This window comes from Pelodiscus sinensis, chromosome 1 (genome assembly GCF_049634645.1).
Source record: "Pelodiscus sinensis isolate JC-2024 chromosome 1, ASM4963464v1, whole genome shotgun sequence".
NCBI lineage: Eukaryota > Metazoa > Chordata > Testudines > Trionychidae > Pelodiscus > Pelodiscus sinensis.
Genome location: NC_134711.1, coordinates 149,633,346 through 149,703,879, shown reverse-complemented (window position 1 = coordinate 149,703,879; position 70,534 = coordinate 149,633,346). Strand labels below are relative to the sequence as shown.

Below are 70,534 nucleotides of genomic sequence, written 5' to 3'. Positions count from 1 at the left end.
GGCGTCCAGATTCAGCCGCTGTTGAAACTGATCAGTTTCAGCATCAGCTGAATCTGGATGCCAGTTCTGACTTACATACAGATTCAACTTAAGAACAAACCTACAGTCCCTATCTTGTACGTAACCCGGGGACTGCCTGTAGTACTATTCCCATTAATGTACTATTGCAGGATCAGGCCCCTAGAGACCAATCTATGAAGACTGTTCCCGACACCTGAATTTAATACTGTATCTTCCAAAATTAGAAAGGGCAAAGTGAAACACTATTATACAAGAATCTATTTGTTTGATTTCTCACTGGTAGCTAGAGCTGAGTCAGCATTTCCTAATAAGTTATTTATTTAAATTAATTTTGCTTCTGTTCATGAAGCAAAAAATTCTTATATTTGATTATTTTAGGTTATTCAAACTTAGTGCTTTCCCTTGTGTGAATAGCTGATCAGCGATCTAGCATGTATTTCTGATGTTCCGACATGAAGAGTCATAAGTCCTGTACTATTGTTTTTCTTCCCCTATTGAACAAAACATGCAAGTGACTAATATGATACCAATTTTGACTATTACAATCAAATGTACTATTTGAACATAGTTTTTCATGAAAATTTGAACTTTGTCTCAAAATTCAGTTTTCATCAGTATTTGTGCTAGAAAAAGTTGATTGTTCAAGTAGTTGTAGAAAATGAACATAAAAGGATCTGTAAACATAAGTCTCCAGGAAGCATTTTTTAATCTGTGCTCTTTGTGCAGAGTCAGTCAAACCGAAGTGGCTTGAAGTGGTGCTTTTTCGTGGAACCATTATTTTGTGTTCTGGTATCTAAGATTTAGTGATGGTAATTTATGTGTATAGAATGTTGACAATTTCACTTTTAATTATGGTAAACAGGAAATTAGAGAGGTTGTCATCTTATAAAAACATGTTCTGCCTACTGTGAGTGAAATACAATTCAGTTTCTCAATACCAATTAGATCAGAAACTTGGTAGAGAACCAATATTTGTCTTCCAGTCAGATCCCTAAGATCTCTCTCAAAATTACATTAAGAAGGGTGTTATAGATGTTCCCACATCCCCTGCGGAGTCTCACAGAGCTCAATAACATCTTCTAATAACCTGTATCAACAGGGCACGCTAGAAGCAAGCCTAATTTTTAACTTTGTCAGTTATCTTCAGGATTACAGTATAATGAATGAGATGCTTAAGTTAGGGTAAAAAAATAAGATTGCACACGTCTGGCTTGCTCTATGAATCATTTTTGTCCTGACAAACTAAGCCACAGAGAGCTAGCTCTGTACAAGATAAGAGACCTCCCCAAAAAAGCTAAGTACTGCAGGAAGTTAAGAGTCGTAATGCAATGGGATGATGCCGTAAGCCAGTGTGGTACCACCCTCCCACCACGACACGTAGAGCTGTTGTGCTGATAGAGCGGCTCCCCTTCAGTCAACATACATGACTGCAATCACTTCCAGATCTCGATGCTTTTCACAAGTGTTGGGGAAATTACTCACCTCCCTGCTTATACTTTAACTTATAGTGTGCCTATCTGCAGTTTCTATTCTGTAAGGTGTTTTTCCCCTGCTTCCTTTCCTGAACCAGCATGTACTGTTTAGAAACCACAGTGTTTCATTCCAGAGGTAGCTGCATTTTATTAGTAGGTGGCATGATCCTTGGCTGTGGTCTAACAATTTAAAGCAGGTCTGCAAGCACTAGTTGTATTCAACTCCCATGGACTCTTAAAAGTGAAGGAGTTCCGCATGTGGAACATGCCTGCAGCCCTAGGATTGAGAAGTGCTTTAGGACTCCTCAGCATGCAAGGGGATAGACAGGGGTCAGCAACCTTTTCAAACCAAAGAGCCAAGCTACGTCGAAATTCAGAGCAAGTGGTCAGCAAAGAGCTAGTATAAGAATGCTCATTTACATGGCTGAAAATATATAACTTAATATTATTAATGACATGATGATTACTAACAGAATGAATGAACCATTGTACTCGTGGGTTTTATTTAATGGGACTTCCACAGCTGCATCTTTTTGCACAGTTCTGTGACGTTTACATCATAACTGATCAAATTCAGGTTCATGTGTACATTCAAGCTATGTGAGTAATTACGTGTTTTTAAAATTTTGAATTTTTTCATTTTATATTTAAAAAGTGACAAAAAAGCCATAGGTTGCAGACCCCTGGGCTAGACCAAAAAAAAGATTACATGTATGTATTGTAAATTAATTTAAAACTAGTAAGATATTCAAAATAGAGTTAATGGGCCCAATTTTTCCATTTTTCTCACACCCTATGTAGTTATTTATTTAGGTGTGATGTTGAGGTAATAATATAATCATTCTGAAGTGGTAACATTTTGCACTCTGTCTACAGCAGCATAAAATGCGTAAGTGGGCAGCAGGCCCACTAACTACTTTAACTTATTTTGCAATAACTATTGCAAAATCTGCAAGCTAAGCTTTTCTAAACTATTTTAGAAAAATATTAACATAAGATAACATAACAGGTGTGTGTTTGTGACCCTTCTCTCCCTCTGCCCCCCATCCCTCCACCCACCCACCCAGAGCTAGCTTTAGCCTTTATTTTATTCAGCAGAAATGCAAGGAACCTACAGGCTTGTATCCTATAGGACACTGGCATTAGCAGCTACCATAAAGCTTAAGGCCAATGGCCTTTATCTGGGCCACCACATAGCCTAATGGGCAAAGGCAACGTTTGTTCATGATGACACCAGCCAACCCCAGAAATGTGAGCAAACACTAGCTTTCAGACGGAACAGCCAGAGATGTCTGATCACTAGAGTGCCATGGAAACAAAAGAACACACACACTGTAACACACAGAGATTGTTAATATAGTAACCTGTAAGAGAAGGGCACCCTAACATTAGTAGTGTGAGGAAATACAAAAGAAGAACCTCTACTGAATAGACATTAGACATCATGGCATCAGTGTCTCATATTATACAAGGTGTATCCCAGCCTGTCAGAAGGAAAAGAGGGATGTAGCCCTCAAAACATGCCAGAATACTGGCTACTCGGAAGGAGGAAGGTCATGAGGAAAATAATGGCTCATATTTCAGGTTGTTCTTCAAGGGAGGGGGTGAGTAGATGAATATTCAGATGCATACTCTATTATCTCTATCTTTCTGGGTTAGAATGTTTGGGGACTTAGTTAAAGATATTGATAATTTATTTGTAGATGCGGAAGGGTTTCTAAAAGGGGGAGTGTTGCAGCTGTGCACATCAAGGTCCCCAAATGAACAGCCAATTTAATACTGGACCTGATCCTGGGACAAGAACCTGTCAAACCTCAGTTATTACTGGGGATCCTAAAGTAATGCAACTGTAGATCAGACTATATTTGACATGATAAATTCTGGAAAAGTATTTATCTTCTATAAAAATATTTAGGTTACAGGATGATTTTCCTTGATGGGAAGAGTGTGACAGAACTTCCAAGAATTCAACTTCCAACCCAAACATTTTACAATGCTGCCAAGAAGAGAAATTAAAAAATGAGACACACTGGACAGTGATTGGTGGCAAAAATAAGTGTTCCCATTGGCTGAGGCATTAAATTGCATTTTCAGTAGCCTTATCTTCTCTTTCCAGACTGATATCCTGTCCATCATAGTACAAGTGCAATTCTAAGAACAGGACTCCCTCTAGAACATTTGCCAAAATGTACCTAGTCTAAACAGCTGTTAGAACATTGATTAGTGAAAAAGAAGCAAGGCGGGTGAGGTTATGTCTTTTATTGAACCAACTTCTCAATTTAGTTCAATGGCTTGTCTCTTTCACCAACAGGTTTTCAGGTCAGAGTGAAGAAGCATTTTAGGACATTTCTACTTGGAGGTGTGCTTCCAATTGGCTTCATGATATGATCATTACTTTTTTCATACACATGCAAGAACTTGATGGAACCAGCAATAAAGGGCAACAGTACCAGCAGCGAGGGAGGGAGATGTATGCTAAGTAGCTCCTTCCTGCAGGAGTCTCTGGCACCTACTGGCCAGCTGTGGAGGGTTGAAGGAGAGGAAATGTACTGTTTGAGTAATATTCTCTGCTTCCAGGATTTAACCTGGTAAAGGGGTCCTGTGGAGCCTCTTTCAGTTCTGTTACGGTACCAATTTGGTGCAGCACTCTACTTTAAATATCTTACCAGTTTTATATTGATTTACTGGAAATACTTTTGATCCTTTGTCTAGTAGTCCCTTCCATGCTCTGGGAGCCAGAAGCGCTTCTCAGTCCTAGGGCCTCAGGCACACTCCACCTTGTCTTACTTCAGTCTTCACCCAGAAGAATTTGGTTCTCATTCTTTCGGAATCAGGGCAGAGAGACGTCAGCAGCTTCAGGACGTTCTGACTCACAGCAGACATGGGCAACAGTGCACAGGAAATCCAGGTACTACCGAACATGCATGCACTTGAAGGAAAAGATTGACAAGCAACGGCAAAAAGTAACTCATCCCCTGTGCTTCTTTCAGAAGCTACCCAGTGCACACAATATCGGGAATTGCAGGCACTCGTTACTGCATTGATCCCACAAGAGGGCAGCCAGATCTGAGCTAGGCTTCAGAGCCAGCAGTTTGGCAGAAGCAGTATGCAGGGGGATCATCCTGTGCAACCCTTATGCTCACTAAAGTGACAAACAAGGCAGAGGCAAGCAATGGTGTCTGCAGAGAGAGCGGGTGCAGGGAGGGCCATCCAGAGGGGCAGGGAGCAGGCTTGTGGGGGCACCCTATTTAGCAATTAACATTTTGGCAGGAGTACAGGGGTGCAGTGCCCCTCCCGAATGCTAACACAAATCACCTATGTCACAATGCACACCCATTTCATCTCCCTGAGGTGAGTGAGCAGGACCGTTATCTTGGGGGCAGGTGGTCTAGATTTAAATAATCGCTGCTTCATTTACATCAAAATGGCCGCCGCGCTGTGCCAATCAGCTGTTTGGGGGCACAGCGGGGCAGTCTGGATGCGCCGCGGTCGACAACAGAAGCTTTGTCGACTGCTCCGGTAAGCCTCATTTCACGAGACATACCGGAGCGCTCGACAAAGGCTTCCCTTGCCGACCGCGGCGCATCCAGACTGCCCCGCTGTGCTGCCAAACAGCTGATCGGCACAGCGCGGCGGCCATTTTGATGTAAATGAAGCGGCGATTATTTAAATTGCTGCTTCATTTTCCTATGTCTAGTAGACTCATCTACATGGCTCCATTGACGGAGCCATGTAGTCTTGACATACCCTAAGAGACAGAATCTAGAGGGATGCTACTTTGGTTAAGCAATCATGGCTGCGGATAAGATGGGCAGGATCAGAAATGTTCACAAGTTTGATCTGGTGGGGAATTGCAGCCCCAGCCTACATGGGCAAGGCTAGAGAGAAAGCGAATAGAGAAGTCACCAAGATATTCCTCAAGACAGGAGGTCAATGATACAGTGCAAGGGCATCCCTTACAATCTGCCAGATTGTAGGAGTGAGCGATGTACATTGGCTGGCTGGAGGTACTGACCTAGGGCTAGAGCCGTGGTGGCCAACCAGTTCTGATGCAGTAGCCCAATGGTCACCAACCAGTAGATTGGGATCTACTTGTAGATCCTGGAGCCTCTGACAGGTGATCCTGACTGGTTTGGCCAAGAGGCTATTATCAAGTGCCTGCACTTCAGCTGCCTCTCCCCACACTGCTGCACAGCTCCTGCCCCCTGCCTTGGAGCTGTCCCCTCAGGGGCCTCCTGCTTGCTGGGCAGGGGAGGAAGAGGAGGGTGCCAATGTCAGGGTGCCCCCCCCCCACTCTGTATCCCATCTCCACAGAGCAGAGAGGGGACACAGCAGGACTTGGGATGGAGTCTGCTGGCTGCTTTTGAGAGTGGTACAGGGCCAGGGCCAGGGTGAGCCCACCACCCAGGAGCCACCTGAGATCAGCAGGGCCCAGTCAGAGCCCACATCCTGAAACCCTACCCCAGTTGTGAACCCCCTCCTGCACCCTAGTCCACTGCCCCAGCCCTGAGTACCCCTGCATCCAAACACCCTCCCAGAGCCTGCTCCTAGAACCCCCTCCAGCAACCTGCCCCAAGCTCAGCTCAGAGCCTCTCTCACACTCCCGATCCCTTAATCCAAGACCAGAGTCTGCACCCCAACCCTCAGCCGCAGCCTGGTGAAAAGTGAGGGAGGATGGAGTGCGCAGGTACGGGGGACCTCAGAGAAGGGGCACAAAGAAGGAAGGACAAGGATATTTGGGTTTGAGGTAGATCTTCAATTGCACTTAAATTCAAAAAGTGATCTTGTGCTTAAAAAGGTTGGAGACCACTGCAGTAGTCACTATAGTGGTTACTGCTGTTGAGAACTAGCCACACTCAACCAGCCAAATAGCCACACGTGGCAGACGTATTGGGTACTATGGAGCTATAGAATGTGATGGAAGGGATGGGCAGGAATTGTGATATGAAGCAGCATCGTTGGAGAGGGACAGAAGGGAACAGACAGAGAAGTGACCAAGCTCGTCAGTGTCATGCCTCTCCTCCTCCCCCCCCCCCTCCCCATGGCCCATTTTCAGTGCAGCGAAGAATGAAACAGACATTTCCCAGAAGCAAAGGGAGGGATTTTGGCCATGGGCCTTGGGCTCATGGGATAGGTCAAGACCTTGTGGCCTTTCCGGGCAGAGGGGGAAGGCCCAGCTGGGGAAGGCAAGCCCCAGCCCCACCCTTGCAACCAAGCCCAGCTCCCACTGCAGCAGCCAACCCCAACCCCAGGTTACTGCCCCTGCCCCTGTCCACCCCCAGGCCTTTTGCTTCCTTCCTACCCCCAGCAGGTGGCATGGCCAGATCCTTCTTGGATGGCCAGGCAATAGGGTTGCCAGGTGTCCAGTTTTGAACCGGACAGTCCAGTATTTGAGCTTTCTGTTCGGGAAACAAATTGAGAAAATAGAAATGAGAAATAGAAATGTCTGTTATTTTCTAAATAAGATGCAATGTAGATTGTGATGTAATGTCAAGTGTGTCCAGTATTTTTGTTAAAGCCATTTGGCAACCCTACCATGTAGCCACGCCTCAGCCCCAGCCAGCCAGAGTGCCGGGCAGTTTTGGGAAGGCTATGCTTTCCCTCACCTACATTACCTGCCACCCATGAGAGGGACAATCTTGTGACCCTTATAGGCTGAGGTCCCCGCCTTGTGGCACCAGCAGTCTCCCTTGCATGGACTGGAGTGCTAGGACTCATACAGCTGTGTCCAGAGAAGGAAGGGAAGGAGAGAGAATAGACTGAACACAGCAGCCTATCCCATGCTATGTATTTTATGAACTTCTAGCTGCCCACTTTGGAACCTCCCCTGTGTTCAAGTTTAATAAAAGTAACAGCCTGCTGCTTAATTCCAGGAATGTGATCTGGCCTCATTTTGCTGCTCTGTCTGCATCAGTGGCTTATTCATGTCCATCATCCTGACTCATTTCTCTGGCATCTGAGCCTTTAGAAGTCAGCACTTAACTACTTCTCTGTTCCTCTAATTTTTTTTTAATATATTGAAGTGCCATTTTGTCAAGAGCTATGCAAACTTTCCTCAAATGGGGGGTGGGGGGAGTAAGGTGAGGAGGGAATCGGGAGGGGGGAGAGGTAAGGGGTGCAGGAGGGAATCTAAGGATTAGTTGGAAGATACAATAATGTAGATGTGTAAGTCTTCAACATCACATGGCAGGATTTCTGGGAGTGGTAGTGGGGTTTGCAACTGGGTTATTTTCCTGAAGAGGAGGAGGAGGCTCCGCTTTCAAGAGTTTGAGAAACTGCACATTAGCTAGCTACCTGCAATAAAGTAACTGAAGATCATGAATATGGTGGCTAGTATCTTTGATCATGTTTTCAGAAGTTTGACACACATGACTTGTTTAAATCAAGAGGATGGTTTCAAGATGAACAACCTATAGTTGATGTGGTGTTTTCCTTCCTGATTTTGGGGACTGCACAAATTGTAGCTTACGACAACTGCATTCCACTAAATAGTACTGGGTGACTAAATGGAGCCACTTGGGAGATGCATCTAAAATTAAACTGCAAGAAGAATTAAATATGGAGTCTGATTTAAAAAAAAAATCACATGGTCTTCAACATAGCAGCACGGCTAGAGTTAAGGTAGCATGAGGATTTGCATTTTAACAGGACTGAAATATATAAAGTTGTGTGAAATTTGTCTATCTTGCATTAAGCATTTGAAATTGATCCTCTAAGAGTACTTTAACGTATTAAATTGCTTGGATTTTCTATAGCCTTTAATAGTGGGCAAATATATGGTTAAATGACATTTTAGAAAGATGTCATGATTATATATTTTCTAGTGTCTAATATTTGAGATCAAAATTAAATGATTGAGATTATTTGCTATGAGTAAACTGAACAGGTTAAAAGAAGTTGCAACATGCCTTGTATAGTTATAGTTAGCTCTTTACGTTTAAAAAGGAGACTGTACTGAACAACAATATCGGTTCAGTATTACTGATGGAGATTGCCTATCTCCTAGAACTGGAAGGGACCTGGTCATTGAGTCCAGTACCCTGCCTTCACAGTAGGACCAAGTACCATCCCTGACATTTTTGCACATTTCTTTGACGTTTACATCATAATTGGTCAAACTCAGGTTCATTTGTGCATTCAAGATGTAGCTTGAGTAATTATGCATTTTTTAAATTTTGAATGGCTTCTGCAAAGATTGAACTCACAATCCTGGGCTTAGCAAGCCACTACTCAAACCACTGAGCTATCCTTCCCCTTTGGCCTCAGTGCATTGTTTTAGATGACAAGGTATAATGGCAGCATTGATTGTCAGTACTACATTGCTGAAAACAAGTTATGACAGTGTCAGTTCTCAATACAATGCATCAGACATATTGCTTACTTCCCTGAAATCTAGTCTTATGTGCTTTTACCTTCTACTATACCAATTTCACAGGAAAGACCAGCATTTCTCAAACTGGGGGTTTTGACCCAGAAGGGAGTTTTCCAGGGGTTGCGGTATTGCCATTTTTATTCTATGCTGCCCTCCAAGATGGGCAGCTGGAGGTTGATGGCTGCTAAGGACTCACCTTTGTATGCTATAGTCTAGAAGTACAGGTGGCAATACCGCTTGTCCAGCAGCTGCCACTCTCCAGCTTCCCAGTTCTGAAGGCAAGGCTGCCCCAACAGCAGCACAGAAATAATGGTAGCCATCTCCCTCCCCCCAATAATTTTTCAGCTTTCCCAGTCCTTTTGGGGTCAGGATCCCAACAATTACAACACCCTGAAATTTCACATTTAAATGGCTGAAATAATTAAATTTATGATTTTTTAAAAATCCTATGATCAAAACTGAAATTGACCAATATGGACCATGAATTTCATAGGGCCCTGTTTGTGAATCTATTCCTGCCTCTGATCTGATCCCTTTGTTCAGAGTTTCTCAACTTTTTCAAGTTGGCAACACCTTAGTCAAAATAATATTTCTGCAGACAGCCCTCCTCCCCCATTACATTGACTAACTGTGGATGGTCTGTGAGAAAGTTTCAAAAGAATGACTGAATACTAGACTAGAAAGGTCAGCTACCAAAGAACCAAACTATGTCAAAATTCAGAACATGTGGTCAACAAATGCAGTATAAGAATTCCCATTTGCATGACTAGGGCTCTACAAATAATGTAATCTACTTGCCCGTGGTGAGTAGATTACAACCTGGAAAAGCCGGTGCAGAACCATGCAGCTGGCGAGCGGGGCTCACCACCGCTTGGCAAGCCCTGTGCATTACTAAAAACAAACAACTTAATATTATTGATAATTGACATGATGATTAATAATTAAATGAAATGTACTTGCAGACTTTATTTAATGGGCTTTCTGCTAATGCTTTTTTTTTTGCACATTTCTTTGACGTTTACATCATAATTGGTAAAATTCAGGTTCATTCGTGCATTCAAGCTACATGAGTAATTACGCATTTTTAAAATTTTGAATTTTAATTTAAAAAGTTGCATGTATTTTGGGAATGACAAAAGAGCCATATATGGTTCCATAATCAGATATAGGTTGCAGACCCCTCTACTAGACTTTGATAGGAGGGGAACAAGATTTTCTTAAGATGTAAGAAAACCTAATGCCTCACAACCTCCAATTGTCTTTCATGACACCCTACTCCCAACCAAAGAGATCACAACACCTACACAGAGACACACTGCTATAACTCAAATAGTAAAGGCTGAGGCTTGCAGATCCATAGGTGTGACTGAGATTTAATCCCTGAAGCTGTATAGTGGAATTTCAAACGCTGTGGACCTCAACCTCAGTATTATCTTCCCTAGGCATGGGGTGTATGTACCCCTGCTTAGCCCACATGGCTCTGTTACCCAGTAGCAGCTAGACCATGTATCTGGAAGTTTCTGAGGCTGCTGCTGCCTATGACCCTTCAGCTCAAACATACAAAGAACTGCTGGGTGCACATTAGAAGGACCTTCATGTAGATACACGTTGTAAATAATTGACACAGCCGCACAGAAGTTGTAAAAAGTATAACATTTTGGGCCTCTTGCAAATGTTTTGAGCTGGCACTTGGCGGGCGCACACAAAGGGCCCCGCGGGTGCCATGGCGCCCGCGGGCACCGTGTTGGGGACCACTGCTTTAAAGACTACCAAGATGGTTTATTAGATGGTGAGCTTTCTTGCATTAATTTCATAGCTGAAGTTGCATCACAACTTGCCTCACCCACCCAAACCTTTGGAATTGTTGAAATAGATAAGAGATAAAGGCAGTGAGTGACTTCCCCTGCAAGACATACTGGAAAACACCTTGTATTTCAATGTCATTCAGCTTAAGTTATGTGGCAATCTTAGTGGTGACCTGCTCAATATTAATATGAAAATAATAATTTTCCATCACACTGTGTGGGTCAAATGTCTTCGTCTGCTGACACAAGAGAGTTTGAGGTCACCGTCAAGGTACTGCATGACAGGAGTTTGAGGGAGTTGGCCTTTTTACTTTTAGGAAGTAACAGGAACATCAAGCTCTAAATTCTCTGGTTTTACTAGCTAGACATTTCCCGGGGGGAGCAAAGGGGAGAGGAGGGGGGGACAGAGAAGTGGATCAGTTCTTAAATTGGACTCCTTGGCACTTCAATTAACAAAGATATTTTCTTCCAGTTTTGGTTAGCGAGTGGAGTTACACAAGGTTTGAAAACAGAATGTTAAACAGTCTACAAAAATCCATACTCAGTTGCTCAGGCTTGGTTTCCTTGGTACCTGCAGTGTGTTCTAATTCTAATGAGGAGTTCCCTAGTCATGAATACATCATTGCAGGAAAAACAGGGTAGATGAGAGCTGAATTTACGGTATACAAAACAAGTAGCTTTCCAGCTTTTTTTTTTTTTTTTTTTTTGTATACACAGAGTACCAATGCCCAAGGAGGCATCATCCATCTTTTTCTTCTGCAGGTAATCTTAAAGAAACAGGCTTAATTATATATTAAAGTTATAAAAGGCCAGATCCTCAACTGGTGTAAGTCAGCATAGCTCTGACATCCATGCAGCTATACCAGTTTATACCAGCTAGGACTCTATCTTAATTACATGGAATTTCTATGGTGGCAGCTTATTTTATTACCTATGCAAATTACATTTCTGAGCAGTTGGCCCACTATCTATTTTAATGCTTCCATTAGCCAGTTCATCTCAAACTCTCTGTAACATATTTTCCTCTAACTCTAGGGTGGGGAACCTTTTTTGGGACAGGGGCTGCTGACCCACAGAAAAATCAGTCAGGGGCCACACACAAGTGAAAAGCAAAAAAAAACCAAAAACAAATAAACCAACCACCACACAACCCCTCACTGACTTGGCCCAGACTGAGAAGGAGAAAAACACTCCTCCACATTTCCCTTGCACACCAGAGCCTAGGAGGGCCTGGCCTCACAGATTTTGTGTGCTTCAGCCCAGTGAAGGGATGGCTGGGGGGCCTGGAGTGCATGCATGGGCTTCCCAATGCTGGGGGGAGCCCTGAGCCACAGGGGCGAGATCCAGACACCCTGGAGGCCACATCCATACTCTGGGCCTTAGGTTTCCCACCCCTGCTCTAACTGATTTGGATGCAAAGTTCAAATCTGGATCCAGATTTCAAACAAACTATAGACATGGGAACTAGAGGTGCAGGAGGTGCTGCCGTACCAGGGTGCTGCCTAGGTTTTAGACGGGGTTCCAGCTACCATGTCCCAGCTCTATGGCAGAGGGTGGGAGAGGATGGACCAGGGTAAGAAAGCTGGCTTTCAGCACCCCCACTATTAAATGTGTTCTCATGCCACTGTAAGCCCATCAAGGGATATTTAGAGCTAGGATTTGGTTCAGCCTGCTGTGAGATAAGAATAATTTGCAATACTGTACTTGAAAATGCCAATGGTGGAGCCACCTGTGAGATATATGTCCTTTTAAACATACAAAGCTGACTTTTAATATTATTCCAGGAGTTAACCTTTGGTTTAAAAAAAGCAAAAACAAAAATGGTAAGCTAGAATTTTTTCTTCCCTCCTGTCTCCCTAGTGTTATGGTAGAACTGGTTAAATAACAAAGAAAGTTATTTATTTGTCAGATTGACAAAAGGCACTTCATTGAATAACTTAAAAATGGAACTGGTCAAACAGTTTATCCCAGTATTTCTATGCCTTCTAACCCAGCATTATTCAAGCATCTCACAAGACACCAGTATTTGCCCTGCCCTTGTTTTTAATCATTCCTCTCAGTCACATTGCATAGCCTGTGGCAGAGGGTCTGTAACAATATGATGCAATGCATTAGATCAGAGATCTGAAAATAAGCATGAGCTTCCCTACAATGCTGGATTATGGTTTTAGAACTAGTGCAGTCAGGCCTGGACGGGCCACTCCACTTCAAATCAAGGGGCTTTCTTCGTGGCTATTATTCCAACTGTGCACACGTGTGCACACACCCCCCATTAGCATTGCCACCTGTCCAGGTTTTCCCAGAATCATGTCTTTTTGGGGGGTAGCTGTCCCAGATGAAGTGGTTCAAATGTCCTAGGTTTTTGTACTTCAGATATAAGAACCTAGCTGGCAAGGGCAAAATATCCAGGAAGCAGATGTAGATGGATGCCCTATGCACTAGGATGATCTTTGATTGAAGTTTCATCCTCCCTCACACGTAGATTAAAGGGGGAAGCTGTACATGTACAGTGCTGTACGTGGTGCCTGGGAAAGTACAAACTGAAGTCTTACGCTGCCTTTTGGAGTTCCCCTTCACCTACCCCAGGTCAGCATTGTGCTCGCTACAGGCAGAGTCTGTGATTAGGACCAATAACCTTAGCCTGAGTAAAATCATTTTTGCAAATTTCAACTAATAGGTGACATTTGCCAGATGAGTGGTTTTCCACAGCTTGTGAAACAGAATTGGTAAAGTGTGCCTGCCCTCTAGTGGTCATAGTAACACTGATGGCAGTAAGTGAGCTTTCGGATACATACAGTTGGCTAACATTTTTGTAGCACCTTAAAAACGTACTTGTTATGTTACAATCACAGATAAGATAGTCACTGTTGTTAAGAGCTCAATATCTAAATTAAGCAAGAACATGTACAAGCAGCACACCCAGCCACGCTGGAGAGGGAAGGCTTGGGGATTATTGGTAAGACACTTGCTTACCGAGCTGGGTTTTAAAGGAGGGATTCTAAGGAGGAGAAAATAGGTCAGTTATAGATGAGGAGAGGGAAAGTGCTCCTGGCATAGGGGCCAGCATGTTGGAGGCGAGAGGCAGAGAATGGTGCAGTGAGGTAAGAGGATTTGGAAGATGTGACATGATGGTGATGTGAGAAGAGAGATATACAGCAGGCAGAGCAAACTCATGGCTTTGTAGAACTCAGTAGGGAAGGAAAAGGAGCTTGAATATGACCAAACCTATGACCAAAAAAGAGCTTGAATATGACTAAGAAATTGAGGAGTGAGGGGTCCAGAGTTGTGAGAAGAGTACTTTGGCTGCAGCTGCAGGTGGGACAGACATGTAAGTATTTAGGGTCCACACAACCCATTGCACTGATTTAACTAACTTAATCTAAATACACTAAATAAATTAGCGTGCTTTTCTCTTGTAGGCAAGCCCTTTGTTCATTTATTCAACCCTATTCCTTTCTTATCCATCACAGTGATCCGTGAACCCACCTCATTCAAGGAGTATTTTCCTAGGCCTCTACAACAACCTGGCATCCCAAGCCACCCCTCAGTCATGGGATTGTAATTACTCACCATCCTAGGGCAGCCCTTTGTGGTGCTATCAACAGACTCATGCAATGCGACATTTAGCTCCCCAGACAAGTCCTTCCAGTACTAAAACATGCATCAAGTCTTCTGCCTCCCCTGGGATTTTATTTCAGTTCCAGGCTCTTCACCAGGTCCTTGTAGACAAACAATGCCTGCTCACTTCCACCCCATACATAAAGTCTCTTCTTCAAGTGATCTGAGCTCCTTCCTTTGTGGAGACCATCCATCACCTCCCCAGCTGGGTCTGATATTCAGTTGAATCCAACACAGCCTCCAAGTGCAACATGGTGAGCTAATTGGTCTCTCAGACTTCCGTTAACCATTTGCTGACCTCTGTGGGCTTTACGTATCCCAACACAGCTTCCCACATAGCTTATAATTATCATACCCCTATCACAGTACCTCAGCATCTTGCCTCACATTAGAGTTATGAAAGGCAATGCGTTCAGAAATAAAAATTAATTCACTTAAGCAACACACATGACCTCAGAAGATTTCGAACACAAAAATATAAATTACACTGAAAGTACAAGATGTCAACAAGTCATACACAATATAATCCATATCTTCAGTCAAAAAAGCCAGTGTCTGAAAAATTCACAGGCCTTGGCTCAGACAATGCACATTGGGTCTAATTTAGAAAACCATAGGAACATAGAAATTGCCAGACTGGATTAGCTCAAAGGTCTTTGCAGTCCAGTATCTTGCCTCAAACAATGGTCAATATCAGATGCTGCAAGAGACACGTAATAGGCAAATGTGGAATGATCAGCCCTTCACATAGAATCATAGAATCATAGGACTGGAAGGGACCTCGAGAGGTCATCGAGTCCAGCCCCCCGCCCTCAAGGCAGGATCAAGCTCCGTCTACACCATACCTCTCATCTTGATGAGTTATAAGTAAAAACAGGCTTAAACCCTAAAACTCAAAATGTAGTATCCCTTCCAATATATTCCTTGTCAATTATTATGACAGATCCATATACAAGCCTAATACATTTGTAACTCTCACTAGTTTTTTGGCCTTTATAATTTTATGTGGCAGTGAGTTCCACAGTTTAATCATGTGTGAGGAAAAAAGTATTTCTTTTTATTGTTTTTTTATTTCCCAACTTGTAATGTCAACAGTATTATTCTTCTGTTATATGACAGGAGAACAGCCAATCTGATCTTCCTTCTTTAGAACATTCATTATTTTATATATTTTCATCATCGCTCATTTTATTCACCTCCTCAGCTAACAATCCCAGTCTTTCCAATACCTCTTCTTAGGAGAACTTTTTCAGGACTTTGATCATTCCTGTCTCTTTTCTCTTTAACCCCTTCCAGCTCTGCAATATCTGTTTTTAGACTAAGTGATCAGCATGGGACCCAGTATTCCAGGCGATGCTGCATCATGTTTTAAGAGAAAGGCATTATTTATTACCTGTATTCGTTTCTATCCCATTTCTTAAGCATCCTAATATCGTGTTATCTTTTTATTTAACCACAGCAGCACATGGAACAGAGGTTGAAGTTTTCACTGATGCCTGGATCCTTGTCTTCGATTGATAAAAGTGATTTAAAACCCTGTAAAATGTAAGAATAATTTAAATTAAGATTATACCTTTTTAATTATAATTTTCTGTGATTGCTGCTGGTGCAAAATGAGTGCTTGTAGTGAGAACCCTTTAAAAATCAGGCCCATACTGAAGGTTTTGGCATAAAGAAGAATTAACAGTCTTGTCCTATACCAGATTAAAATGGCACAATATCACCCCATTTGGTAGTTTGTTTTTAGTAATATTGTCCTTTATGAGGAGAGAGAAAGGTTAATTATTGCATTTGTGCTTTGAGAATGGTGATGGTCACATTTATATTATTAATACAGCATGAACCTCTCTCAGCTGGGACTCCCTAGTCCAGCAACAACTGGCCCTCGGATGTTGCTGGATTAGTGAGACCTAGTGGAGGGCCGGAGGCAGGAGCCTTGCACAGGCCAGGAACCCAGCAAGTCTGGCTGCAGGGAGGCCAGCAGCTGGGAGCCTTGCTGTGGGAGTCCAGTTGAGCCACTGGCAGGACGGCTGGAATGCCAGTGGGCTCTGGTGGCCAGGAGCCCCAGCGGTGGGACTGCGGGGCTGCCACAACAGGGCAGGTGGGACCAAGAGCCCCAGCAGCAGGGCTGGTGCTGCCTTGGTAGGGCTGGCAGGGAACCCCAGTAGCTGAGCAGTTGTCTGACATGGGGGCGGGGCGGGAGTCCCTGCAGCGGGACTCCAGGCTGGTGGGGCTGGTATTGCCGTGGCAGGGCTGGGAGTTTCAGCGGCGGGGCAGTGGTATGTCATGGAGAAGCTGAGAGTCTCAGTGGTGGGACAGCAAGGCTGGTCACACATGTGAAGCTGGCCAGGAGGCCAGGCAAGGAGCAGAGCCGGGCTGGGGGGGCCAGTGGCAGGGAGGGCCAAAAGTGACCTCCCCTGGCCCAGCAAAATCCATCCTTAGGGATCACTCCGGTCCCAAGAGTGCCGGACCAGAGAGGTCCAACTTCTGTTTCTTAGTGTAGCAGTATCATCCAAAGTTTCTGATAAGGGACCAGGGCCTAGCTGGGTTACACACTGAAAAAATCTAACACATTTAATAGAAAAGGTCTTGAGAACAGTCATCTCCCTGGGGCTTACCCATGACAGATTTTTTTTCTTGGTTTAAGAATCAATCCAACACTGAAATAACTTCACAAAAGTCCATAATGGTTCAGTCCTACAGGTCGCTCATCCTGAATAATGATTAACCAAAGTTAAGCAGCTTGCAAACAGTTCAGTATGGCGGCCTCAAAACACGATGCATATTTGTCCCATCTTTGCATGTTGTTTTCTTTAATCAGCCATAAATCACTCAGCATAAAATGATTTGATCTTGGTATACGGAAAACAACATACAGCAGGCCAAACGGCTAGCACTCCATGTTTGCACTTCCACGTAGTACACAAAAATAGGCACAGATGTTCAGCAAAATGAAAAAGACATTCACTCCTTCAGCTGAACTGAGCTCTAGTTGTCGTTGTTGCAATGCCTAGGAACTCCACTCAGGAGTCAAGAGCCGTTTGTACTAGGTGCCAGTGGTGTGGACATGGCCATGGCTGACTGGATATAGGGCATGGGCAGGCAAAGGTATTTCATTGCAATCCAATGATCGCTAGTTGTGGGATTTAGTTTTTTCAGCTGCTTCTACTGCTAATCTGGAGCACTGGCTACTAAGGGAAACAGAAGAAAACAAGAGCTGCCACAGGCATCAGTGTCACCGTCGAACACAGAATTGTACCCAAGCATTCTAAAGAACCGTCTCACTCAGCTGCTTAATGCCCAACGATGCAGGCTTGGCCCAGCAGTCTTGCTGACCTGACAGACTGCAATGTTGTTCCCCTGACCCAATTTTACTATGCTGGAATGGAACCAGGCACTGCACACTCAACCATCCCACCAGTGCCTCAGAATTGCTGTCTAATGACTCCTCTCTGCAATCTTCTATAGGACCAAGTTCCATGGCTGACTGCAAGAAGATAGAGCATGTTTCTGAGATTTTTCCTCCCCCTCAACATAGAGCTTGACTCTTGAGCAGCGTCTCAGCTGCTAAAGAATGTACACCGCAATAAAACAGCCAGGGTTAGTCCGTGGCAGCTGACTCAGGCTGTGGGGCTATGAAATGGCAATGTAGACATTCAGACTCAGTCTGCACTGCCATTTTATAGCACTACAGACCATGCCCTGAGACTATAAGTTGGCTGATATTGGCCAGCAGCGACTTTTTTATTGTGATGAAGACACATGCCCCAAGCAGACTATTCTACTTTGCACACTCCCCCAGACAGCATTCTACAGTAAAGAAATTGAGGGTAGAGTCTGTTTAACAGTGCAAACATTTAAAGCAATCTTATGCCCAATTCTGGACTTTATCCTCCTAGCTCTGCTAATTCTCCATTGAGTTAACCTTGAGTAGGGCTGGATTTAGTGGCAAGTGACCACCTGGGATGCCAGGCTAGGGGGGCACCTGGCTCAGGGTGCTGTTTGTGTTGTAAGCAACAAAAGGGGAAATCAAATTTTTTGCAGTAGCATTTAAGGTATTCTGTATGTGGATTCAATTTTCATTCATCTCCTACAATGTTCTGGACCTTTATAGAATATTATGGAACCTTTCAGACTTTCGGAGAACTTCATTTTCCTTGTACTTCCTAGAATACTGTCAGCCCTGTACATATGAGTATAGAAGGGGGGAGGTGTAACCAGTGAGTCAGTCAGCAAGCTATTCAAATGAAGTGAAGTGACAGCCCTGCTGTGACATTGTAAACATTATTTTATTGTGTAATTATGAAAGAGTACTTGTGTTTTATGACTTAATGGCTACGTCTAGACTGGCATGATTTTCCAGAAACGCTTTTAACAGAAAAGTTTTCCGTTAAAAGCATTTTTGGAACAGAGTATCTAGATTGGCACGGACGCTTTTCCACAAAAGCACTTTTTGCAGAAAAGCGTCCGTGCCAATCTAGATGCGCTTTCCGCAAAAAAGCCCCGATCGCCATTTTCGTGATCGGGGCTTTTTTGAGGAAAACAAAGCTGAGCTGTCTACACTGGCCCTTTTGCACAAAAGGACTTTTGTCCGAACGGGAGCAGCATAGTATTTCTGCAAGAACACGGACAATCTTACATGAGATCGTCAGTGCTTTTGCGGAAATTCAAGCGGCCAGTGTAGACAGCTGGCAAGTTTTTCTGGAAAAGTGGCTGATTTTCTGGAAAAACTGGCCAGTCTAGACACAGCCAATGGATACGTCTACACTAGCATGATTTTCCGGAAATGCTTTTAATGGAAAAGTTTTCCGTTAAAAGCATTTTCGGAAAAGAGAATCTAGATTGGCACAGACGCTTTTCCGCAAAAGCACTTTTTGCGGAAAAGCGTCCATGCCAATCTAGACGCGCTTTTGCGCAAAAAAGCCCCGATCGCCATTTTAGCCATCGGAGCTTTTTTGCGCAAAACAGTGCTGTGCTGTCTACACTGGCCCTCTTGCGCAAATGATTTGCGCAAGAGGGTTTTTGCCCAAACGGGAGCAGCACAGTATTTTCGCAAGAACACTGACGATCTTACATGAGATCATCAGTGTTCTTGTGGAAATTCAAGTGGCCAGTGAAGACAGCTGGCAAGTTTTTCCGCAAAAGCAGATGATTTTGCGGAAAAACTTGCCAGTCTAGACACAGCCAATGAGTATAAGTAGCAACAAATAAAGACAAATGCATTTTAAAAATGAAGTATTCAAAAGTTTAAAAATGGGAAGGGGCACCAAAGATGCTCTTTGCCTGGGGCATTATTCTGTCTAGGGCTGGCCATGACCCTGAGGTGAGAAGCCTACCCATTGGTACCTCTGTACAGTGACCCAATGAAAAAAAACCAGACAAGAGTAGAAGTTTGAGGAGGGGAAATGTTAATTTAGTTCTTATAGCTTATTCCCACCCCCACCCAGATGTGTGTTTTCATGGTATTTTTATCTAATGGTAGATGTATCATATTAATGACGAAAACAATAAGCTTATTTTTTTAAAATGTACGGGTAACAAAATCTGTTTTATTTGTGATAAAACAAAACTCTTGTAGATCAGTTTAGCTCAGTACCATTATTCAGTGATGTATGGTCACTTACGTATTTGCCTGGGGGGAAATGCGGCTTTATTTGTTAACTAAAGACTTTTGTCTTTGTGCTAGTCAGTTCATTGTACTGGCTGATCATTGATATCACTTCCCACTCAGATGTCAAGGCAGATGAAAAAGTAGCTAATCAGTTCACTGGATTTGTCATTTCACTAACTAGGCCAAGCTGTACTTTACTTTAGCTCAGGGGTAGGCAACCTTTAGCATGAAGCACATCAAAGTAGTCTGGGGAAGGCCATAAGACGTTTTGTTTATGAACCTCTAAAATATATGGAAACCTTAGACGTGGCAAATGTTGAAGACAATGAGTGTGGCATTTGGCCCTAGACTGACCCATTCCCTCACTGTTCCAACTTTCTGTTTTGTTAGAACTATCCAGTGCCTGAACTTTACAGAGAGAAAGATTCCATCCTGCTCCCATTTCAAGTCAGTGGTAGTAGAATTCTCATTAATTTAAACAGGAGCAGGCCTGTAAATAAGCTAAGCAAACATATGCTCAAATACATCAGATCTGATAGAGAATGATATTGCCCATACATAATATCAATCCTGTAAGCCCATATCCATATGAATAGACTCTTTGCAGTAGGGACGTAAGTGACTCATCGCTCCCTTCTCCCTCCTTGCTGCCTCTATTAGAGAGAGACAGCAAAACTAGGGAGAAAAAGCTGGTGCTGGGGGGAGCCTGCATAAAAGCCAGTTCCCCTCCCCTCAGCACCATCTCGCAGGAGGCAGGGGAGTTAGAGGCACAGCGGGAAACAGCAGGAGAGGGGACTGAAGCAGTCTCTGCTCACACCAGTTGTGCTCTGATTCTGGGTTTTGTTTTTTTAAATGTACAAGAGCCCTGGCAGGACTTATGTACATTTCAAAAGCAGAAACCCTGCAGGGAGTGAGGAGCCAGGGGAGGACTCCCCCGCTGGCCCTGCTCTCCCTGCAGGGCTTCCTTTTGAAATGTACATAAGTCCTGCCAGGGCTCTTGTACATTTCAAAGGCTAAGGCACCACAGGGATCATGGGGCCAGTAGGAGTCTCCCACTGGCCCCCGCACTCTCTGTGGGGCTTCCACTTTTGAACTGGCAGAGGTGTTCTTATTAACTAATCAAAGACAATGGAAATCGATTAGTTAAATAATCTAAATTTAACATCCCTACGAATCGGGCCCCACGCCCCTGCACCCGTAAGTGCTGGGGCGTTAAGAGCCGGGCTCTGCTCCAGAGCTATGTGGGGCTGGGTCTCTCCCCGGCTCTGCCTGCAGCAGGCTCCTCGCGCGTCCTCCCGCCCCCAGAGCGTTCCCCTCGGCCACGGACTCCCTGCCGCGCGCGGCTCCTCCTCACCGCCTGCCACCCATGCGCGGCGTTGCACGTGGGCGGGGAGAACAGCTGGGCGTGACGTGACGTCATGGCCCAGGGTTTAGAAACCCATGGGAGGCACGTGGCGGGGCCTGGCTGGCTCCGGGTTCGGCCTCCAGGGCCTGAGTGCGGACTCCGGCCCCGCAACGTGGAAGGAGAAGGCGGGAACCAGCTCGTGTGGCGGAGGCGAGGCACCAAGGGACAGGGGTGCAGGAGAGACAAATGGGGGCCAAGTGCAGACCATGAGGGAAAGGGCAGGAGGGGAGGTGTCAGCGGGAGGGGGGACAGGCTGATGCTGGGAGAGGAGAGGAGAGGGGAAGGGTACTGGGGGCTGGAGGGGGAGTTGCTGGGAGAAGGCTTGAAAGAAGGGGGGCATGAGGAAGGTCAGGATGGAGCAAATCGTGTGAGAGGGCACAGAGGGGCAGGAGGGGAATGGGGCAGAGACTGGTGAGGGGGTGGGTATTAGGGAAAAAGAGGGCAAAGGGAGGCACCAGGAGGGTGCAGGGCTAAGGGAACGTGCAGGTGCCAGGGGATTCTGGGGTGAGGAGGAAGGGAGAGCTGGCCACCGGAAGCAGCACTGGATGGGGGAATCAGGGCAGGCTGGGGGGTGTGAGGTTGGGGTCAGGGAGCTGGCTGGGGAAGATGTGGGTGGGGTGGGAGAAGCGGCTGCTGGAAGGAGGGCTGGACGCAGGCAGTGGGGCTGGCCAAGGGAGATTGGGAGTAGAAGTGGGGGAGAACTGGCTGCCCGGAAGGGGATTGGGGGAAGTGGGGCTGGCCAGAGGCGCAACAGGGGGGAGGAATGAATTGGCCTGCAGGGAGTGGGACTGACCCAACCCCATTCCCCCTCCTCTCCCACCCACAAAGCACAAGTTAGTCCAGCACAGGGATTCTACTGTTCTCTTCTCCCTTCCCCCCCCCCATATATATATACACACACACACACACACACACACACAGTTCGCAACTACTCAAAGTATCTGGCTGGTAGACACACTCATGCAGCCTGAGCACATTTACCAACCAGGCAGTTCGAAACTACAAACTGATACATCTAGTAATAATACAACTTACCTACTGAGAAAATACCAGACATGTTATATGTCTTGTATTGTCTGTTTGTTTTTCATGTGTTTATATTTTTGGGCTGCAAAAAGCAGAACTGAAAAAAAAAAAGATCCCAATTAAAGTAAAAAGTTTGGGAAACCCTGGTCTAACCAGCTTTCTGTCTGTCTTACAGCCCATTTATCCAATCCATATTCCTTAACTTGCTGGCAAGAATATTGTGGGTGACCATATCAAAAGCTTTGCTAAAGTTGGCACTGGGAGATTTGGGAGGACCAGAAACAACTTATTTGAATATTCATCATTTGATTAATGAATATGCAAATATGCAAACGAACATTACTGGTCCTCCAAAAGTTCGTGAATGGATTTACTGGTCCCCGTGTCAAAAAGTTTGGGAACCCCTGAGGTAGAATATACAGTGATATTGGTGGAGCATGCCAAGGTACATTACTTTCAGTTCCCTAGCTCAACCCTTTCCTGATATTAAGAAAAGCAAAACAAAAGGTAAATTAACAGAAGGTGAGGTAAAAGTGAAATTTATGGCCCTGTGGAACTTTATCATCAAAAATTCACTCAACATGTGTGGTCAGTTCAGTATCACTCTCTCCAGCTTTTTTCTTAGAGGAGTAAAACAAGCAAACAAAAAAAAGCTGAGAGACTTTTTCTCATGTTTCTTTTCCTTTTTTGCAGTTACATCTAAGGATGTTAACTGAATAGTCAACTAACCGCATGAATTCTTAGTGGTTAGTTGAATATTCTATAGTCCCCTGGGGTGGGGCTAGTAGCTACTGCAATCTGGTCCCACTCCTGGGAAGCCACCTGGTGCTGCTGCCTCTTTATCCTGCGAGGGGAGCCAGTTTAAAACCAGCTCCCCTCACAGACGAGCTTTGCCTGTCACCCTGTGCTGCTGCCTCTGATACTCGCATTTCCACACACACCCTTGCTGCCTCTGTATCAAAAACAGCAAGGGGGCCAATCAGGAGTTGGTGCTGAGGAGAGACATAAAAGTTAGTTCCCCCCAGCACTGGCTCCACGGTGCTGCCTGCCCTCCTCCCCCGCTCTCCCAGCGTGAGGGAGGCAAAGCAGGGGAGGCTTCCCAAAGCACCCTCTGCCCATGGCAGTGCCCTTGTCCACAGTGGCCTAGGCTTATCGGTTAATTGATTCATTGACTAGTCATTCTGCCCTGTACTGTATCAGAGGAGCTGTGTGGGATGGTGGGCAGCTAGTCAGCAAGGGAGCTGGTTTTTAAACTGGCTCCCACCTGGCTCCCCGTGCTGCTGCCTCTGCTAAAGCCCCAGCCCCAGGGACTAAGAATAGTAGACTAACTGCTAAGAATCCTCTTTGGTAGAGCGGCAGCAGTGCGGGGGGGGGGGGGGGGCAGAGTGCACTGGCTGGGGGCCCTGCCCACAGGGACTGTAGAATAATTGACTAACTGCTAAGAATTCATACTAATGGCTAATAGTCATTATTCGACTATTCAATTAACTGATAACATCCCCAGTGGCAGCAGCCTCTGTATGCAGGGGTCTGAGCTTCCCATGGACAGAAGGTGCTGGAGTAGAGGAGGGACCAAAGGAGGCTGTTGCAAAGCAGCCTCTGTACCGCCGTGGGCAGAGGCTGCTCCAGCAGCAGCCTCTGTCCGTGGGGGCTGGAAGCCCCATGGATAGGGGCTGCTGCCAAGGACCAGCCTCTGTCTGTGATAGGCTCGGGGAAGCCAGCTTAAAAGCCAGTTCTCCCCATCACCAGCTCCACTGTGCCATCTGCTCCCCCACCCTCCAGCGGCAGCCCCTGTCCACAGGGAGCTCAGACCCCCTCACAGACAGGGGCTTCTACTACTAAGCAGCCTCTGCCCGTGGCAAGCCTGGGCCCTCTGTGGGCAGAGGCTGCTTTGTGGCAGCTTCCCCTGCCCCCCCTTCCTGCGCTGCTGCCTCTGATAGAGGCAGCAATGCGGGGTGGGGGGATGGCAGGCAGCACTACAGAGCTGGTGCTGGGGGGAACTGGCTCCTGCCCCCTGATACAGAGGCAGCAGGGGAATGGGAGTAGTCAACTAAATTAACAGATCAGCCTAGGCTTATTGGCTAATTGATTAGTCGACAGCTCGTTCACATCCCTATTTACATCATCAATACAATATTGAATTCTGAACCCCAACCACATAGTAACAAACAGACAGATGCTAAAATAGGCTAGATATGCTGTATATTAAAAATTATTATTGTGGTACACATTGGGCATGATTGTGCTGGGTTCTGTGCACATGGATAGTAAGAAACAGTCATTTCCCCAAGACCTACAAGCTAAATAGATAAAACAGATCAAAGGCAGGAGAAAGAAAAGGGAAAGAGTGATTTGCTTCTGGTCACACAGGAAGTTGACAGCAGCACCAGCCAAAGATAGGTCTCTGGACTCCAAGCCTGTCTCTTCTCTGCCTACATTCTATTCCTGGTTCTGACACAGAGCTGCTCTGTCAAGTCACTCAACTCTGCCTTAGATTTCCCTCCTTTGCAAAGCACCTTTAGGAGTTCAGATGGAAGGCACAAGATTAGGGATGTAAGCAACTAGCTGACTACCCAAAAAGCAAATGTTTATCTGGTAGTCAAATAGGAACTCAACTAGTTGCTTCCCTAGAGGCAGCAAGCTGGAGGTGGGGAAGAGAGCAGGAGCAGGTGCTTGGGGGATCCAGTTTAAAAGCTGGTTCCTCCCAGCACCATCTCTGCAGGGGGCGGAGAAGGCCGAGGGCAGCAGGGATTGAAACAGTCCCACTCATGCTGGTCCTGACTGCTGCTTCTCTCCCTGCAGGTCTTGTATGTATGGAGGAAGAGGTGCAGAGGGGAACTGGTGTCAGTGGGGACTGCTTCGATTCTTGCAGGCACGGGTTCCCATTGCCTCTCTCCCTTTGTACATTTCAAAGGGAGAGAGGCAGTAGGGATAGCAAGTGCCCCCCTTATCGAGTAGTTGATGGAAATTCCATCAACTACTCGATTGGCTGATTAATTGAAATTTAACATCCTTATACAAGATGCTAATTATTATTAAAATTACTACCTGGGCTTAACAACATTGCTACCATGTGGGTTGGGGCTGAGGCCAGGGGTGGAAAAGGGATGGGAAAAGGCAGGGCAAGGGCTTGGGGAAGGACTGGAGTGAGGGCAGAGGAAGGCTAGAGAGGAAGTTGGCATGGGTGGTCAGAAGGGAGCTCAGAGCCATTGAGCCCAACAGTAACCCCTGAAGTGGTTTCCATCAGGTATAAGCCAGGGGGTGTGGCAGCACTCCAAGTTGCAAACGCTACCTTCTTGGCTGGCCTGTTTGAAAGCAACGCTATGAAGCCCCGCTGGGCAGCAGTGAAAGTAAGGTCACGTTTCTTGCAGGTGCTGTCCTAGTTCAACCCGGGCCCTGGCAGCTCTTGCAGTCGCCTCTTGCGGGTGTCATGTTGAAAGCCGCAAGCACAATCTCATAGGTAGCAGCTTTCAACATTACACGAGCTGGGCGCACTTTCCCCGCTGGCTGCAGGCTTCCAACAGCGTGGGGGCGCGCTAAGGGGACGAACGCTCGGCGCCCCTTGCAGCCAACCCGGAGCAATGAGGGTGGCCGGGCAGCGCTACCCGATGGGGGGATTCCCGACATCGCCCCGCGCCCCCACCCATGCCGGGCGCGAGCGCGAAGTCTCAGCACGCGCTCCCCGCGGCAGCCCCGCCCGGCCTCGTTCTCTGCAGCTGGGCTCTGTGGAGCCGCTGGGCCGGCCGGCGCTGGAACTACATTTCCCGGCATGCCTCGCTGGCCGGGCCTTGGGCTGGCGCTGGCTCGGGCTGGCGCGAGGCGCTGCTGCAGCTGTCATGTCTCCGCCGCTGCTGCTGCTGCTGCGCGGGGCTGCGGGCGCCCGGGGCGCGTTGCGCTCATGCTGCGCCCGGGCCACCTCCCGCAGGGGGCTCAGCTCCTCCTCCGGCGGCGGGGCTGGAGCCGGGGCTGGCGGCGGGCCGGGGCGGCGCTCGCTGCTGGCCGGGCTGGCCGGGGCCGCGGCGGCGCTGGCCGGGCTGGGGCTGGTGCGGCGGGCGGAGATGGTGTCGCGGAGGCCGGAGGAGGAGGAGGAAGGGGACGAGCTGTCCCGGCGCTGCAGGGATTTCATGGCCCCGCCGGTGAGCGGGCTGCGGGAGCTGCGGAGCCGGCGCCAGGAGATGCGGAGCCTCATGGAGATGCTGATCATGGAGACCCAGAGCCAGGTGTGCAGGGCCCTGGCCCAGGTGGATCGCGGCGCCTCCTTCACCGTGGACCGGTGGGAGAGGAAAGAAGGTGACAGCGAGCGGGGCAGAGGATGGCGGGGTGCGGAGTTGGAGCGCCGTTGCGCGCACCCGGGTGTACAAGCTGGGGCCGGGGGTGAGGTGCATGCATAGGGGGCAGTGGCCAGGAGGGTGTGTCTGTGCACCTGGCTGCATGGGCAATGGTTGCTGGTGTAATAGCAAGTTGACAGATGGGCAATCGACCAGACCTCAAACCCACGGTGAAGCCTGACCCTGGCTAGATCGTACCTACCACTAACTTTTCTCTCCTGCACACTTTCCCAGCTTGTCACAAATGGGGTGGAAAGAAGAGCCTGTGTGTGTTAATCATTTGATGTCTGTGCCTGATCAGAGAAGAAGAGGGGTGCCAAAAGGAAGCATGGCCGTGTGGAGGATAATTTTGTATCTGATTAATCTTGTTCCTCTAATTTAGAATCCTTTTCTCTTGCCTCTTCCCTTTCTGATATCAGAGATCTGGGGCACTTTGAAAATAAATAAGGAATTCCTTGGAACAACTCTTTGTGTCTCCAACAATTACACAATCACTTACCCTCTAATATACAATAACATTTGTTGTGTTAAACCAAGAAGCAGTTGAGCAACTCTTGCAAAATATTAATCAGTTGTTGCCAAACATAGGTAGAGCTGTTTGATTTGTGGACAGATTCTGTCTCGCAATTATACCTTTTTTGCAGATATGACACACATTTCTGTCTCCACTCTCCAAGACAGAAATTCTGTGCATTACTCAGAATCACAGACAGTTTCTAAAAGGGAAGATGTAAATGGTCAAGGCTTGAAAAATTCCCCAGACCCACATTAGGCGGGGAAAAACATCTTCTATGTCCCCCTTCAAAAAAAAAAAAAGTTAGGTCCTACCCATGAATCCAAAACAAACATATTGGTGAGAAGCTCGACTCTATCCCTAGCCCTGGGGAAAAGAAGGTTTGTGGGATTTCTACCAGGATGCTTTTAGTGTACTCTGCTTAGGCACTCTGCCTCTTATTTGCCTTTGATTAGTAGGTGTATGATAAATTGGAAGATCTCTCTTCCTTTTACTGCAAGATGTTGTTTTCCCTTTCCCCCACCCGACCCTGCATCAGTAGCATCCTGACTGCTGGCATGTGAGAGAGGGAGTAGGAGGAAAGGTTTCTTTTTAAATCTTCCTTTCTCCTGAACAACTCCACTGTTTACATATAAGGCTGCTCATTGCTTTTTCAAGCAGCAATGTGAAATTGACATGGCTTGTGATAGTTCTGTTATTGCATTCAGGGTCCTGAATAGCAGCAAAGAAGTTGACTGGAGCCTTGTAACTCAAACACTATTGCTACATAGGACAGTTACGGATTGCTGCAGAAGCACAGACGCTGTCTGAAAGTGAAGTGTAATCTTCCAGAATTATCTCCTTACATTTCACAGAGTCCCTTCCCAATTATAAGAGCTAAATGAAAGAGCTTTACATGAAACTAAATTATGTTCTTGCCAGAAAATATTTCACTATTACCACTTACAAGTGGGAGAGTGAGAATGGATTTTTTTTTTCAAGGATTCTAAATGATTTGGAGCAATCGTATTTGAAAATATTTTGATAAAATGTGTTCCTTAATGAGTGACCAATGCAGACTGAGAATGAAGTGGTATTAATTACAGTCTTTGTTTTTTGCTTTTGTATCTTGGTGATCAGAGCTTTCATTATGGAGAAAACTATGCTGCACATCTGAAGTCAAAATATGTCTATCTGTTTCTACTTGCAATTACAAGGGACTTTGGGTTATAGTTCCGTTTCTAGCCAGGTTCTAACAACTCCAGCATTGTCTGTGTTTCCACTGACAGAGTTATTGGGCTCTCTAGAAACTTCAGACAATCTATAGTAAGCCTATAAAAGTCACTGGTTCACGAGGTGATTGTAAAATAACATAAGCAAATTTGTAAAAAACCTAAATAATTTTATGATCAGTATCATTTGTAGTTATTCGGGATAACAAAGGAGTCAAGATAGCTCTTGAAGATCAAATGGTCACCTGTGCGCTACTAGTCAGTGTTACAGAATTGGCAGGATAAGATGTTTCTGAGACAAACTTTCCTTTCTTTTGTGTTTAACAGGTGGTGGTGGTATTAGTTGTGTGCTCCAGGATGGCCACATCTTTGAGAAGGCAGGTGTCAATGTTTCTGTGGTTTTTGGGCATCTTTCTGAGGAAGCAGCACAACAGATGAGAAGCAGAGGGAAAAGTCTGAAGGCAAAAAATGGTAAAACATGCTATTTAAAACCTCATTGAGTCTACAATGTTATTGAATTATTGTATTGGAGACAAATAAGTCTAGGCTTCTCCTATCGTTTTTTTTTATAAACTGCCTAATCATATTAGATCTTGAAATAGATCTTGAAGAAGGCCACATTTCAGAATGACATTATTTCTCTTGTCAGTGCTTTATAGCTCTTCCTATACCATGAGAGTTTCTAGGCATGAACACCCACCAAAGACACTTTCAAATCTCCAAAGATTTGAATATCAAAATAAGTTTCATCTTCTGTCTTTTTCTCATCAAGACAGAGCAACAGTAGTACAGTCAAATTTGTATGAGCACTTACAAAATCCAAATTAAAGATGAAAGGGTATGTGGACTGTTACAACTCTAACGTCAAATGGACTCATTGATATGATGACACGTTATGTTTGCCAGAAGATATTTTTTAAACTTTTGTCTCTAAAGTGTAGTTCAAGTCAAAAAAGGATCCAGTAAAAATGCTACACTATTGCATATTCCACCTTCATCTCATTTGTTCATGAATGAATATTTTATTCTGTTACACTGCATACAACCCCATTATAAAAGTACAATTTAGGTTTCTGTTTTTCTTTTGTATAACTAAAGGAAACTCTTTCCCTCTCTCAAATAAATTAGAACTTACTGAGTTGTTGAACTTGCTGAAACAAAAGGCAGAATACAAAAACCCAGTTTCTCCTGATCCCCTACAGTACTAGTAATACTTAGAAAATTGACCTATTGTGTTAAATTCAACCTAACTCTTAGGATGTATGCACGCTGCACCTGTAGCTCAAAATAAGCAGTGCAATTTGAGTTACGCAAATTGCGTATCTTACGGTGAGTGTATTTCAAAATAGAGCACTATTCCAAAATGTCCCTTAATCCTCATGGAACAAGGGTTACCAGGACGTCAGAATAGTGCGCCCCTTTTTTCGAAAGCTATTTCAAAATAACGGAATCGCTGTCAAGACACGGCAAATGCTATTTCAAGATACCAGAAGTAGCCTGAAATAGCGCCGTCATCTAGACGTGCCCTTAGTGTAGATCAGGTCTTAGTCACTACAGTAAGACAGCATAACTTGGAGGACACGTGGTTGGCTGGAGCAAGTATGCAAGGGATTTGCTTACATTGTGCCATTTGGAGTCTTTTTTTTTTTTTCCTGACCATAAATACGCTGTCAAGTGACAGCTCACTGGTGATAACTTAAACTTGCTTTGAATTTCTCAAATTCCAAATGTCGCTGTTTTTTTTGGAGGGGGAAATTGCTCATGCACTCTATTTCAGCATTCACTAAATTAGAGTCCAATTCTTTAGCTAGCCCCTATGGTCAGAGATGTTTAGTAGACATGGTGACTTCAATGAGACTCCATGCAGAGCCAGTCACAGGACTGGAGTCATAGTTTGGAAGTCGTCAGGATAAAAGGTGCTGCATGTAAAGTTGTTCCTCTTCTTAACTACACTTTTTATGTATGTGTTGCTGTTTAGGTAAATTGCCTTTTTGTGCCATGGGTGTAAGCTCCGTTATCCATCCAAAAAATCCTCATGTTCCAACTATACACTTCAACTACAGATACTTTGAAATTGAGGAAGCTGATGGTAAGATTTATAATGATTTTTGTGGCGTGTGCAAATGTGGAGACAAACTATAAGAATGGAATGTGATTTAGTGGGTAAAGCACAGAATTACAAACAATTCAAATTCTGTTCCCACTTATGCCACAAATTTGTTAGGTAGCATTGAGTAAGTCACTTAACCTTGACATAGCTTAACCACTTATTTATGCAGCTGTAAAATTAGTGCTAAACTTGTTTCTGACTAATGTGGTTATGTAATGTACATGTTACCGTTGTGTCACAATAAGCTACAATAACATAAATATTTGACACATGCCAATAAACTCCTAGAAACTTTTCCGTGACTGGTGATTGCAAACCAGACTGATTTTGTCCTTCTCTGTGTTTAAGAATGATGGGGATTAAAAATCTTGACGTTAGGGATGTGAAAATGTTAACATTTTAACAGTTTACGGATTAACCCAGGCTCATTGGTTAACATGCACGGTTACATGCAGCAGTGCAGGGCGACAGGTGGGAGCCACCTGCACTCTCTTCCCTCCCCCGCGTCTAACTGCTGGAATTTTCAGTGGTTACATGATTACATAAATAAACACATTTTAACATCCCTAGTTGAAATGCTACTGTGCACTCCAAACAGGGCCAGATTAATACATGCTCAGGCCGTAAACTATGTCAAGTTTAAGAGGCCCCATCACATTACCAAAAAAAGGTGTATCATTCTAAAAGAAAGGACAATGGAAATATAAATAATAAAGTTTTTAATTTGCATATATACCTGTATACAGGTAGGATTCATCTAAAAACTAGTGTGTTTTTTTATTTAGGGGTCCCTCATAATCTGAGGCCCTAAAGTGTATCTATCTTAGTTTGTGCATAAATCTGACACTGAAATATCCAGTCACATAAGTCACAGCAGACCCTATGGATACCACCTCTCTTCACTATCATGCCACCTACTTCGCCTCATCTCCATTCATTGTCCCATAACTTCCTTGTTACAACTACACTGTGGAAGAACAATATTAGGAAAGAACTGTGGTGACTTTTAATTTATTTTAATGACATTTAGCAATAGAACACAAGGAGTCAATAACATGTGACCAACCACCCATGGACCAAAATTTGCAAAACAACGTTTTAGAGGAAGAGGCTTCCCTGCTATCTTCCTTCTGCAGAGCTAATTTATACTAATATGCTGTATATGGCTCCTAACTGTCATTACAAACCTGATAGACATTTTTTTGTAAGCCCATTCAGGGGAGTAACTACAAAGGACTAAGCTTGTGCTCTGATACCAAGAAATAGCCAGGACAACTGACATAATACTATACAAACTTTCTTGCTTGGAGGTTTATTTAATAAGTTGCTGGATTCCTGAGTCAGTTTTACCCGTATAATACTGTACTAGTTTAAACTAAGCATTTGCGCCTTTTGAGCACTTTTGAATGTAATGTTTGAAAGTGTTTGTATCTGACACCTGCCATTGTATGTGACTTGTATTTGGAAATAAAACAGTTGTTGCTTGCCTGTCTCCTGTAGGGACTAAACAGTGGTGGTTTGGTGGTGGAACGGATCTGACTCCAACTTACTTGAATGAAGAGGATGCTGTTCATTTTCACAAAACTCTGAAGGAAGCTTGTGATCAGCATAACCCAGAACTGTACCCCAAGTATAAGAAGTGGTATGTGTGGGCAGATTCAAATACCTTGGGCTTGTTTCAGTTTTTTTGTTTGTGGGAAGAAGGAGGTGCTAATATTGTTGATTTAATTCACCTCATGAAGCTATTGAGAGTCGTAGATAAGTGTCTGCTGAGAGAGAGATTTGGTTTATCAGAGCCATGTTCTGCCCTCTGATATGTATGAGCAGCTCCCCTTGAACCTCAGCTGGAGCAGTTAGTATGGATCTGGGTAAAATTTGGAAAGATATCTATGTAAAATGCTTGGAGGAGATGTTAATTGTTCATATAGAAGAATGTTTTTTCAAATCTGTCTCTCAAATTGGGCTCCCTAAATCAATATTTATACATCTAAATAAAAAGTAGCCTATTTGCTCTCATATCCCCTGTCCCTGCCATAGATCTCCTGTCAGCTTGGGCAAGCAGGCCGGGCCCTTGGGCAAGGTTACCTTGGGCCCCACACGCTCTTCGGCCGGGCCTGTGGTCAAGTACCTATGTGTCTCTCTTTCTCCATGGGTAAAATGAAGGAAAATAATAAATGTCCCTGTAAGATAGATGGGAAGAATTAGTTTGTTACACCCTGAAAAGAACTATGAGATTCTCTGATAGAAGTGTAGAATTACAAGCTCATTTGCTTGCAGCTTTTCAGTGGAATCTTCATTTAAAAAGAGTTTTCTACTAGGCTATAGGCTGTTTGCACTAAAAATGGTTTTTAACTATTCTTTTTTCATAATGTTACTTGTTGCCAACCTGTCTCTCAATAAATAGTACTGTGCAATATGGCACATTGTCTGACACATGTAGTTGTCAAAGATTTAGGTGATATAACTCTAAAAAACACACTTGCACTCGGTTACAATTGGGAATGTTTTTGTAAGTTATACATGGCTGAAATTGCCACTAGCTTTATTTATTGAACAATGCCTTCAGTTGAACAATGTTACAACTTATGGTCTCCAGAGGAAGGGTAACTTCTTTCTGTAAGCTGCTGGCCTTTTGTCTGAGAGATAAAGTGGGTGGTGTGTGCAGGGTGGGAACGGGAGAGTTCATTTTAGCTGTTATCTCGGGGATACATTACTTAATGAAAATGCAAAGTTCTAGTCTTCAAGGAGTCTCTTATGAAATAGGCTAGATCCACCCCTGTAACTCTAACACTGGGCAGAGTGTTAGAGTTACAGGGGTGAGGAACCTTTATTGGGTCGGGGGCCGCTGACCCACAGAAAAATCAGTCGGGTGTCGCACATAAGTGAGAAGCAACAAAACCCAAAAACAAATCTTCACTGACGTGCCTCCTGACTGAGAAGGGGAAAGACACTCCCCACATTTCCCTTACAAACCAGAGCCTAGTGGGACCCAGACTAATAGATTGTGTGCTCCAGCCCCACCGCGGGCACGGGCTCCCCAATGCTGGGGGGGGGCACTATGCATCAGGGGCCAAATCCAAGCAGGCTAGGGGCTGCATCCAGTCCCCAGGCCTTAGGTTCCCCACCTCTGCTTTACTAGATGGGAAAACTCTTAAAGCAAGAAGGTCAGCCAGTGGTATGGGGGTGTGTCTGCTTAAAATTCTTGATAACTACAAGCAAGGTTGCACAACCATGAGAAGTCATGTGTATGTGTGCAGACAGGAGCAGAGAATTCAGTGGAATAGCAGAGAATTCTGTGGAATACTTAGGGAGGAATAGACTCCTTTCTCTCGTATGAGGAGGGGAAATGAATAACTTGCTTCCTATGCCGTCAGCCCAGTGCCTGTATTGGATGTAAGAAGCAGCTGTCTGTGGCCATGCATACTGTCCCTGAGCCCAGCTTTCTCAAATGGAAAAGCTTGCACACACTTAAACTGACTGTGCTGATTTCTGTCCTAACTTGAAAGTTTCTCAGCAAGCTTGTACTCTGCGCTCCTCTGCTGAGTTTCACACACTGACCTACTGCTCTGTCTCTCTAAGTTTCGTCTTCCACTTATCTTAGAATAAAAAGCTGAATCTCCCCACAAAAGAGAGACGTCTTTTCAATGTATAGTAATTGCTCCATCTCAGTGTGTGTATGGTTCCACTTTTTTATTATTATTACTTGAGAGCAGCCATTGTAGACAGATCTTATGAGTTTCCAGTAAAGAGAGCGAGAGACTGGATGAATCTCTGAGAAATCGCCCCCAAAAGGAGGGGGGGTGCACTGTTCTTTTTTTGTCTCAAAATGCACAGCTACTCTGATACCAAGGCTTTTCTCAGTCTGTTGCAAACTTGAAAATGGGCCTATGTTATTGGACAAATGTTGCTAAAGTTTGTGCATCTTTCAAATGGTTTTAAAAAGCCTGGTAAAAGAAGCCTTCTTTTTGAGTGGAATGTGCTTTCCTCATAAAACCATGTGGTGCACTTGATTTGATGCAAAAACATGACATTTCGACAACATTACAAAGGAGAAAATGTTTTAAGGGAAAATGTGAAATGGCAAAAACTTGTGTGCAAAATTCTACAAAAGTTATGTTGCTTTGGGAGCAAGGGCTGCAGTGCTCTGTCAGATGTCTACCTTGGTAAGGCTTTTCCTCAGTTTCCTTGGTAAGTGAAGGGTGTGGAGTTATTCCCTTCCAGACTATAGTTAGCATACAGAGCCATGCATTTCCAAATCTGCTGTTGGGCTTGTGTGTACATGTGCTGTAGCTGATCTATTTTCAAGATAAGCAGTGTCATGTATCTTTTATCCAAGAGTATAATCTAACCTTTAATGGTATCTAATGTAGAGCCTCGTTCTACTTGGTGCTGAGCACCTTTAGCTTTCATTTAAGTCACTGGGTGAAGAAAGCATTCAGTACATTGTAGGTTTTGGCCTTTCACCTGCACCGCTGCCCCAGGGATGGAGCTTACTCCCACATTAGGAAAGCAGGATAAGGGACCCTCCAAAAGTAGGGAGGTGGGGTGGGTTGTGGAGTGGCCTAGGGGATATGGCATTCACCTGGGGAGAGCTCAGGGTGGTGGATTCAAGGAACACCCATCCTGGGAGTGAGAGACACATTTCACCTGGCCCCAGGTTGCTGCGGTGAGAGAGGGCTGGGATAGTCCTTCCTCCCTGCAAAAGCCGCCATACTGAATCCCTCATCCCCATCCCAGAGCAATGGTTTAAATGAATCATGCCTAGTGTCTGTTTTGTGTTCTACTCTGAACTTAGTGTGCTAGCATTGATGTCTGGTTGCTGCTTCTTCCAGGTGCGATGATTACTTTTACATCAAGCACCGAGGAGAGCGAAGAGGGATCGGGGGCATATTCTTCGATGATCTGGACTCTCCCTCAAAAGAAGAAGTGTTTCAATTTGTGCAGAGCTGTGCCAAAGCCATTGTGCCTTGCTACATTCCCATTGTGAAGAAACACTCCCGTGATGCTTTCACCCCAGAGGAAAAGTTATGGCAGCAGCTTCGTAGAGGGAGGTAAGTAATGCAGGAACAAAATGTCTCCCAGTGGAGTTGGAAGAGAAGTGAGATTGGATTCTCTCTATCACGATGCACAGGAAACTTGTATGTGTTTGGCGAGGCTTCTGAGAATTCTTCTGTAACATTCCCACATTGAATCCTTGAAGAGTCACAAAGTTATAAATAGACCCTGAAAGCCCTATGTGAGTTGGTACCAACTTTTTAAAGGTGTTCAGGATGGCTCCATTTTAGAAGTAGGATCCTATGCTCCTCTTTCCAGTACAAATTAAACTCTTTGTAGTGAATAATATATATATATTTTTTGTACCATAAGAAAGTTTCTTCTGTATATTCTGAAAATTTGGAACTCAGTCTTGAGCACTGATAATGACACTCATTAGTAGAGCATGAATTTTTAAGCTTGGGGAAACTGGTACAATGCTTGTATTTTAGTGTTCTGTAATAAAGTGAATGTGGACATGATGGCAAAAAATACAGACTAGGAAAAATGAGGGTCTCCAGTTCCTGTGTTTCTTAAAAGCAATAAAGTGCTTTATGGAGAACTTTGCTTTTTAATTTCTCTCTTTTTTTAGAGGATGCCCATCTTTATTGTAGTGAAATTTCAGTTACGTCTACACTGGGAAGGTTGGTGACAAAAGTGCTGTTCACATGCAAAAGCTGCCAAAAGTGAAAACGGGTCAAAAAACAGTTTTTCTGCTTCCCATTGTCAACATTTCGTGGCCACATTACTAGCACCCGGTTGATAGACACAGCAAAGCAAAGTGAATAAACATCCCACAGTGCAGTGCTGTGGGAAGGCGGAGCTGCTCTGTGAGCTCTCTGTGCTGAGGAATGTCAAAGTAGCACAGCAGTCTCTCCAGCCCTGCCTGCTGTTGTGATTCTAGCAGAGCAGAACAGGAAGGGGCATTCCAATGCTTTGCTCTTTGTTTGTTCCCCAAAGGGAGCAGCTCACTCAGCTGTCAGTTACTTCCTGGAGCTTTGAAATGGCAGGGGTGCATGCCTGCAGGGTAGTAGAGATCACAAAACACTGAGCGCAGCCAGGGCCAGATGGACGCATGGGCGAGCCGGGCAGCTGCCCAGGGCACCAACTGATGAGGGGCGCCTGATGGCAGCTGTAAGGGGCGCACTGCGTCCCTTACAGCTGCCATCAGGAGCCGCACGCCTGGCTCCTGCAGTGCCAGCCCCGCGGCGCCAGCCAGCAGCGCCCTTCCCCCCATGGCTGTGGGGCCCTGCATGGCCCGGCATGTGCGCCACCAGCGCTGGCCAGGCCAGGCTGGGCAGCGCATGTGCCAAGCGCCCCGGGGTCGGGTCCCGGGCTACACGCCAGAGGCCATGGCCGGCGTGTGCATGCGCCGAGCGCCCTGGGGGGAGGGGCCCGCGTGCCATGGGAGGGCGGGTCTGTACCTCATGGGCGGGCCCGCGCATGCGCCCTGCGCCTGGGGGCAGCACTGCGCACCCGGGCCCAGGGCGCCAAAAGGGCTCAGGCCGGCCCTGACCGCAGCCATCAGGGCACATGCATTGTGGGATACTGGTGGAAGCCATGTCTCTCGACAAACAGCAAAGTCCACACCAGCTCCTTGTCAACAATAAAGAGAGGGGGGAAAAAACAAAAGTCTCTCACACGGGTGGAAGTTTTTTGTCACCAAAACTGCGTGTTTTTCCCAACAAAATGTGCACTGCCGTGTGAACGCTCTCACTGTTTTGTCACCAAAAGGTAGGTTTTGGTACAAAACATGCCTGTGTAAACAAGGCCTTAAAGAGTTTTGCCAGAGAAAGGTATTTTTCTCCACTTAAAAATTCCCTGTAGCATAAGAAATTTGAAAATCAGCTGAGAATCCCCAGTATAGTTCGGCTTCAATCTTATTAATTACTGTGGTGCTTCCTTCCACATAATAGCTGCTGCTTTTACTCCATTTCTACTCAAATCTTGTACTGATATTTCTTATTGTCTGGTGCCTTCCCATTCTTCAAAGAAAGCAAGTGAACCAGTAAAATAATATTGAAGTTGTCATAGACAAGAATGATTGCATCTGAGTTCAGGACTCTGTCCCATAGCCATTACTCACCTGAGCAACCCACCTACTTTAATGGGACCACTCAAATGAGCTGATCATTGCAGAATCAGGCTCCTAGAATAGTTGTGGCAAATGCCACAGGGTTGTGGGGAGATGGGCTTCCTTAGGTTGCAGACAAGACCTTCCTAGACTGCGTAGTACTTTTGATCTCCCCGCACTCCTCCACATGAAGATAAGGAGCCACTCTCCTTCCTGTCACTGCCTTAATCCTGTCTGGTTGTTAAGATAGCCACTTCTGAATTGTAGGGGCTCTTTCCAGTGAAATAAATGCTGGAGCAAGACCGTGAAAGCAGAGGGGCTGATTTTATGCCATACAGGGTCCCCGTTCTCCCATTTGAGGGGCTGAGGCAAAGAGCAATAACAAAGACAGCTGGGCCAGAACAATGCTTCAGGTGCCCCAGTTCGCATGTTGGCCACCAGCTTATAGAATACACCATGTACTTCAGCAAGCGTCTCCGAGCTTCAGCATTTAGTTGGGGATTGAGCTGTTTGTAATAGGTCTTGAATGCTTTCTGCTAAAATTTTATCTTAATTCCCTTCCTTTTTTAACTCGGTTACAAGGGCGTTGCATCCATTTTTGCACTAGTAGATAGGCTGGCCAGATGCTTTCACCCCAAATCCCGAACATGGCAGGAAAAAAACTTGGTTAACCAAAAAAAAAAAAAAAAAAAAAAGACAATGGTTGCTGTGCCTTTAAGACTTCCTCACACACCTCACTTCCACTGGCCTTCCATCAAAGAAAAACAAAAAATACCGGACATGGGTTTGTTTTTTTTTTTTTAACCAGACAGGGCCCAGAGAAAACAGACTGTCCAGTCAAAAACCAGACATCTGGCTACCCTACTAGCAGGTGCTACCTCAGAAAAGTGAAGTTCTTATCTTTTAAAAGTGAAAGCTACAGAGATGTATCTAGAGCCGCCCTTGTGTCCGTGTCTGGAATTCTGAGTAGGGGTTTTAGCTCAGCAGCTCTGGCAGGACTGACTCAGCATAGTCTGAACAGAGGTCAGACAAATTTTGGCAATAAGGGATGGAAGGAAGGGATGTTGGAAGACAGGTTTTACTGGACAGGGTTGCTTTCTTTTGCCAAATCCCGCTGCCTTATTCTTTGCCATGGTGCCACTGTTCTGGGATGCATGGCACTTTATAATCCCTGAAGCGGATTCTGTCCTATACATCCTTGTGTAAGTGCTGGTACCTGTGGGCCTTTCTTAGAGGGAGACTGTTTACTCTGTCCTATTAGCTAGAGAGCAGGGGTACCACAGACCTTTACAGTAGTCAAAAGGAAGTTTAGTGGGATATTCTCCTTGCATGCTGGAAAGATCAGCGTTGTTAGGGCATTTGGGCCCTTTGGACAGAGAAGTTGCCCAGAACATGATGGCTGTAAATTCATTAAGTAGCTATTTCATTAGAAAACCTTATCTGGAGATTTGCTAAAGATCTTGCTGCTTTCATTGTGTTTTTTATTTAAGAGGTAAATATGGCTGCAGATTGCAACCGTGAAAAGTTTCCATTGAGAGTTTAGCCAGGCAGCATATTGCATTTCCAATGTTCTCTCAAATAGTTGCCCAAGAATGGAATAGACGTTCACATTTAGTCAACAGTGGATTCATTTTATTTGTTTGGAAGCCTCCTATTCTTGTGCAATGCAGGTGTATGCAGAGACAGGTCTTCACTTCCTGTTGTTGTTCTTGGGGGACAAGGCTGTCTATTCATTCCTGCACATAAGCTGGGGTGGGACAACTGGTCCAAACTGGTGCTATTTGTTCAAGTGTCTTTGGGGTCAAGGAGACTGAAGAAAAGCTGACTGTCGTTTAGGCATAAGCTTTTGTGGGCTGGTACCTGCTTTGTCTGATGCACAAAGTGGAAACTTCAGTTTGGGAGATATAGCTATATGCACAGAGATGGGCGTGTTACATTATTGTGCAGAGGACCAGTGCTAATGAGGTCAATTCAACCATATCCACTTTGATTGAACTGACTTCCTTAACATGAGCCCTCCGCACAGTAGGAACGTAAATGGTTAACTAGCTAACCGATAGGGACTGGAGCAGCTCCCCTCTCACTGTGGGCAGGGGGGCTGTTGCAGCCCCTCAGGGTCCACCACAGGCAGGCACTGCTCCAGCTGATGGGCCAGAGCAGTCCCTGTCTGTGGTGGGCACACCTGCACCCCCGCCCCAGGTTACACACTGGTTCCCTGGGAGTGGGACCAGCAGGGGCACCAGACCCACTCCCAGGGAGCTAGCTGCAGACCACACCCCTTGCCAGCCCCACACCCCTTGCCAGCTCCACTCCTGGGGAGGCTTCATTGCGGGTGCTGCAGTATAAAGCTTCAGTAATCTTTATACTGCTGAGCCTGCAGCATGTGTAACCACTAGGATTTTTCAGTTACATTTTTAAACACCCTTTTTACATCCCTACCGCACAGGAATCTACTATACCCATCTTCGTATGCGTACACATACCCTCCAAATTGAAGTTTCCGCTTTGTGCATCTGACAAATGCAGTTTTGCCCACAAAACCTTATGCCCAAATACATTTGTTTCATTTTTAAGGTGCCACAGGACTCCTTGCTATATTTGCTGAAACAGACTAATTTGGCTCCCCTTCTGAAACTTGTCTATTGCTTGAAGCTTTCTGCTACCTGCAGACCTCAACTTACGTGATGGTAAATTTATTTTTCAGCTAACTCTTTGTGTCTGTGTTATTCCTCCACAGGTACGTGGAGTTCAATCTTGTTTATGACAGAGGCACAAAGTTTGGCCTTGCAACACCAGGATCCAGGATTGAAAGCATTCTTATGTCTCTGCCACTGACTGCCAGGTAAGGGAATAGTTACATGTTGCTCAGATGCTACAACACTGTTTCCTTTCCTGCTGTTCAGCCTTGACCAGGTAGTGGCAGCAGGAAATGTACCTGACTCATACCTGCAGACCATGGTTGTGTCCACACTACAAAGAAAAGTTGGAAAAAGATATGCAAATTGCGAACGTCAATTTGCCTTTTCCCGCTTTTCTTTTGGAAGAGGCTTTTCCAAAATTTGGCGCATCTACATGGCACCAGATTTTGAAAAAACCTCCTCTTTCAGCACATCCCTTCTTTCTCGTACAACAAGGTTTACAGGGATGGCAAAAAAAAAGCATCTGCTTTTCCGAAAAAATTTTCTGGGTATCCCAGAAAAGAGCTGCAGTGTAAACATAGCCGAAATATCACTCTCACGGCCCAGTCCTATTGTTGCAATACCAGCACATTGTTGCAATGGGCTGGTTTTATGTGCTGAAGTATTTGGACATTGTTTCTCTTCATAATATGACAAGTAAAGTAATTGCTAGTAAAAGAAAGAAAATGGAAAAGGCTAAATCCTGTCTGCTGCTTGGAATATCTGTAATTGTTTTCTTCACATTCACAATAAAGCCCAGACATTCAAATCCAATGAGAACATAGCTTTGGGAGAGTGGTGGCCAGCCAGCCAGCCGACCTGCCTCTAATAGCCATATTCTCTCTTTGTTGTGCACAGGTGGGAATACATGCACACGCCACCAGAGAATTCCAGAGAAGCTGAAATCCTAGAAGTCCTGCGCCATCCCAAAGACTGGGTGCACTGAATTAACAGCATGGGGGAGAGGCTTAACTATGAGCAAACAATAGGTGCTCTTACCAACCAGCTCCCTCAAACTGCCATTGTGTGGGTGTTCAATGTTTAGACTTATGTTCTTATCATGTGCCTTAAAAACGTTGTAAACTGGTTATCCTTCGCATGTTAGTGAAGTGTTTCACTAGCTGACACACCCTTTTCTGTCTGACGTTGCCTTAAGGGGACGTAAGAGATGTTAGTTGGACCAAATGATATGTTCGGTAGCTGTCTCAATTTGTCTAAACATACAATGGTATAAAACACTGCAAAATGTTCCCCCAGAAACATAGTGCTTTCCAAGCCAAAGGGGAATTACACATCTTGCTGTTAGGAAATTCACAAGAAATTTTAACATTCTGAAAATAATGTTCTTCTTTGTTTCATAGTTAAATGAACGCATCTATTCTGGTGCATACAAAATCTCTTTTTTGAATACAGTTTCAAATACTTTATATCAGTTACTTTTCACTAAGGGGCAGATTTTTAAAGGTACTTTGGTGCCTAACTCCCACCGGGTTTAGTAGGAGTTAAGCACCAAATTGGATTGGGTATCCAAATACTTTTTAAAATTTGGGCCTTGGTTCCTACAAATATACCAAACAAGTGTACTTCTATGGGAGGAGCAGGATTATAAAACAAGTTGAAAATTTACTGAAAGCAAGCAGGAAACTAAGAAATTTACATTAGCTCCATTATCTTTATTCAGATCGACCAAGCAAGGCCATATTAAGACAGACACCTCTCTGATTCATCTTGTGAGGGTCACAAAACCCCAAACCCAACGCCACTTTTTTTTTTCCTTTTTGGTGAGGTTTTTTTTTCTTTCCATCACGCTGCACACCGATCCCACCCCTGACACCAGTTGTGACAAAGCTCCTATGAAAACTCAGCGTGTCCTGTGCTTCCTGGTGGATTTTGATTGCCTCAGAGACTCTCAGCAGCCCACAGTTTTAGGCACCACAGCTAGGGCTTTAGTTTGCTGTTTGTTAAGCTCTTTTCATCATTGGCCTGCATACAGTAAAAAAAAGAGAATAAACTCCATAGTCCTTTACCCCCAGTGGAAATGGGAATGTGAGTGCTGGGAGGGGGGAACCCAGGCCGACCCTCTACTCCGGGTTCCAGCCCGGGGCCTGATACCTACTATAGGACAGCTCCAAGACCCCTGGGCATACTTCCTCACATCCCCAGACCTTCCTTCTCTCTGGTTTGTCCTCCAAGGCTACGTCTACACTGGCAGCTTCTTGTGCAAGAACAACTGTCCTTCTGCAAAACTTACCGGCTGTCTACACTGCACAAGTGTTCTTCCAGAAGTAAATTTACAGTACAGTATTGTAAAACAGGGCTTAATCCTGCAGCAAAAAAACTTCAGGACCAGACTTCAAAGAGAAACTGTTGAGCTATAGTTCATCTTCAAGTTTGACCCAATCAGCTCAGGATTAAACAAAGACTGTGAATGGCTAGCTAACTACAAAAGCAGCTTCTCCTCTCTTGGTATTCTCACCTTCAGATCAGCTACTAGAAGTGGGCCTCATCCTCCCTGATTGGATCCACATCATCATCTCTAGCCTGATTCTGGCCTGCATATTTATACCTGCCTCTGGAAATTTCCACTACGTGCATCTGATGAAGTGGATCTTTGCCCACGAAAGCTTATGCTCCAACACTTTGGTTAGTCTATAAGGTGCCACAGGACTCCTCGCCGCTTTTGCAGATTCAGACTAACATGGCTACCCCTCTGATACTCTTCCGGAAGAGTTATTCCTCTCCCCACGAGGAATAAGCCCTCTTGTGCAAGAGCTCTTCCAGAAGAGGCCAGTGTAGACAGGCAGCATGAATTACTTGCGCAAGAAGGCTCTATGGTTAAAATGGCCATCAGAGCTTTCTTGCGGAAGAGAGCGTCTACACTGGCATGGATGCTCTTGCGCAAAAGCACATCTCTTGCGCAAAAGCACATGCCAGTGTAGACGCTCTCTTGTGGAAGAGTTTTTGCACAAGAACTCTTCCGCAAAAGAGTTCTTGTGCAAGAAGCTGCCAGTGTAGACGTAGCCCCTAGTGTTCAGTTGTTGTTGCGTTATATGGCCTTTCCTCCTCCCAGCAACACTTTCCTCCATCCTCTCAGTAATCCATGTACCCAACTGATGGCAACAATTCTTTTATAACCAGCCTGAACTGGTTTTCTTAATTACCCCCTGTGGTGTAGTTTGGGGGGCCTTGCTGGTTGCTGGGCTTGGGCAATGGGTGACCTCCACTGGCAGCTGTTTGTAGGACAGCAGATGAGTCACTAGGCAAGGGTCTCCCAACCTGTCCAACTGGTCGCCTCCCAAGGAGAGAGACAAAGGGAGGAAGGTGGGGTCCAACCCCTGGCTGTGGGTCAGGGCTGGAAGAGAGGGTAGTTTCTGTATGGAATCATGGCGGAAGCAGCCTAAGCAAGGGGGCCTAGGATTTAAGGGCCTAGTCTCCCCCATCTCAAGGGGGGCTGAGGCATCCTAGGCCTGGCCCTGTAACTAGATTACATCTGTGTGGTGCTGCATCCTTGGAGAAGCAATAAACTCCCTCAATCCTACTGGCTGGCAGAGTCTGTGCCACTGCGGGGGTGCAGGAGTCAGGGGAACCCTGACATGTTGTTACACCCCCCATGTGTCCTAATTAGCCTAGGCTGGCCTGACTGCAGGATTGGTCAATTAGCTCCAGGTGTTCCAATGCCCCTGATTGCCTCTACTGGTTCTAAACCAGCCCTTCCCTTTTACTCTGGGAACAGATCTCCCCTCCACTGCTTTTTTTTTAAATAGCCTTCGGTTCTGACCCTGTCACAGTATGTTTAAGTGAAGTACAGATGCAAAGGAGGAAGAAATCCTTCATTTACTAGTTTTACTAGACTTTATTTGCATGAATGAACTTCTGAGATAAGTGTCCTTCATAAACTGCTGACTCTGAGGCCTTTTGGGGAAGGCAGCAAAGATTGTAGAGCACACTTGCTCTAGGAGGGAAGGTGTGACCTGCTACACTGTACACTCACAGAAGAATATTCATAGAAATGTAGCCGTGTTAGTCTGGGGTAGCTGAAGCAAAATGCAGGACAATGTAGCACTATCTGAGGAAGTGGGTCTGGCCCACGAAAGCTCATCATCTAATAAACCATCTTGTTAGTCTTTAAAGTGCTACATTGTCCTGCATTTTGCTTCAGAAGAATATTCAACATTGTTAAATATGAATGCCTAAAGTTAAACACTGAAATCCAGGAGGCATTTCACCCCCTGGCTTATATGGAATAGTACCTTACTCCTAGAGTAACTCTATGTGAGAGGGACTACTTGAAGAGTAAGATACTCCTCAGTATGAATAAGTGACAGAATCTGTCCTCTTCCATGTCCCGCTATCTAAGGTGGCCTGGTTCCAAACAAAGCTACACCTGTTTAACTAAAGGTCTCAGCTTAAACCAATTTAGTTTAACTGGTGTGACTTTGTATAGCACTATTCTGTTTACTTCAAGCTGGCTTATAAAAGGTTAGTTTGCACCAACAGATTTAAATCAGGTATAAACAGGTATGAATATCCACACAGAGACTTGCACTAGTTTAAAGGAATTAGGTTTTTTTAAACCAGGTTTACTCCAATGGCCTTGCTAAGCATGGACAAATCCCAAGTGGACTGATTTTCAAAGGTGCTCAGAATCTTTGAATATCTGGCTACTTTTCTTAGGTATCTTTAGAAACCCAAATCTGAAAAAATGTACCGTTTCTTTTAGCAGGATGGGGTTTGCAGCTTTCTTCTGTTTGCCATTTGACTTGTGAATAAAGTGACAAGAGCTGCAAATCTATTGGCATCTCTGGTTTCTTAGGAGGAAAGAGTAAAAATTATGGAAGTAGTTGTATCACAGGTACAGATTGGACCTCCCTTGTCTGGCACCCTCGGGACCTGACTGGTCCTGGATGAGGAATATTTCTGGGCCAGAGGAGTCATTTCAACACCCTGCTGCCAGTCCCCCCCACTGTCCCCACCCACTAGGCTTTCTGGTTCCTGCCTTTCCCCCAGCCCAGCTGAGCCATATGCTAGCTCCTAGCTCCTCCCCAGCCCAACTGAGCTGTGCGCCAGATCCTGGTTCCCTACCCCTCTGTGCAGCACTCTGGAACTCTCTGATCCTGGAACATCTGTGGTCATGCTGGGACCACGGATGTTGCCGGTCCAGAGAATCCTGGATTTTAGAGGTGCAGCCTGTATTGTTGAGTGTCCTAACCAATCTGTTCTAACCCTATTCACAAATAATGTACATGGTAAGCACAAGCAGTTCTCTGTATAGCGCTGCTAGCCCTTGCCATGTTATCATCCATCTTAGGTTTGCTGCTTTTCTTAAAGCCCTGGCTTTCAAAGACAAGCAATTCCACAAGAAGCTCAGCTTTTTGTGCTTCGAGCTAAAACCATGAACGTAGGGTAATTGTAAAGTTCAGAAATCCAAACATCAACCAAAAGGCCCCAACCACTATTCAACACTTGGCTCATATTTTTAGAGCACTTGGGAGTTGGCAATAAAGGTATATAAGGGTTTGCAACATACGGCTGATTCGGTAAAGGGAGGCAGGTCTGATTTTCATAACTAGTGTTCTGAGCAAATTACTCTCAACACAAGATGCCCATTGTAGATGGAGGCTTGATTTGGAAGAGCATACCAGCAGTTGCCCTAAATGGGGACGGGAGGGGGGACGCCCACCATTTGGAGCAGAAATAAAGCAAGGATGTTACAGTGGGGGTTTCCGAGTCTTGGTAGGAACCATAAGAAGATCGCCTCATATTCTCCCCTTCATCTCTCTGGAACAAGTTGTGCCTCACTAGAGCCGAATAAAGGGGCATAATAACATCTCTGGATCTGCTGGCAATGCTCCTCTTAATGCAACCTAATATGCCATTAGCCTTCTTGGCTACAAGGGCACACTGTTGACTCATATCCAGCTTCTCATCCACTGTAACCCCCAGGTCCTTTTCTGCATCACTACTACTTAGCTGGTTGGTCCCCAGCCTGTAACAATGCTTGGGATTCTTCCATCCCAAGTGCAGGACTCTGCACTTGTCCTTGCTGAACCTCATCGGATTTCTTGTGGTCCAATCCTCCAATTTGTCTAAGTCACTCTGGACCCTATCTCTGTCCTCAAGTGTATCTACCTCTCCCCCTAGCTCAATGTCAGCTGCAAACTTGCTGAGGGTGCAATCCATCCCCTCATCCAGGTCATTAATAAAGATATTGAGCAAAACTGGCCCTAGAACCGAACCTTGGGGCACTCCGCTAGAAACCGACTGCCATCCTGACATCGAGCCGTTGATCACTACACGCTGGGCCCGGTCTTCTAGCCAGCTTTCTATCTATCTTACTGTCCATTTATCCAATCCACATTCCCTTAACTTGCTGGCAAGAATATTGTGGGAGACCATATCAAAAGCCTTGCTAAAGTCAAGGTATATCACATCCACTGACTTTCCCATGTCCACAGAGCCAGTTACCTCATTATAGAAGATAATCAGATTGGTAAGGCACGACTTGCCCTTTGTGAATCCATGCTGACTATTCCTGATCAATTTCCTCTCTTCCAAGTGCCTCAAAATGGATTCCTTTAGTATCCCTTCCATGATTTTTCCAGGAACCAAGGTAAGACTGACCAGTCTATAGTTCCCTGGATCGTCCTTCTTCTCTTTTTTGAAGATGGGCACTACATTTGCCTTTTTCCAATCATCCGGGATCTCTCCCAATCTCCACGACTTTTCAAAGATAATGGTCAAAGGCTCCTCCATGACATTTGCTAACTCCTTCAGTACCCTTGGATGCATTAAGTCGGGACCTATGGATTTGTGTACATTTAGCTTTTCTAAATAGTTCCTAACCTTCCAGGGAAGAAAAGGCAAAAGACGGGTAAACTGGTTTTAGGAAACTTTTGCCATCTGTGGATTGCATGCCTGTAAGGAGTTAGTGGTTCTCAGTCAATAGTGGGATCAGATTGTTTTTGGCAATTTCATAGTGTAGCCAGCCAGAAACATGCTAATGGTACTTATGGAAGAATAACTGACCAGGCCATTTTCAGAACACATCCCGAAAATATTTTTAAATATACAGGAAATTTTAAACATCTGTTAATGTGAGCCTAGAAGGCTTTCTGGCTGCCTCTAGACTCTCATCTATGTACTCCAAAATGCTGTGGGAATTGTTCTCTTGTGATTTGTATGTGCAGATTTGTTTCTTCCTTCAAAATCCTGTCCTCAAAAGGGTTAAGGAAGTTGTTTTCGTGGAATGAAGGGAGGGAATGAAACTGTCCTGTGATAGCACTAGAACCAGAACCCTAGAATATATTTCTGAGAAACTTTACCAAAGGCAGAAAGATGCAGCTGGGAGTAGATCTGTGGAGAACTTTTGTACTACTTGGCAAGTTAGCTTAGTTGGTTAAAGCATGATGCTAATCACACAAAGGTTGTGGGTTTGATTCCCATATGGGTCACAACTCCTTTTGCTCCCCTGGGCCCACCGGGCAGCAGCATTTCACTTTTCCGTCCGGAGGGAGGGGACAGGTGCAAACAGCAGGGGGGCACCAGCCACAAAGTCGCTCGCTCAGCGCGGTCATTAACCCGCCGCCCCAGGAAACTGCAGCCCAGCCAGCGGGCGGGAAGGGAGGCACCGGCGTGGCCGGAGACAGGGCAGCGCAGGCAGGGGCCCCACGGGGAGCAGCGACCCGACTCCGCGCCCAGCAGCGCTTCCCCGCAGCCTGCGCAGCCGGGCCTGGGAGCGGTGCCTCGTCCCGCCCACTGGCCAGGCAGGCAGCGGCGGCAGCACCGCGGTGCCGGAGACTTTAGTAAGGGTCCGTTTGGTTCCCTGCACTTTGCGCCTCCCCCACCCGGCACTAAAAAGGCAAATACCGGGGGCGGAGCAAAAGGAGCTGTGGCCCGTACGGGGATCGAACCCGCGACCTTGGCGTTATTAGCACCACGCTCTAACCAACTGAGCTAACCGGCCAGTGCAGAAACCCCGTTCACATTTCCATTCACGGGCGCAGACCCGACCCGCGTCACTGCCCCAGCACGCGACGAAAGCGGCTCCGCTATTGGCTGAGGCTCTTCCCCGGCACTTGTCAACATCTGCACGTGCAGAGGGGAGACGCTGACGCGGCAAGCGGCGGGCTCAGGAGGGGCGGGGTTAGCGGGGCCCGGGCGGGCGGGGCCAGTAGCGCGGAGAAGCCGCTCGCCCAGTTCCTGCAGCCGCAGCACGAGCCCCACAGACGCTGGTGCCGCCCCCTGTCCCCGAACCGCCTTGGCCTCGGATCCCCTCGCCCCGCCCCCTAAGCCTTTGCCCCGCCCACAATCCACCGCCAGCCTTCCAACAACCATCAGCGTTCACGGCCTGCGCATGCGCCGCTTTTCCCGCCAAAAGTGGACGGAACCAAAAAAGCGGAGGGGCCCAGCACGTTCCCCCCCCCGCTCCACCTTGCAGGCACATGGTATCGCCCAGTCCGGAGGGTATAAAAAGGCCTCTTTTGGCCACACCCCTTTCACTCCTACTCGACCACACCCCCTCGCCGGCCGGGGGAGCGTTTCTCCAGCGGACTCGTGCAGCGGCGGCGCGGAGCCAGGAGACGCCTCGGAGCCTCCTCCCGGGAGCGGCCGGGCGAGGTGAGTGTCGGAGCCGCCCCGCGCCCGCCGCCGAGCAGAGCCCGGGCCCGGGGCGAGCTCCCCTGGGCAGGCTCCGAGACGCAGCCGGGAGCGGGGGGAGGAGCCGGAGAAACCCGCCCCGCCGGGTCCGTGCCCCGAGCCTGGGGCGGGGGGGGGGATTCAGCCCTCGGGCCGGGTCCAGGGACGGTTCCCACGTGCCCAGCGATTTACACGGTGCGTCGGGGGAGAGCTGCCTTGCAGGGGGGAGGCAAGGCTCTGAGCTGGGCCTCCTTCCTAGAGCCCGGCCGCCTTACACCACAGCCTGGCAGAGGGGAAACTGAGGCGCAGCCCTTAGCAGAGCTTGTCTTGGAAAGCTCCACTAGGACCTGGGTAAGTGTTGCCTTTGGTGGGGGAGGCTGTGCCCTGAGCCAGCCGGGTGTGAGTATCCCACAGTCTGTGTGTGGTGATTGGTTTCACTGGTGTTGGTTACAGTTACGGTTTTCCCATGTGCGTAGCAGTTTGAATTGTGTGTCCTGAGATTGCTTTGTTACAGGTGTGTCTTGAAGGAGCCCTAGGGTGGGAGGCAAGGCTCTGAGCCGGGCCCCCTTCCTAGAGCCCGGCCGCCTTACACAGTACTCTGGCAGAGGGGAAACTGAGGCGCAGCCCTTAGCAGAGCTTGTCCTGGAAAGCTCCCCTAGGAGCTGGGTAAGTGTTGCCTTTGGTGGGGGAGGCTGTGCCCTGAGCCAGCCGGGGGTAAGTATCCCACAGTCTGTGTCTGGTGGTTTCCTTCACTGGTGTTGGTTACAGTTACGGTTTTCCCATGTGCGTAGCAGTTTGAATTGTGTGTCCTAAGGTTGCTTTGTTACAGGTGTGTCTTGAAGGAGCCCTAGGGTGGGAGGCAAGGCTCTGAGCTGGGCCTCCTACCTAGAGCCCGGCCGCCTTACACAGTAGTCTGGCAGAGGAGAAACTGAGGAGCAGCCCTTAGCAGAGCTTGTCCTGGAAAGCTCCCCTAGGAGCTGGGTAAGTGTTGCCTTTGGTGGGGGAGGCTGTGCCCTGAGCCAGCCGGGTGTGAGTATCCCACAGTCTGTGTGTGGTGATTGGTTTCACTGGTGTTGGTTACAGTTACGGTTTTCCCATGTGCGTAGCAGTTTGAATTGTGTGTCCTGAGATTGCTTTGTTACAGGTGTGTCTTGAAGGAGCCCTAGGGTGGGAGGCAAGGCTCTGAGCCGGGCCCCCTTCCTAGAGCCCGGCCGCCTTACACAGTACTCTGGCAGAGGGGAAACTGAGGAGCAGCCCTTAGCAGAGCTTGTCCTGGAAAGCTCCCCTAGGAGCTGGGTAAGTGTTGCCTTTGGTGGGGGAGGCTGTGCCCTGAGCCAGCCGGGGGTAAGTATCCCACAGTCTGTGTCTGGTGGTTTCCTTCACTGGTGCTGGTTAGTGACAGTTTTCCCATGTGCGTAGCAGTTTGAATTGTGTGTCCTGAGATTGCTTTGTTACAGGTGTGTCTTGAAGGAGCCCTAGGGTGGGAGGCAAGGCTGTGAGCTGGGCCTCCTACCTAGAGCCCGGCCGCCTTACGCAGTAGTCTGGCAGAGGAGAAACTGAGGAGCAGCCCTTAGCAGGGCTTGCCTTGGAAAGCTCCCCTAGGACCTGGGTAAGTGTTGCCTTTGGTGGGGGAGGCTGTGCCCTGAGCCAGCAGGGTGTGAGGATCCCACAGTCTGTGTGTGTGGTGATTGGTTTCACTGGTGCTGGTTACCAAGACGGTTTCCCCATGTGCGTAGCAGTTTGAATTGTGTGTCCTAAGGTTGCTTTGTTACAGGTGTGTCTTGAAGGAGCCCTAGGGTGGGAGGCAAGGCTCTGAGCTGGGCCTCCTACCTAGAGCCCGGCCGCCTTACACAGTAGTCTGGCAGAGGAGAAACTGAGGAGCAGCCCTTAGCAGAGCTTGTCCTGGAAAGCTCCCCTAGGAGCTGGGTAAGTGTTGCCTTTGGTGGGGGAGGCTGTGCCCTGAGCCAGCCGGGGGTAAGTATCCCACAGTCTGTGTCTGGTGGTTTCCTTCACTGGTGCTGGTTAGTGACAGTTTTCCCATGTGCGTAGCAGTTTGAATTGTGTGTCCTGAGATTGCTTTGTTACAGGTGTTTCTTGAAGGAGCCCTAGGGTGGGAGGCAAGGCTCTGAGCTGGGCCTCCTACCTAGAGCCCGGCCGCCTTACACAGTACTCTTGCAGAGGGGAAACTGAGGAGCAGCCCTCAGGAGAGCTTGCCCTGGAAAGCTCCACTAGGACCTGGGTAAGTGTTGCCTTTGGTGGGGGAGGCTGTGCCCTGAGCCAGCCGGGTGTGAGTATCCCACAGTCTGTGTGTGGTGATTGGTTTCACTGGTGCTGGTTACAGTTACGGTTTTCCCATGTGCGTAGCAGTTTGAATTGTGTGTCCTGAGATTGCTTTGTTACAGGTGTGTCTTGAAAGGAGCCCTAGGGTGGGAGGCAAGGCTCTGAGCTGGGCCTCCTACCTAGAGCCCGGCCGCCTTACACAGTACTCTGGCAGAGGGGAAACTGAGGAGCAGCCCTCAGGAGAGCTTGCCCTGGAAAGCTCCACTAGGACCTGGGTAAGTGTTGCCTTTGGTGGGGGAGGCTGTGCCCTGAGCCAGCCGGGTGTGAGTATCCCACAGTCTCTGTGGTGGTTTCCTTCACTGGTGCTGGTTACAGTTACGGTTTTCCCATGTGTGTAGCAGTTTGAATTGTGTGTCCTGAGATTGCTTTGTTACAGGTGTTTCTTGAAGGAGCCCTAGGGTGGGAGGCAAGGCTGTGAGCTGGGCCTCCTACCTAGAGCCCGGCCACCTTACACAGTACTCTGGCAGAGGGGAAACTGAGGAGCAGCCCTCAGGAGAGCTTGCCCTGGAAAGCTCCACTAGGACCTGGGTAAGTGTTGCCTTTGGTGGGGGAGGCTGTGCCCTGAGCCAGCCGGGTGTGAGTATCCCACAGTCTGTGTGTGGTGATTGGTTTCACTGGTGCTGGTTACAGTTACGGTTTTCCCATGTGCGTAGCAGTTTGAATTGTGTGTCCTGAGATTGCTTTGTTACAGGTGTGTCTTGAAGGAGCCCTAGGGTGGGAGGCAAGGCTCTGAGCCGGGCCCCCTTCCTAGAGCCCGGCCGCCTTACACAGTACTCTGGCAGAGGGGAAACTGAGGCGCAGCCCTTAGCAGAGCTTGTCCTGGAAAGCTCCCCTAGGAGCTGGGTAAGTGTTGCCTTTGGTGGGGGAGGCTGTGCCCTGAGCCAGCCGGGGGTAAGTATCCCACAGTCTGTGTCTGGTGGTTTCCTTCACTGGTGTTGGTTACAGTTACGGTTTTCCCATGTGCGTAGCAGTTTGAATTGTGTGTCCTAAGGTTGCTTTGTTACAGGTGTGTCTTGAAGGAGCCCTAGGGTGGGAGGCAAGGCTCTGAGCTGGGCCTCCTACCTAGAGCCCGGCCGCCTTACACAGTAGTCTGGCAGAGGAGAAACTGAGGAGCAGCCCTTAGCAGAGCTTGTCCTGGAAAGCTCCCCTAGGAGCTGGGTAAGTGTTGCCTTTGGTGGGGGAGGCTGTGCCCTGAGCCAGCCGGGTGTGAGTATCCCACAGTCTGTGTGTGGTGATTGGTTTCACTGGTGTTGGTTACAGTTACGGTTTTCCCATGTGCGTAGCAGTTTGAATTGTGTGTCCTGAGATTGCTTTGTTACAGGTGTGTCTTGAAGGAGCCCTAGGGTGGGAGGCAAGGCTCTGAGCCGGGCCCCCTTCCTAGAGCCCGGCCGCCTTACACAGTACTCTGGCAGAGGGGAAACTGAGGAGCAGCCCTTAGCAGAGCTTGTCCTGGAAAGCTCCCCTAGGAGCTGGGTAAGTGTTGCCTTTGGTGGGGGAGGCTGTGCCCTGAGCCAGCCGGGGGTAAGTATCCCACAGTCTGTGTCTGGTGGTTTCCTTCACTGGTGCTGGTTAGTGACAGTTTTCCCATGTGCGTAGCAGTTTGAATTGTGTGTCCTGAGATTGCTTTGTTACAGGTGTGTCTTGAAGGAGCCCTAGGGTGGGAGGCAAGGCTGTGAGCTGGGCCTCCTACCTAGAGCCCGGCCGCCTTACGCAGTAGTCTGGCAGAGGAGAAACTGAGGAGCAGCCCTTAGCAGGGCTTGCCTTGGAAAGCTCCCCTAGGACCTGGGTAAGTGTTGCCTTTGGTGGGGGAGGCTGTGCCCTGAGCCAGCAGGGTGTGAGGATCCCACAGTCTGTGTGTGTGGTGATTGGTTTCACTGGTGCTGGTTACCAAGACGGTTTCCCCATGTGCGTAGCAGTTTGAATTGTGTGTCCTAAGGTTGCTTTGTTACAGGTGTGTCTTGAAGGAGCCCTAGGGTGGGAGGCAAGGCTCTGAGCTGGGCCTCCTACCTAGAGCCCGGCCGCCTTACACAGTAGTCTGGCAGAGGAGAAACTGAGGAGCAGCCCTTAGCAGAGCTTGTCCTGGAAAGCTCCCCTAGGAGCTGGGTAAGTGTTGCCTTTGGTGGGGGAGGCTGTGCCCTGAGCCAGCCGGGGGTAAGTATCCCACAGTCTGTGTCTGGTGGTTTCCTTCACTGGTGCTGGTTAGTGACAGTTTTCCCATGTGCGTAGCAGTTTGAATTGTGTGTCCTGAGATTGCTTTGTTACAGGTGTTTCTTGAAGGAGCCCTAGGGTGGGAGGCAAGGCTCTGAGCTGGGCCTCCTACCTAGAGCCCGGCCGCCTTACACAGTACTCTTGCAGAGGGGAAACTGAGGAGCAGCCCTCAGGAGAGCTTGCCCTGGAAAGCTCCACTAGGACCTGGGTAAGTGTTGCCTTTGGTGGGGGAGGCTGTGCCCTGAGCCAGCCGGGTGTGAGTATCCCACAGTCTGTGTGTGGTGATTGGTTTCACTGGTGCTGGTTACAGTTACGGTTTTCCCATGTGCGTAGCAGTTTGAATTGTGTGTCCTGAGATTGCTTTGTTACAGGTGTGTCTTGAAAGGAGCCCTAGGGTGGGAGGCAAGGCTCTGAGCTGGGCCTCCTACCTAGAGCCCGGCCGCCTTACACAGTACTCTGGCAGAGGGGAAACTGAGGAGCAGCCCTCAGGAGAGCTTGCCCTGGAAAGCTCCACTAGGACCTGGGTAAGTGTTGCCTTTGGTGGGGGAGGCTGTGCCCTGAGCCAGCCGGGTGTGAGTATCCCACAGTCTCTGTGGTGGTTTCCTTCACTGGTGCTGGTTACAGTTACGGTTTTCCCATGTGTGTAGCAGTTTGAATTGTGTGTCCTGAGATTGCTTTGTTACAGGTGTTTCTTGAAGGAGCCCTAGGGTGGGAGGCAAGGCTGTGAGCTGGGCCTCCTACCTAGAGCCCGGCCACCTTACACAGTACTCTGGCAGAGGGGAAACTGAGGAGCAGCCCTCAGGAGAGCTTGCCCTGGAAAGCTCCACTAGGACCTGGGTAAGTGTTGCCTTTGGTGGGGGAGGCTGTGCCCTGAGCCAGCCGGGTGTGAGTATCCCACAGTCTGTGTGTGGTGATTGGTTTCACTGGTGCTGGTTACAGTTACGGTTTTCCCATGTGCGTAGCAGTTTGAATTGTGTGTCCTGAGATTGCTTTGTTACAGGTGTGTCTTGAAGGAGCCCTAGGGTGGGAGGCAAGGCTCTGAGCCGGGCCCCCTTCCTAGAGCCCGGCCGCCTTACACAGTACTCTGGCAGAGGGGAAACTGAGGAGCAGCCCTCAGGAGAGCTTGCCCTGGAAAGCTCCACTAGGACCTGGGTAAGTGTTGCCTTTGGTGGGGGAGGCTGTGCCCTGAGCCAGCCGGGTGTGAGTATCCCACAGTCTGTGTGTGGTGATTGGTTTCACTGGTGCTGGTTACAGTTACGGTTTTCCCATGTGCGTAGCAGTTTGAATTGTGTGTCCTGAGATTGCTTTGTTACAGGTGTGTCTTGAAGGAGCCCTAGGGTGGGAGGCAAGGCTCTGAGCTGGGCCTCCTTCCTAGAGCACGGCCGCCTTACACAGTACTCTGGCAGAGGGGAAACTGAGGAGCAGCCCTTAGCAGAGCTTGTCTTGGAAAGCTCCACTAGGAGCTGGGTAAGTGTTGCCTTTGGTGGGGGAGGCTGTGCCCTGAGCCAGCCGGGTGTGAGTATCCCACAGTCTGTGTGTGGTGATTGGTTTCACTGGTGCTGGTTACAGTTACGGTTTTCCCATGTGCGTAGCAGTTTGAATTGTGTGTCCTGAGATTGCTTTGTTACAGGTGTGTCTTGAAGGAGCCCTAGGGTGGGAGGCAAGGCTCTGAGCTGGGCCTCCTTCCTAGAGCACGGCCGCCTTACACAGTACTCTGGCAGAGGGGAAACTGAGGAGCAGCCCTTAGCAGAGCTTGTCCTGGAAAGCTCCCCTAGGAGCTGGGTAAGTGTTGCCTTTGGTGGGGGAGGCTGTGCCCTGAGCCAGCCGGGGGTAAGTATCCCACAGTCTGTGTCTGGTGGTTTCCTTCACTGGTGCTGGTTAGTGACAGTTTTCCCATGTGCGTAGCAGTTTGAATTGTGTGTCCTGAGATTGCTTTGTTACAGGTGTGTCTTGAAGGAGCCCTAGGGTGGGAGGCAAGGCTGTGAGCTGGGCCTCCTACCTAGAGCCCGGCCGCCTTACGCAGTAGTCTGGCAGAGGAGAAACTGAGGAGCAGCCCTTAGCAGGGCTTGCCTTGGAAAGCTCCCCTAGGACCTGGGTAAGTGTTGCCTTTGGTGGGGGAGGCTGTGCCCTGAGCCAGCAGGGTGTGAGGATCCCACAGTCTGTGTGTGGTGATTGGTTTCACTGGTGCTGGTTACCAAGACGGTTTCCCCATGTGCGTAGCAGTTTGAATTGTGTGTCCTAAGGTTGCTTTGTTACAGGTGTGTCTTGAAGGAGCCCTAGTGTGGGAGGCAAGGCTCTGAGCTGGGCCTCCTACCTAGAGCCCGGCCGCCTTACACAGTAGTCTGGCAGAGGAGAAACTGAGGAGCAGCCCTTAGCAGAGCTTGTCTTGGAAAGCTCCACTAGGAGCTGGGTAAGTGTTGCCTTTGGTGGGGGAGGCTGTGCCCTGAGCCAGCCGGGGGTAAGTATCCCACAGTCTGTGTCTGGTGGTTTCCTTCACTGGTGCTGGTTAGTTACAGTTTTCCCATGTGCGTAGCAGTTTGAATTGTGTGTCCTGAGATTGCTTTGTTACAGGTGTTTCTTGAAGGAGCCCTAGGGTGGGAGGCAAGGCTGTGAGCTGGGCCTCCTACCTAGAGCCCGGCCACCTTACACAGTACTCTGGCAGAGGGGAAACTGAGGAGCAGTCCTTAGCAGAGCATGCCTTGGAATGCTCCACTAGGAGCTGGGGTAAGTGTTGCCTTCAGTGGGGCGGCTGTGCCCTGAGCCAGCTGGGGGTAAGTATCCAACAGTCTGTGTGTGGTGGTTTTCTTCACTGGTGCTGGTTACAGTTACGGTTTCCCATGTGCGTAGCAGTTTGAATTGTGTCCTGAGTTTGCTTTGTTACAGGTGTGTCTTCAAGGAGCCCTAGGGTGGGAGGCAAGGCTCTGAGCTGGGCCTCCTACCTAGAGCCCGGCCGCCTTATGCAGTAGTCTGGCAGAGGGGAAACTGAGGAGCAGTCCTTAGCAGAGCTTGCCTTAGAAAGCTCCACTAGGACCTGGGTTAGTGTTGTCTTTCGGGGAGGCTGTGCCGTGAGCCAGCCGGGGGTAAGTATCCAACAGTCTGTGTGTGGTGGTTTCCTTCACTGGTGCTGGTTACCGTTACGGTTTCCCCATGTGCGTAGCAGTTGGAATTGTGTCCTGAGTTTGCTTTGTTACAGGTGTGTCTTCAAGGAGCCCTAGGGTGGGAGGCAAGGCTCTGAGCTGGGCCTCCTACCTAGAGCCCGGCCGCCTTACGCAGTAGTCTGGCAGAGGGGAAACTGAGGAGCAGCCCTTAGCAGAGCTTACCCTGGAAAGCTCCACTAGGACCTGGGTAAGTGTTGCCTTTGGGGGCGGCTGTGCCCTGAGCCAGCTGGGGGTAAGTATCCAACAGTCTGTGTGTGGTGGTTTCCTTCACTGGTTCTGGTTACAGTTACGGTTTTCCCATGTGCGTAGCAGTTTGAATTGTGTCCTGAGATTGCTTTGTTACAGGTGTGTCTTGAAGGAGCCCTAGGGTGGGAGGCAAGGCTCTGAGCTGGGCCACTTTCCTAGAGCCACCAGGCTTCCCTGAAAGCTTACCAGAAGGCAAACTGAGAGGGAGCTTCCTTGGAAAGCTCTCCTAAGACCTCTTAAGTGTTTCCTTTGGAGAAGAAGCGGTGCCCATGTTGAGTTGGCATGGGTAAGTATGCAAGAGTCTGTGTATCTAACTTGGTTCACTGGTGCCGGTTGCAAGCATGCTTTCTGGTTGATGGTCCTCATTACACTAAGTTTCTATATCAATAGCTTTCTTACCCTCCAGCACGACCTGGTCTGTCCTTCGGATACCTACTGTGAAAGTAGAATTATATTGTAAGAACAATTATACCAAGTTGAAAGAATGTTGTTTGTCTTGGAATACGAGAGAGATAATTGTTTGTAAGTATGGAGATCAGAATCAAGTCAGGTGAGCCTGGGATAACAGGAAAAGAAACATTAGGTGTTAGGTGGAAAGTAATTGAGGTAGCGAGAGAGACATGGACCGGAGATTACTGTGTGCTTGATGTGGAAATGAAGATATTGACTAGTTTCATACTAAGATTTCGCTACATTTTACCCTTGTTAATTTGGTTTGCTTTTGATGGTACACATCTAAGGGGTTTGAGCCTTATATGGTATTCACATTCTCTGGGTTTATTAGCAGAGCATTGACAAATCTGTGAGGCTTGTGTGTCTGACTTTGACAATTTGGAGGCCCCACTGAGATGGCAAAGATCTTGGTTGAGGCTGTGAGATAACTGACGGTGTTGCAGGAGGACGGTGTCAGCCGGCACCTGAAGATAACGCCCGAGTGGTCCCCTGTGCACCTTCTCTTCTGACAAACACAGCGAAGTCTACGCCATCAACCCTGTTGGTTCCCGCTCTGTTGTGGTAGATATTCCTGGACAAAAACTCAGGACTCTGGTCAGGTAATTATTCCTGTTTACTCGGGACTGAGGACTGTCTGGTCTCCGTGTATATCCATCTTCCCTGTGCCGTGAGAGTACGGGAGCCGTCGCTGTCTGGGGACTGACTGACCAAGGGGCTCGAGTCCCCGCGGTCTGTGTGATTGGAATCTGCCCAATCGCAGCCGCACCACGCCTTGGATAAAATCCTTGGAGTGAACGCAAGGGCGATTGACGCAGTAGCCTGTGGCCTTCTTTTGCGTGTTGCACCCTGCACCGCTCTGACAAATCTGAGTCCTGTGTGTCTGACTTTGACAGTACCCTGGTATGACACTGTCCCGTGGGTCGTCCTCCTTCGGCCAAGTTTCCGTGGTGCCTATTGTATCGGTAGCCTCCTTTTGATACGAGGCGTTCTGGTTCACCCACTTACTATTTAGAGGTCTAGAAGCCCTTGCAAAATGTCACTCTTTGTCTGTCTGCCGTTTCCAGACACGTTAGACCCTTTTTCATGTGACTGTTTCTCGTCTGCTCGTACCCAGCCTCTCCCTTAATAGAGATGTCCCCTAAGAGATGTCTCTGTCCGATGCAGGTGCCCCTCCGCACCCGTCGGCTTTCCTTTAGCCTCCGGTTTAAAAACCGCTCTCTGCCCTTTTTAATGCTAAGTGCCGGCAGCCGGGTTCCCTTTTTGGTTTAGGTGGAGCCCATCCTTCCCGTACAGGCTCCCCCTTCCTCTAAAGTTTCCCCCAGTTGCTTTCACAGCTTGAAATCCCTCCTCTCCGCTCCATCGTCTCCTCCGTGCATGGAGACTGAAGGGCTGCCTGCCTGCCTACCTGGGCCTGCTCGTGGAACTGGAAGCGTTTCGGCGTTAGCCTGGGAAATGTCCGAGAGGAGCTGTGGGGTAAGTGTGGCTCTTTGTGAGGGGTGGGGGGGAGGTGGTGTTGGGGTGAGGGGGCTGTGCTGTGGGCTGTTGGGATGAGTGTCCGTGTGTGTGTGTGTGTGTGTGTGTGTGTTTCTGAGAATTTGTCTGACTGGCGCTAGTTGCGGGGACTGAGAGACCATGTGTTTGGCCGTCGAGAGTGCTTTGATGCCGGTGGGGGCCTTCGGGGGCTGACTGGGTTGGAAGCAAGGCGCTTGGAGCCAGCAGCCTTATCCCGGAGGCAGCCAGAGCGAACTGAGTGAGCAGCCAACAGGGGACTTGCCCTGGGAAACGTCCAAGTGGAGCTCGGGTAAGCGTGGCTTTTTGGGGGGGGCTGTGTTAAGATTGTAAGAACGGCCATGGGTCCGTCTAGCCCAGTCTCCTGTCTTCCGACAGCGGCCGATGCCTGATGCCCCAGAGGGAGCCACCAGACGGGACTCGAGCGATCCCTCTCCTGTCGTCCGTTTCCAGGCTCTGACTGACAAACCAGAGGCTAGGGACGCCGCTGATGGCCCTGACCTCCGTGAATGTATCTAGTTCTGTTTTTGAACCCATGTAGAGTCCTGGTCGTCTCAACCTCCTGTGGCAAGGAGTTCCGCGGGCTGAGAGCACGCTGCGTGAAGGAGAAACTGCCTTTTTGTGTTCAGCCTCTGCTACCTGTTCATTTCATGTGGCGACCCTTAGTTCTTAAGGGAACGCGTACATAACTTTTTGTTTCCTTGTTCACCTTTTCCACCCCAGTCATGATTTTATAGGCCTCTATCGTATCGCCCCTGAGTCTCCTCTTTTTCTAAGCTTGAAAAGTCCCAGGCTTTTTAATCTCTCTTCTCTTCCTATGGGACCCGCTCCAAACCCCTCATCGTTTCTGCTGCCCCTTTCTGAAGCCCTTCCAAAGCCAGTTGGTCTCTGTGGCGCGGAGGCGACGCCGTGTGCAAGATGTGGACGTACCGTGGCTTTATAGAGAGGTGATGAGAGATTCTCTGTGGTCTTCTCCTCTGTCCCATTTTTAAAGGATTCCTGACGTTATGCGCGCTTTTTTGGCTGCTGCTGCACGTTGAGTGGGTGTTTTCAGGGAACGCTCCTCAGTGACTCCAAGATCTCCTCCTCTCCTGAGTGATTAGAGCTTAAATTAGTCCCCGTCGTTTTGTATGTAGAGTCGGGGATGATTTTCTCTCCCCCTTCCCCCGCCCGCCCCCGTGTACGTTACTCTCCATTCATCGACATCGTTAGCTTTCATTTGCCACTTTGTTGCCCACTGACTTAGTTTTGTGAGATCTCTTGGAAGCGCTTCACAGTTAAGAACAAAGCAGACCATCTCGAGCATCACCTGCAAATGTTGCCACCTGACTGTTTCCCCCTTTCTCCAGATGACTTACAAATAGGATGGGTCCCAGTACGGACCCTTTGGGGTGGCCCCTCTCTCCGTTCTGAAAACTGACCATTTATTCCTACCCTTAGTTTCCTGTCTCTCTCTAGCCAGTTGTCAGTCCATGGGAGGACCTTCCCTCTTCTCCCTTGACGACAACGTACTTGACGTGAGAGCCTTTGGTGAGGGAGCTTGTCAAAGGCTTTCTGGAAATCTAAGTACGCTGTAGCCACTGGCTCCCCCCTTGGCCGCATGTCTGTTGTCCCCCGTCACAGAACTCTCTAGTAGTAAGACGTGACTTCCCTTTAGAGAAGCCATGTTGGTTGGCTTCCCCCACACCCAACAAATTATGTTCATCTGTGTGTCGGACAATTTTAGGCATGACCGTAGTTCCAAGTAACTTGGCGGGTGCTGCCGTTCGACTTACCGGTCTGTAATTGCCAGGAGGATGGCCTCTAGAGCCCTTTTGAAAAATCTTGGCGTTCCGTTAGCTGTCTTTCCCGTCATTAGCTAGGGAAGCGTGATTTTTAAGGGCTAGGTTACGAAACCCAGCTTAATACTTGTGCAGTTTCACATCTGACTTCTTTCAGAACTCTTGGGTGGTGAATGGCGTCCGGTCCCGCTGACTTGTTACTGTGAAGTTTTCTCGCTTTGCTCCCAAACCACCTCTAGGGACACCTCAGTCTGGGACGATGCCTCAGCTTTGTCAGCTCCAAAGAATTGCTCGAGTTGGGGAATCTCCCTAACGCCATCGTCAGCCGTGAAGAGGAAAGCAAAGAATTCATGTGGTTTCTGCAACAACGACCTAATCGCCTTGGAGTGCTCCTTTAGCATTTCGATGGTCAAGCGGCCCCGCTGGTGGTTTAGCGGGCTTTCCGCTTCTGATGTACTTAGCCGAATGGCTTTTTTTAATTACTTTTTTGACTGTTTGGCTGGCTGTTCTTCAAACTCCTTTTGGCGGCGGCGGCGGCGGTGGCTGCTTCTATTTTGACACTGAATTGGACCGTTTCTGCTCCTTTCTGTCTTCCCCACTTCTTTTTAAATGGTGCGCCTCTCTTCTCTCTCTGTCTCGCTGCTTCGGTTACTTGGGGGTTCTCTTACACTGTGTGTGTGTGTGTGTGTGTGTGTGTGTGTGTGTGTGGGGTGTACATTTCAGTTGGGCCTCTCTTACGGTGTCTTGGAAAAGTGTCCATGCAGCTGGCAGGGTTTTTCCTTTTGGCACTGTACCTTTTTGACCAACCTCCTCACTTTTGTCTAGTTCCCCTTTTTGAAATTGAGTGCGTGCCACAGTGTTGGGCGGCTGAGGTGCCTTTTCCCACCGCAGGGAAATGTTCTATGTTATGGCCTTATGGTCGCCGTTTCCCAGCGCTCCACTTGTATTTACCCCTCGGACCACCAGATCCCGTGCTCGGCTTAGGACTGAGTCAAGAATTGCCTCTCCCCTTGCGGGTTCCAGAACCGCTTGCTCCAAGAAGCAATCATTTTAAAGTCTCAAGAAATGTTACCTGTGCATCCCGTCCTGAGGTGAGGTGTTACCCAGTCAATATGGGGATAGTTGAAATCCCCCACTATTATTACTGAGGCTTTAATTTTGATGGCCTCGCTAATCTCCCTTAGCATTTCATAGTCACTATCGCTGTCCTGGTCAGGTGGTGGGTAATAGTTCCCTGCGGCCTCCTTCTTCTTCGAGCCTGGATTTACTGCCCCGCCCGCCCCCACCTCTTTCCCCCCCACTGAGATTCTGGGGAACCTTTTGGTTCGTTCAAGATGTTTTTTTACTTCACTTGACTCTGCATTTTCTTTCGCGGCTAGTGCCGCCGCTCCCCCACCAGCACGACCTGTTGTGTCCTTCCGAGACGTACCCTGGTATGACGCTGTCCCGTTGGTCGTCGTCCTTCTAGAGGCCTCCTTCCTCTCAGACTCTCTTGTCTCCGTGTGTATCCGTCTTCCCTGTGCCGTGTGAGTACGGGAGCCGTCGCTGTCTGGGGACTGACTGACCAAGGGGCTCGAGTCCCCGCGGTCTGTGTGATTGGAATCTGCCCAATCGCAGCCGCACCACGCCTTGGATAAAATCCTTGGAGTGAACGCAAGGGCGATTGACGCAGTAGCCTGTGGCCTTCTTTTGCGTGTTGCACCCTGCACCGCTCTGACAAATCTGAGTCCTGTGTGTCTGACTTTGACAGTACCCTGGTATGACACTGTCCCGTGGGTCGTCCTCCTTCGGCCAAGTTTCCGTGGTGCCTATTGTATCGGTAGCCTCCTTTTGATACGAGGCGTTCTGGTTCACCCACTTACTATTTAGAGGTCTAGAAGCCCTTGCAAAATGTCACTCTTTGTCTGTCTGCCGTTTCCAGACACGTTAGACCCTTTTTCATGTGACTGTTTCTCGTCTGCTCGTACCCAGCCTCTCCCTTAATAGAGATGTCCCCTAAGAGATGTCTCTGTCCGATGCAGGTGCCCCTCCGCACCCGTCGGCTTTCCTTTAGCCTCCAGTTTAAAAACCGCTCTCCGCCCTTTTTAATGCTAAGTGCCGGCAGCCGGGTTCCCTTTTTGGTTTAGGTGGAGCCCATCCTTCCCGTACAGGCTCCCCCTTCCTCTAAAGTTTCCCCCAGTTGCTTTCACAGCTTGAAATCCCTCCTCTCCGCTCCATCGTCTCCTCCGTGCATGGAGACTCTGAAGGGCTGCCTGCCTGCCTACCTGGGCCTGCTCGTGGAACTGGAAGCGTTTCGGCGTTAGCCTGGGAAACGTCCGAGAGGAGCTGTGGGGTAAGTGTGGCTCTTTGTGGGGGGCGGGGGGGAGGGGGTGTTGGGGTGAGGGGGCTGTGCTGTGGGCTGGTGGGATGAGTGTCCGTGTGTCCGTGTGTCCGTGTGTGTGTGTGTGTGTGTGTGTGTGTGTTTCTGAGAATTTGTCTGACTGGCGCTAGTTGCGGGGACTGAGAGACCATGTGTTTGGCCGTCGAGAGTGCTTTGATGCCGGTGGGAGCCTTCGGGGGCTGACTGGGTTGGAAGCAAGGCGCTTGGAGCCAGCAGCCTTATCCCGGAGGCAGCCAGAGCGAACTGAGTGAGCAGCCAACAGGGGACTTGCCCTGGGAAACGTCCAAGTGGAGCTCGGGTAAGCGTGGCTTTTTGGGGGGGGCTGTGTTAAGATTGTAAGAACGGCCATGGGTCCGTCTAGCCCAGTCTCCTGTCTTCCGACAGCGGCCGATGCCTGATGCCCCAGAGGGAGCCACCAGACGGGACTCGAGCGATCCCTCTCCTGTCGTCCGTTTCCAGGCTCTGACTGACAAACCAGAGGCTAGGGACGCCGCTGATGGCCCTGACCTCCGTGAATGTATCTAGTTCTGTTTTTGAACCCATGTAGAGTCCTGGTCGTCTCAACCTCCTGTGGCAAGGAGTTCCGCGGGCTGAGAGCACGCTGCGTGAAGGAGAAACTGCCTTTTTGTGTTCAGCCTCTGCTACCTGTTCATTTCATGTGGCGACCCTTAGTTCTTAAGGGAACGCGTACATAACTTTTTGTTTCCTTGTTCACCTTTTCCACCCCAGTCATGATTTTATAGGCCTCTATCGTATCGCCCCTGAGTCTCCTCTTTTTCTAAGCTTGAAAAGTCCCAGGCTTTTTAATCTCTCTTCTCTTCCTATGGGACCCGCTCCAAACCCCTCATCGTTTCTGCTGCCCCTTTCTGAAGCCCTTCCAAAGCCAGTTGGTCTCTGTGGCGCGGAGGCGACGCCGTGTGCAAGATGTGGACGTACCGTGGCTTTATAGAGAGGTGATGAGAGATTCTCTGTGGTCTTCTCCTCTGTCCCATTTTTAAAGGATTCCTGACGTTATGCGCGCTTTTTTGGCTGCTGCTGCACGTTGAGTGGGTGTTTTCAGGGAACGCTCCTCAGTGACTCCAAGATCTCCTCCTCTCCTGAGTGATTAGAGCTTAAATTAGTCCCCGTCGTTTTGTATGTAGAGTCGGGGATGATTTTCTCTCCCCCTTCCCCCGCCCGCCCCCGTGTACGTTACTCTCCATTCATCGACATCGTTAGCTTTCATTTGCCACTTTGTTGCCCACTGACTTAGTTTTGTGAGATCTCTTGGAAGTGCTTCACAGTTAAGAACAAAGCAGACCATCTCGAGCATCACCTGCAAATGTTGCCACCTGACTGTTTCCCCCTTTCTCCAGATGACTTACAAATAGGATGGGTCCCAGTACGGACCCTTTGGGGTGGCCCCTCTCTCCGTTCTGAAAACTGACCATTTATTCCTACCCTTAGTTTCCTGTCTCTCTCTAGCCAGTTGTCAGTCCATGGGAGGACCTTCCCTCTTCTCCCTTGACGACAACGTACTTGACGTGAGAGCCTTTGGTGAGGGAGCTTGTCAAAGGCTTTCTGGAAATCTAAGTACGCTGTAGCCACTGGCTCCCCCCTTGGCCGCATGTCTGTTGTCCCCCGTCACAGAACTCTCTAGTAGTAAGACGTGACTTCCCTTTAGAGAAGCCATGTTGGTTGGCTTCCCCCACACCCAACAAATTATGTTCATCTGTGTGTCGGACAATTTTAGGCATGACCGTAGTTCCAAGTAACTTGGCGGGTGCTGCCGTTCGACTTACCGGTCTGTAATTGCCAGGAGGATGGCCTCTAGAGCCCTTTTGAAAAATCTTGGCGTTCCGTTAGCTGTCTTTCCCGTCATTAGCTAGGGAAGCGTGATTTTTAAGGGCTAGGTTACGAAACCCAGCTTAATACTTGTGCAGTTTCACATCTGACTTCTTTCAGAACTCTTGGGTGGTGAATGGCGTCCGGTCCCGCTGACTTGTTACTGTGAAGTTTTCTCGCTTTGCTCCCAAACCACCTCTAGGGACACCTCAGTCTGGGACGATGCCTCAGCTTTGTCAGCTCCAAAGAATTGCTCGAGTTGGGGAATCTCCCTAACGCCATCGTCAGCCGTGAAGAGGAAAGCAAAGAATTCATGTGGTTTCTGCAACAACGACCTAATCGCCTTGGAGTGCTCCTTTAGCATTTCGATGGTCAAGCGGCCCCGCTGGTGGTTTAGCGGGCTTCCCGCTTCTGATGTACTTAGCCGAATGGCTTTTTTTAATTACTTTTTTGACTGTTTGGCTGGCTGTTCTTCAAACTCCTTTTGGCGGCGGCGGCGGTGGCTGCTTCTATTTTGACACTGAATTGGACCGTTTCTGCTCCTTTCTGTCTTCCCCACTTCTTTTTAAATGGTGCGCCTCTCTTCTCTCTCTGTCTCGCTGCTTCGGTTACTTGGGGGTTCTCTTACACTGTGTGTGTGTGTGTGGGGTGTACATTTCAGTTGGGCCTCTCTTACGGTGTCTTGGAAAAGTGTCCATGCAGCTGGCAGGGTTTTTCCTTTTGGCACTGTACCTTTTTGACCAACCTCCTCACTTTTGTCTAGTTCCCCTTTTTGAAATTGAGTGCGTGCCACAGTGTTGGGCGGCTGAGGTGCCTTTTCCCACCGCAGGGAAATGTTCTATGTTATGGCCTTATGGTCGCCGTTTCCCAGCGCTCCACTTGTATTTACCCCTCGGACCACCAGATCCCGTGCTCGGCTTAGGACTGAGTCAAGAATTGCCTCTCCCCTTGCGGGTTCCAGAACCGCTTGCTCCAAGAAGCAATCATTTTAAAGTCTCAAGAAATGTTAGCTGTGCATCCCGTCCTGAGGTGAGGTGTTACCCAGTCAATATGGGGATAGTTGAAATCCCCCACTATTATTACTGAGGCTTTAATTTTGATGGCCTCGCTAATCTCCCTTAGCATTTCATAGTCACTATCGCTGTCCTGGTCAGGTGGTGGGTAATAGTTCCCTGCGGCCTCCTTCTTCTTCGAGCATGGATTTACTGCCCCGCCCGCCCCCACCTCTTTCCCCCCCACTGAGATTCTGGGGAACCTTTTGGTTCGTTCAAGATGTTTTTTTACTTCACTTGACTCTGCATTTTCTTTCGCGGCTAGTGCCGCCGCTCCCCCACCAGCACGACCTGTTGTGTCCTTCCGAGACGTACCCTGGTATGACACTGTCCCGTTGGTCGTCGTCCTTCTAGAGGCCTCCTTCCTCTCAGACTCTCTTGTCTCCGTGTGTATCCGTCTTCCCTGTGCCGTGTGAGTACGGGAGCCGTCGCTGTCTGGGGACTGACTGACCAAGGGGCTCGAGTCCCCGCGGTCTGTGTGATTGGAATCTGCCCAATCGCAGCCGCACCACGCCTTGGATAAAATCCTTGGAGTGAACGCAAGGGCGATTGACGCAGTAGCCTGTGGCCTTCTTTTGCGTGTTGCACCCTGCACCGCTCTGACAAATCTGAGTCCTGTGTGTCTGACTTTGACAGTACCCTGGTATGACACTGTCCCGTGGGTCGTCCTCCTTCGGCCAAGTTTCCGTGGTGCCTATTGTATCGGTAGCCTCCTTTTGATACGAGGCGTTCTGGTTCACCCACTTACTATTTAGAGGTCTAGAAGCCCTTGCAAAATGTCACTCTTTGTCTGTCTGCCGTTTCCAGACACGTTAGACCCTTTTTCATGTGACTGTTTCTCGTCTGCTCGTACCCAGCCTCTCCCTTAATAGAGATGTCCCCTAAGAGATGTCTCTGTCCGATGCAGGTGCCCCTCCGCACCCGTCGGCTTTCCTTTAGCCTCCAGTTTAAAAACCGCTCTCCGCCCTTTTTAATGCTAAGTGCCGGCAGCCGGGTTCCCTTTTTGGTTTAGGTGGAGCCCATCCTTCCCGTACAGGCTCCCCCTTCCTCTAAAGTTTCCCCCAGTTGCTTTCACAGCTTGAAATCCCTCCTCTCCGCTCCATCGTCTCCTCCGTGCATGGAGACTCTGAAGGGCTGCCTGCCTGCCTACCTGGGCCTGCTCGTGGAACTGGAAGCGTTTCGGCGTTAGCCTGGGAAACGTCCGAGAGGAGCTGTGGGGTAAGTGTGGCTCTTTGTGGGGGGCGGGGGGGAGGTGGTGTTGGGGTGAGGGGGCTGTGCTGTGGGCTGGTGGGATGAGTGTCCGTGTGTGTGTGTGTGTGTGTGTGTGTTTCTGAGGATTTGTCTGACTGGCGCTAGTTGCGGGGACTGAGAGACCATGTGTTTGGCCGTCGAGAGTGCTTTCATGCCGGTGGGGACCTTCGGGGGCTGACTGGGTTGGAAGCAAGGCGCTTGGAGCCAGCAGCCTTATCCCGGAGGCAGCCAGAGCGAACTGAGTGAGCAGCCAACAGGGGACTTGCCCTGGGAAACGTCCAAGTGGAGCTCGGGTAAGCGTGGCTTTTTGGGGGGGGCTGTGTTAAGATTGTAAGAACGGCCATGGGTCCGTCTAGCCCAGTCTCCTGTCTTCCGACAGCGGCCGATGCCTGATGCCTCAGAGGGAGCCACCAGACGGGACTCGAGCGATCCCTCTCCTGTCGTCCGTTTCCAGGCTCTGACTGACAAACCAGAGGCTAGGGACGCCGCTGATGGCCCTGACCTCCGTGAATGTATCTAGTTCTGTTTTTGAACCCATGTAGAGTCCTGGTCGTCTCAACCTCCTGTGGCAAGGAGTTCCGCGGGCTGAGAGCACGCTGCGTGAAGGAGAAACTGCCTTTTTGTGTTCAGCCTCTGCTACCTGTTCATTTCATGTGGCGACCCTTAGTTCTTAAGGGAACGCGTACGTAACTTTCTGTTTCCTTGTTCCCCTTTTCCACCCCAGTCATGATTTTATAGGCCTCTATCGTATCGCCCCTGAGTCTCCTCTTTTTCTAAGCTTGAAAAGTCCCAGGCTTTTTAATCTCTCTTCTCTTCCTATGGGACCCGCTCCAAACCCCTCATCGTTTCTGCTGCCCTTTTCTGAAGCCCTTCCAAAGCCAGTTGGTCTCTGTGGCGCGGAGGCGACGCCGTGTGCAAGATGTGGACGTACCGTGGCTTTATAGAGAGGTGATGAGAGATTCTCTGTGGTCTTCTCCTCTGTCCCATTTTTAAAGGATTCCTGACGTTATGCGCGCTTTTTTGGCTGCTGCTGCACGTTGAGTGGGTGTTTTCAGGGAACGCTCCTCAGTGACTCCAAGATCTCCTCCTCTCCTGAGTGATTAGAGCTTAAATTAGTCCCCGTCGTTTTGTATGTAGAGTCGGGGATGATTTTCTCTCCCCCTTCCCCCGCCCGCCCCCGTGTACGTTACTCTCCATTCATCGACATCGTTAGCTTTCATTTGCCACTTTGTTGCCCACTGACTTAGTTTTGTGAGATCTCTTGGAAGCGCTTCACAGTTAAGAACAAAGCAGACCATCTCGAGCATCACCTGCAAATGTTGCCACCTGACTGTTTCCCCCTTTCTCCAGATGACTTACAAATAGGATGGGTCCCAGTACGGACCCTTTGGGGTGGCCCCTCTCTCCGTTCTGAAAACTGACCATTTATTCCTACCCTTAGTTTCCTGTCTCTCTCTAGCCAGTTGTCAGTCCATGGGAGGACCTTCCCTCTTCTCCCTTGACGACAACGTACTTGACGTGAGAGCCTTTGGTGAGGGAGCTTGTCAAAGGCTTTCTGGAAATCTAAGTACGCTGTAGCCACTGGCTCCCCCCTTGGCCGCATGTCTGTTGTCCTCCGTCACAGAACTCTCTAGTAGTAAGACGTGACTTCCCTTTAGAGAAGCCATGTTGGTTGGCTTCCCCCACACCCAACAAATTATGTTGAGCTGTGTGTCGGACAATTTTAGGCATGACCGTAGTTCCAAGTAACTTGGCGGGTGCTGCCGTTCGACTTACCGGTCTGTAATTGCCAGGAGGATGGCCTCTAGAGCCCTTTTGAAAAATCTTGGCGTTCCGTTAGCTGTCTTTCCCGTCATTAGCTAGGGAAGCGTGATTTTTAAGGGCTAGGTTACGAAACCCAGCTTAATACTTGTGCAGTTTCACATCTGACTTCTTTCAGAACTCTTGGGTGGTGAATGGCGTCCGGTCCCGCTGACTTGTTACTGTGAAGTTTTCTCGCTTTGCTCCCAAACCACCTCTAGGGACACCTCAGTCTGGGACGATGCCTCAGCTTTGTCAGCTCCAAAGAATTGCTCGAGTTGGGGAATCTCCCTAACGCCATCGTCAGCCGTGAAGAGGAAAGCAAAGAATTCATGTGGTTTCTGCAACAACGACCTAATCGCCTTGGAGTGCTCCTTTAGCATTTCGATGGTCAAGCGGCCCCGCTGGTGGTTTAGCGGGCTTCCCGCTTCTGATGTACTTAGCCGAATGGCTTTTTTTAATTACTTTTTTGACTGTTTGGCTGGCTGTTCTTCAAACTCCTTTTGGCGGCGGCGGCGGCGGTGGCTGCTTCTATTTTGACACTGAATTGGACCGTTTCTGCTCCTTTCTGTCTTCCCCACTTCTTTTTAAATGGTGCGCCTCTCTTCTCTCTCTGTCTCGCTGCTTCGGTTACTTGGGGGTTCTCTTACACTGTGTGTGTGTGTGTGTGTATGGGGTGTACATTTCAGTTGGGCCTCTCTTACGGTGTCTTGGAAAAGTGTCCATGCAGCTGGCAGGGTTTTTCCTTTTGGCACTGTACCTTTTTGACCAACCTCCTCACTTTTGTCTAGTTCCCCTTTTTGAAATTGAGTGCGTGCCACAGTGTTGGGCGGCTGAGGTGCCTTTTCCCACCGCAGGGAAATGTTCTATGTTATGGCCTTATGGTCGCCGTTTCCCAGCGCTCCACTTGTATTTACCCCTCGGACCACCAGATCCCGTGCTCGGCTTAGGACTGAGTCAAGAATTGCCTCTCCCCTTGCGGGTTCCAGAACCGCTTGCTCCAAGAAGCAATCATTTTAAAGTCTCAAGAAATGTTAGCTGTGCATCCCGTCCTGAGGTGAGGTGTTACCCAGTCAATATGGGGATAGTTGAAATCCCCCACTATTATTACTGAGGCTTTAATTTTGATGGCCTCGCTAATCTCCCTTAGCATTTCATAGTCACTATCGCTGTCCTGGTCAGGTGGTGGGTAATAGTTCCCTGCGGCCTCCTTCTTCTTCGAGCATGGATTTACTACCCCGCCCGCCCCCACCTCTTTCCCCCCCCACTGAGATTCTGGGGAACCTTTTGGTTCGTTCAAGATGTTTTTTTACTTCACTTGACTCTGCATTTTCTTTCGCGGCTAGTGCCGCCGCTCCCCCACCAGCACGACCTGTTGTGTCCTTCCGAGACGTACCCTGGTATGACGCTGTTCCGTTGGTCGTCGTCCTTCTAGAGGCCTCCTTCCTCTCAGACTCTCTTGTCTCCGTGTGTATCCGTCTTCCCTGTGCCGTGTGAGTACGGGAGCCGTCGCTGTCTGGGGACTGACTGACCAAGGGGCTCGAGTCCCCGCGGTCTGTGTGATTGGAATCTGCCCAATCGCAGCCGCACCACGCCTTGGATAAAATCCTTGGAGTGAA

General features: G+C 48.3%; 1 protein-coding gene and 1 non-coding gene across 2 annotated transcripts; one reads left to right on the top strand and one right to left on the bottom strand.

The window, feature by feature from the left end:
* Nucleotides 1–26,120: 26,120 nt before the first annotated feature.
* On the top strand, nucleotides 26,121–41,367 carry CPOX (coproporphyrinogen oxidase). Its single transcript, XM_014577311.2, has 7 exons — nucleotides 26,121–26,620; nucleotides 28,711–28,854; nucleotides 30,362–30,472; nucleotides 31,994–32,135; nucleotides 35,326–35,544; nucleotides 40,339–40,443; nucleotides 41,138–41,367. The coding sequence occupies exons 1-7, from the start codon at nucleotides 26,167–26,169 to the stop codon at nucleotides 41,223–41,225; spliced, it is 1,263 nt and encodes a 420-aa protein (XP_014432797.2). The 5' UTR covers nucleotides 26,121–26,166; the 3' UTR covers nucleotides 41,226–41,367.
* A 6,801-nt stretch (nucleotides 41,368–48,168) lies between these two features.
* Nucleotides 48,169–48,242, bottom strand: TRNAI-AAU (transfer RNA isoleucine (anticodon AAU)). The gene has a single exon. It is a non-coding gene; the product is annotated as a tRNA-Ile (tRNA).
* Between the last annotated feature and the right edge of the window lie 22,292 nt (nucleotides 48,243–70,534).

What these genes read in the sequence shown, in the direction of transcription:
- CPOX (XM_014577311.2), top strand. Translation starts at nt 26,167, where the DNA reads ATGTCTCCGCCGCTGCTGCTGCTGCTGCGCGGGGCTGCGGGCGCCCGG. An exon ending in CCGGTGGGAGAGGAAAGAAG is followed by an intron (nt 26,621 to 28,710) that starts GTGACAGCGAGC and finishes TGTGTTTAACAG; the next exon opens with GTGGTGGTGGTATTAGTTGT. An exon ending in TACCCCAAGTATAAGAAGTG is followed by an intron (nt 32,136 to 35,325) that starts GTATGTGTGGGC and finishes TGCTTCTTCCAG; the next exon opens with GTGCGATGATTACTTTTACA.